This window comes from Zingiber officinale, chromosome 6A (genome assembly GCF_018446385.1).
Source record: "Zingiber officinale cultivar Zhangliang chromosome 6A, Zo_v1.1, whole genome shotgun sequence".
Classification (NCBI taxonomy): domain Eukaryota; kingdom Viridiplantae; phylum Streptophyta; class Magnoliopsida; order Zingiberales; family Zingiberaceae; genus Zingiber; species Zingiber officinale.
The window spans coordinates 126079697-126151573 of NC_055997.1; the positions used below are offsets into that span (position 1 = coordinate 126079697).

The window sequence follows — 71877 nt, forward strand, 5'->3', positions numbered from 1 at the left end:
AAGAGGATGACACGGTCTATGCCTCATTGATCAACCTAGATATCAAGGATAGAGGGACCAAGTCATAAAAGATAATAACCACAGATAAGTTAGGTCGGATCTTGACCTTCTCGTCACTTGGGTAGCAATGATGCATTGCTAGATGTCACTCATTACTTATGTATCTAAATGGTTTTAGATACATTGCCAACGTTACGAGAGTCTATTGGGTCACACACAAGGAACACGTTGACTTAGAGATGGATTATGGGGTTAAGTTTAATTCGAATTATACACATTGAGTTAGACTCGAATGAATTCGGATTAAACTTATTGAGTAATAAGTTAGACTCATTAGTTTATTGGGTTAATGGTTAATCCAATATTCTAAATCCAACCCATTAAGATTAATGAATATTAATAACGATTAATATATCATTAATCAAAAGGAAGATCAAGAGACAAAAGTATTTCGTATTCATTGGATGAATACAAAAGTCATTTGTAAAAGTAACTTTTTTGGTAAAATAACTTTTTTGGTGAAGTAACCTATTTGGTAAAGTAACCCTTTTGTGAAGTCACCTTATATAGATGAAGTGACCTTTTGGGTGAGTGTGCTCTTCTTGGTTTTGCTCTTCTTCCTTTTCTTCTCTAGACCAAAAACAACCTTGTAGAGTTGCTAGCACAACGAAGGTTGTTTCTTCTCCAAGTTGTGAGTTTGTGAGACGGACGGAGAACGTGTTCGTGTGGATACCGTAGAGGCGCGGACATACTGATCGCACTGAGATCCGCATTTAAAGAAATGTTGCTGTTGGGATTGCGAAGGGCACGCAGCAAAGGTATAACTTTCTCATGTAGAAGAATTAATACTTAGTATATAGTTTCCTTTCGCATGGATTTTCTGGAAAGGAATTAGATGTTTTCCGCTGCGCTTTCGCATGTTTAGTGCCCTAGTTCCTAACACTTATATGGTCCTCCCCATTGTAACTCTAGCTTATTAGCATCTCCGACCGGTTTGATGTGTTTCCAAACCAGGTCACCAACCTGAAAAAATCTAGGGATAATCATTCTATTATAATTTTGCCTCATTCTTTGGCGGTATGATATCAATCGAGCAGCTACCTTATCTCTGACTTCTGCTATCAAATCAAGTTTCATAAGGCACCGACTGGTATTGTCTTCACCGTACAACTGCCGATGATCAGATTCCACTCTAACCTCGACTGGAACCACTGCTTCACCACCATAAATTAGATAAAAATTATAGTTTCTCGGGGAGTTATACGATAAGCCCTTAGTACATTGGGTAGCTCATCAACCCAACTTCTCTCAACGTGATCTAATTTAGTCTCAAGCCCATAGTACATTGGGTAGCTTGTCCATTGCTCTGTGAATAAGACAAAGAAGTGAAGGCATGTATGAGACCATATCCTAAACACCATTCTCGAATTCTTCGACCCTAGAATTGTCTCCCATTATTGGAAACCAACTTATGTGGAATGTCAAATCTGCAGATAATATGTTGCCATAAGAATTTAATAATCATTTTGTCGGTTATTTTGGTTAAGGGCTCAGCCTCTACCTATTTTGAGAAATAATCCACTGCCACTAGTAAAAATCTCTCCTGAGTGGGTGCTAAGGGAAAATGTCCTACTATGTACATACCCCTTTTATCGAATGGGAAAGAAACAATAGAAGTTTTAATTAATTCTGTGGGCTGGCGAGGGATTTTCTGGTGCTTTTGACAAGATAAACATGTCCTTACTAATTGAGTTGTATCAGTCTGCAAAGCGGGCCAAAAATACCTAGCCAATAATATTTTTCAAGCGAGAGACCGATCTCTTGCATGACTCTCACAAGAACCCTAATGTACTTCCCGTAAAATGTATAACACATCGTCTGACTCAATACACTTGAGTAAGGGCCATGAGAAGGCTCTCTTATATAGCTGATCTCTGATCATGATGAATCAACTTGCTCTTTCTTGAGCAAGCGTGCTTGTTCTCTATTAGTTTGTAAAGTACCCTGTTGTAAGAATAAGATGATTGACGTTCTCCAATTGCTTTGTAGCTCTAGATTAGCCTGCCGCTCAATGCAAGCCACTAATAATGTTTGCTCAACTGGTTTATCCAAATTGCAGGGAACTATGGCATAAGCCAATTTAGCTAGCTCATATACCGTTTGATTGTTTGAATAGGGAATCTTCTATATAATCACTTCAATTGAATTTCAGTTTTTAGCTTATCAAATGTCTCTGCATATAACTTAAGTCGTTCATTGTTGATCTCAAAATTGCCTGACAGTTGTTGGGCCGCTAATTGAGAATCTGAATAAATTAAGACCCAAGCAGCTCCTACATGTCGTCTAGCTTGCAATCCAGCTATTAATGCCTCGTACTCTACTTCATTATTGGTGACTCGATAATTCAACCGAACATATAATTACATTCAATCTTCCCTAGTTGATATGACAAGAATGTCTATCCCACTACCTTACCCGGTAAAGGATCGATCAGCATATACATTCTAAGTTTTCTTAGTTTCAGGACCTTGCATTTCTATTATGAAATCAACGGGTTTGGGCTTTGATGGCTACTCGAGGTTGGTATTATAGATTATATTCATTAAGTTCAGTGGTCCATTTGATCAATCTTTCAGATGCCTTAGGGTTGACAAGCACTCGACCCAAAGTGCTATTAGTTAATACGATGATCAAATGTGATAGAAAATAAGGACGCAACCTTTGAGTAGCTAAAACCAATCCATACGCTAACTTTTCGAGTGCAGTGTAACGACACTCAACTTCTTTTAATAAATGACTCAAAAAGTATATATGTTATTGTTCTTTCCCTTCTTGCCTTACTAACACTGAACCAATAACATACTCATTAATCGATAAATAAACCCATAAAGTTTCACCTACTATTAGTTTATCTACTACAGGCAAATTGACTAAATAATTCTTCAGTTCCTCGAATGCCTTGTCACAATCAACATCCCATTGAAATTTGGTAACTCAGCGGAGTATCTTAAAGAAAGGAAGATTTCGATCAGCTGATCGGGAGATGAAGTAGGGCAGGGCGACGATCTGACCAGTCAATCTTTGTGCCTCCTTCAGATTACGTGGGGGAGTCATATTTTGCAGAGCTAGTACCTTGCTGGGATTGACTTCAATTCCCCGTTCGATGACTATGTTGCCCAAAAATCTTCCACTCCGAACAGGCATTTGCAAGGATTGAGCTTAAGTCCATACTGTCTTAGAATTTTGTAAGTTCCTTCAACATCAACACACAAGTATATAGTTCGGAGAGATTTGATAAGGATATCATCCATATAGACTTCCATGTTTCATTCGATTTACTTTTGAAAGACCTTGCTCATAAGCCGCTGATAGGTAGCCCCTACATTCTTTAGTTCGAACGACATAATATTATAATAATAAGTGTCTTCGATAGTGATGAAGCTAACCTTCTCCTGGTCCTCTCCTTGGCGAGCGGGACTTGATGATATCCTTGATAGACATCTAGCATGTAGATAAATTCACAATCGGAGGTGGAGTCCACTACTTGATCGATGCATGGCAGGGGATAATAGTCTTTCAGGCAAGTCTTGTTGAGATCCCTAAAGTCGATACAGACCCGCTATTTGCTTCCTAGTTTAGATACCAAGACAACATTGGCCAGCCAATTAGGGAATTGAACCTCCCGAATGTAACCGACCTCTAGTAATTTATCCACCTCCTCTTTGATAATCTTATTCTGGTCAGCCCCAAAGTCTCGCTTCTTTTGCTTGACCGGTAGGGCATCAAGGTAGACATGGAGTACATGCTCCATCACTGTTGGCGATACACCTGTTACCTCCTTGGGTGTCCAGGCAAACACGTCGCTATTGCGCGTTAGGCACTCCACCAGCTTGGCTCTGAGCTCAGAAGATAGGTTGGCTGCTATATGAGTAATGACTTTTTGGATGACTGGGTTGAATCTGAACTTTCTCTTTTTCTTCATACACCAAGACGGGTAGTCTCTCTTAGATAGTATTAACTTCCATCCTCTGCATTTTTCGGGCGACACTAGCCTCTGTCTTTCCTATTTCCACATAGCACTTGCGCACTATTAGTTAATCTCCCTTGACCTCCCACACTTGGTCGTCTACAGGAAATTTTATTTTTTGGCAAAAAGTTGAGATGACTACCCGAAATTTATTGAGGGTTGACCGACCAAAATGACATTGTAGGCTGAGGGTGCGTCTACTACTATAAATACCGATCGACATGTTCTCATAAGGGGCTCCTTCCTTAAAGATATGACCAATTTTATTTGGCTGAGCGATGGACTTCATTGTCTGTGAACCCATATAGAGGGGTTACCATGGGCTGAAGCTCGCTCGGATCTATTGCAGTTGCTCGAATGCTTGTTTGAAGATGATGTTAACTGAATTGTCTGTATCAATAAAAGTGTAAGCAATGTTATAGTTGGTTATAACAACCTTTATTATTAAAACATCATCATGGGGGACTTCCACCTCCTCTAATCTCTGGACACGAAACTAATATCGAGCTCTTATGCCCTTTCTTAGTTGCAGCCAACTGCATGGATTTCAAACCTACGGCCATGTGACTTCCTCACCCAGTTGGTATTCCCATCGGCTGGCCCTCCCGCAATCATGTCAATATCACCCAAGAGGCATTGCTGTGATTTTTCTCTTGCTATGTTGAGGATTATTCTTGTTGAGATCGAGCGGGTGCTTGAGCTTGCTCGTCTTGCGGCTGGGTGCTATCTGCTGTCGCCCGACCACTTGATACTCGATCCTGAGTGGGCTACTCTGTCGTTGGTACGATCGACGGTTGGGAGCCGATGACCCTGACGATGTCTGGGATTGTCATTCTGACACCTTGTTAGAGAGTAACAATTCTAAGTGTTATGGGTGGTTGACCGATAGTATGTGCACCATCGTTTCAACGCTTCCCGAGGAACCTTCACATGTTGTACGACCTGGGGTTGTAATTCTTGATGATGAATTTGAGGGCTCGCCCGATATCCTCTTGGTGGGGGAGCATGTTGTGTTGGACGATCAACAGCTGGGGCAGGGGTAAGTGTGGTGACTTCTTTCTTCCGGGCAGCTTGTGCTTCTTCAACATTTATGAACTCTATTAACTAGTTGAGAAAAAGGTCAAAATCCTTCGGAGGTCTTCTGGCCAGATCGCAAAAGAAATCGATATCGGTAAGTCCGTGAGAAAAGGCACTCACAAAAATCTCCGTGGTGTTAGTGGGGACATCCATAGCCACCTTATTGAACCTTTTAATATAGGCTCAGAGTATTTCTTTGGGCCCTTATTTGAGTAAAAAGAGGTTCCAGGAGGTCTTGTGATAGCGCCGATTTCTAGAGAAGTGATGGAAAAAGATCTTACGAAAATCTTTGAAATGACGGATGGAGTTATCTGGTAATCGCTTAAACCATTGCTGTGCCGCTCCGCCAAATATAGTGAGAAACATCATACACTTTACACCATTCGTCAATTGTTGAAGAAATGCAGTATTTTTAAATTTAAGGAGATGATCCTCTAGCTCAGCTATTCCTGAGTATTCTCCTATGTTCAAGTTTTGATAATGTTTTGGCAACTTATCCTCCAATACTCGTTGAGAGAACGGGAAGACAATTTTCTCGGGAGAGCTATCGTTGATTGGAACTTTTTTTTCTGCGCATGTCTCGAATAGGTACCTCTCCTGAAGATTCTCGGGATAACCCCTCTCAATCCAACTGCTCAGGAGGTATGCGGAAGAGCGCTCGAGGGCGCGGGATTGGGGAGAGAGGTGCAGGAAGCAAACAAGCAGGGCCCTCCACCTCTGGTATTTGCTTGTCGTTGCTGCAATGTTTTTTGCACTCGGGCCTCGACAATCATCTCGAACTCCTGATACATTCAAAGCGACAGTGGTGAGTTTTCCAGCCTCTTCTATCTCGAAGGTTCAGATTCAGGCGAAGATTCCCATATACGGTGCCAAATTTGATCCTGTCCGAAGGCTGAGGAGATGACGCGTTGGCTCTAATGGATGATTTGTTGACCGATGGAAGACTTCTTCAACTTAGAATGGGACTTTCTTTCGATCTTGCACACAATCCGACGATCCAACAAAGTGTTAGTGACCAAAGACCAGGGAGGGGGTTTCTAGCAAGGCCCTTCGACGCTTAAGTCAGTCATTTTCCGACGAGTGTATGGAGACCTATCGAGAGTAGAGTTATGGATCTCAGTGAGCGTACCTTGCTAATGGAGATGCCCCCCTTTATATACCACCTCTAATAACCTTCGTAAGTATAAAGTGGCCTGGTCTATCAGAGTTCGTTAGGTGATGGAAAGTATAATCGTCTGAGGAATCTTCCATTCACCCACAGGTGTACCTCTTTTATCGTTTATATCTTAAACCATTCACAAGGCGATGAAGTAATATGCTGTCATAAGTGGTCTTGTGAAAGGAGACATAATACCCCTTGAAGAAGGTTCCAGAAGAATATTCTCTGACACATGGTTGTTATTCTCACAGGTTGTTAGGATATTGTCAAATATTGTCTGTTGAGTATATTTTGGTAGGCCCATGAAACCGACCGTCTGTATGTTTATCTTTGCATAAACCTGTTTCATTATATATCAGGTACTGTAAGAAGCTCGTTCAGAGATTCATATGATATATTAAACATGCTCAGAATTCATTTAAGAATTCATTTGTTCTATAAGCCTATTTAGGAATAAATACGAAACCAGGTGTCTTAATTCTGGACAGCTTTATAGCCAGTTATACATAGAAAGCTTTATAAAGTTTAAACACTTTAAACCCGACTGACCTTCATTCGATCGGGCATTCATAGGAAGCGTTCATGGGAAGTGGTATGAGGCAAAGTGCCTCTTCAAGCCCAGTCGACCTTCATTCGGTTGGGCGTTCATAGGAAGTGGTATGAGGCTAAGTGCCTCTTCAAACTCGGTCGACCTTCATTCAGTCGAGCATTCATAGGAAGTTGTATGAGGTGTAGTACCTCTTTAAGCCCGGTCGACTTTCATTTGGTCGGACGTTCATAAGAAGTTGTATGAGGCGCAGTGCTTCTTCAAGCCTAGTCGACCTTCATTCGATTAGGCGTTCATAAGCTCGGTCGACCTTCATTCGGTCAGGCATTCATAGGAAGTTGTATGAGGCACAATGCCTCTTCAAGCCCGGTCGACCTTCATTCAGTCGGGCGTTCATAGGAAGTTGTATGAGGCGCAGTGCCTCTTTAAGCCCAGTCGATCTTTATTTGGTCGGGCGTTCATAAGCCCGGACAACCTTCATTCGGTCGAGCGTTCATAGGAAGTTGTATGAGGCACAGTGCCTCTTTAAGCCCGATCGACCTTCATTCGGTTGGGGATTCATAGGAAGTTGTATGAGGCATAGTGCCTCTTCAAGCCTGTTCAACCTTAATTCAGTTGGGCGTTCATATAAAGATTCATAAAGCTAAGTGCTTTTGACCCGGCCGACCTTTGAGTCGGGCGAGCATGAAAAGACTTATGAAACTGAGGGAGCTAAACTCGGCCAACTTTTAGCTAGCCAATCTTACATGGTAAACTCATTCGGCCTTTAACTGGCCGATTTTTATCCTGTCAAACTAGACTTAAGCATCTCCCAGCCAAGCGAGTGATGAAACTAGATGATAAGTACACCCTATCCTAACTTTGATTATCATATCGTCTTAACCTTGACCACCACCACCACCACCACCACCACCACCAATCACCATCTGAGACCATTCTCATCTATATATTTTAAAATTGTGCGCACATGAACCCTTTATTACCTGACAAATCCTTTCCTTTCCTGATTACTTAATTCTCTCTAATTAGGTACAGAAATCATAATCACTTCCTTTTAAGTTCTGCCGTTTCATTCAATGGCGGTCAGAGCGAGGAAATTAAGCTTTTGAATGTACGTATGAATGCGACGAACCCAGACCCAACCATATATTCAATGGAAACGAAAGAACGAGGTACTTTTATCGACTCGGTTTCATGCATTCTCATGCCTGTGCGGTCTCTCCCCACGAGGAATTATCTTAGCTTGCAGAACAGAAAGTTTGATCGCAGCAGAAACGACAGAAGAAGTACGTACCTTAAGGTTTTGGAACGAGAAGAAAGCAAGTCAAAACGTGGCGCATGCATATATGAAATGGAAAACCCCCGTCCGATTGCTTTCGCTATACTCTTATAACTTTGAAGTTTGAATCAAGGAATAATATAATTCTATCTGTCAGTCATATCCTTAATCGGATCGAAGGTGCCAGTTGAATGGATCTAATGCCGCAAGGAACAAGCACAGGAAATTAAGTTCTGCCTAAACAAATAAAATGGTCTTCACAGGAAATGCTCAAGAAATGGATAGGAAAAAAAAATGCAAAGGAGGAGCCAATTAAGTATATATATATATATTAAGGTAAAGCAATTATACCCTGCATTAGTGAGAAAATATACATTATACATGTGTTAATTAGCATTTATTATCGACAAAATAAGCCATCAGCTCTCATCTCACCTAAACCGTGAATTCAAAAGTCAGAACGGGAGAGTCAACACGTCTCTACATGCACGAAGAGCTGAACGGCGGTAGAAGCTACGGTGCAATTAACATTTGTCACACGTTTCAACAAACCGGTCGATCAGAAGTACGCATGCATGCATTATAGTAGTTTTCAGGTCAAGTCCTGCTATTAATTTGATATTTAGTGGTTCGAGCTTAGTAAACTATACGACATGTGAGTCAGTTGAAGCTTGTTCATACGGAAATGCAAAAACATTTTAGCCATTTGAAAGGTTCAAACGTAACCCACAACCAAATTACAAAATTATGGTGCAATTACAAGTTTAGAACGGAGTCGTCTATCAGTTTGTTCAATGGTGCCATGTGATCGATCGATCGATCACTTGCCTCCTTTTTCTATATATATCGAGGCTCTTTCAGTGTTCCATCTTCATCTCATCTCAGCTTCTTCTTCTTCCTCTTCTTCTTCTCGGTGAATTAATTAGTAACTAACGATGAAGAACGACGGGAAGCCAAGAGTGGCCATCATTGGTGGCGGCATCAGTGGGCTGGCCGCCGCCAAGGAGCTCCGGCACCTGGAGCCGGTGGTTTTCGAAGCCACCGACTCCATCGGAGGCGTGTGGAAGCACTGCTGCTTCCGGTCGACCCGGCTTCAGACGCCGCGGCCAAACTTCGAGTTCACCGACTTCCAGTGGGAGGACCGGACCGACCCAAGCTTCCCCACGCACACCGAGATTCTGGACTACCTCCACGGCTACGCCACCCGCTTCGGCCTGTGGAGACTCATCAGGTTGCAGACCAAGGTGGTGGAGGTCCGCTTTATCGGCGGAGGCTCCGAGGCCGGCCAGTTCACCGAGCTGTGGGGGGAGAAAGGGCGGGCCATCGCCGACCGGCCTGTGTGGGAGGTCGGAGTCGTCGCCGGAGACTCCGACTCTGTTCAGGTGCGATTTGCAAATCAGAACCATTTTGATCATCGCCCGATGAACTGATCGATCTATGTTGCTTGCAGTGGTTTGAGTTCGAGTTCGTAGTGATGTGCATCGGCAAGTACGGCGATGTGGCAAACCTGCCGAAGTTTCCTCACGGGAAGGGCCCGGAGGTCTTCCGAGGCAAGGTCCTGCACACCATGGATTACTGCAAGCTCGACGAGGAAGCCGCAAGAGAACTGATGAAGGGGAAGAAGGTGGTGATCGTCGGCTTCAAGAAATCCGCCATCGACATGGCCGTGGAATGCGCTGAAGTAAACCAAGGTACAGACACTTCATACCATAATCAACCAAATTTGGTAACTGAACAAGAAACGATGAAGATCTCTCTCTCTCTCTGAATTTTTTACTATTTTCAAATATGAGGATCGAGGTATTTTATAATGCCTAATCATTGAAACCGGCGCACATCCATCTACAGAATCAACTGACTATGACAGTTGACTCCTGCTCAAAGAGCCAAACTAATCCCCTTAACTAAACAACTAAACTAAAGGCAGGCATGGCTGCGACGTACTCCAGTCATGTTACTGCTTGACTTTGGTTCTCGAAATTTAAAATAAGATTTGGTAAGTCAAAGGTTGACTTGATGGGTAAGTAAATTCATTTTGTTTGTTGTTTATATTGTTTGCAGGGGAAGATGGTCAGCCATGCACGATGGTGATAAGGACCCTCCATTGGGGTGTGCCGTCCTACTACATTTGGGGTTTGCCTTTCTTCCTCTTCTTCTCCACAAGGTTCTCTCAGTTCCTCCATGAAAGGCCAAATCAAGGACTCCTGAAATCTCTTGCCTGCCGCCTGTTATCCCCACTGGTAATTATTAATCAGTTAATTGATTAATCGATTAGTCTTAAATACTGAATTGTGTGTTGTAACAGAGGACGGGAGTGTCCAAGTTTATTGAGTCTTACCTTGTATGGAAACTTCCCCTGGATAAATACGGGCTGAGACCAGAGCATCCTTTCGTGGAGGATTATGCTTCGTGTCAGATGGCGACCTTGCCGGAGAACTTCTTCGCGGAGGCGGATCAGGGACGGATCCGGTTCGAGAAGTCAAACCAGTGGTGTTTCTGGGAAGGCGGCGTCATCTTGGATGACGACACCAAGTTGGAGGCGGATGTTGTGCTGCTGGCCACCGGCTACGACGGCAAGAAGAAGCTGACCTCTGTGCTCCCCGACCATTACGGTGGACTGATCGTCGACTCCTCCGGCGTCATGCCGCTTTACCGGTAAAGTTTTAGTCTTCGGTTGAACGGCTTTTGAGAATCGAGGAGGAAATCTGATGTTTATAATAACTGCGTGTGGAAACAGGGGAACGATCCATCCTCTGATCCCGCACATGGCCTTCGTGGGGTACATCGAGAGCGTGGCGAACCTGCACACGTCGGAGCTGCGGTGCAAGTGGCTGGGGAGCCTTCTCCGGGGAAAGTTCGAACTGCCAACCGTGGAGGAGATGTTCCGTCGGACGCGGGAGGAGGTGGAGGTGATGAAGAGGACGACGCGATTCTACCGCCGGCACTGCATCTCCACCTTCAGCATTGGGCACAGCGACGGGCTGTGCCAAGACATGGGCTGGCGCTCGTGGAGGAAGACAAATTGGTTCGCCGAAGCCTTCGCCGGATACGGCAACCAGGACTACATAGAAAAGGAGGAGGAAGAAAAAGAAGACGACTCCTACAAATATGAATAAGATTGAAGACGAAGAAATAAGAATATAAATAAGGTTTATAATAGCTAATTATAAAATTTCTAGTGTTAATTATTTCAAGAGTTGAAAGAAGTTATTTAAGATATGTAATAACCATTTATTTGTTGTAATATTTGTTCTAAGACCTCAATTTAAACTAAATTATGCATGTTGTTATGATAAATTACAGAGTGGGATTATCTTACTAAGGTGCTTGCAATCGAACAACAATTGTATCTCAAAATACAATGATCTTCTCCGAACAACAAACAGTTTGTTAATGTCCAATGAGTTGTTCATTAACTTATATTTCACACAAAATGATATAAAAACATTTACATTTAACAAAAGTATAAATGTGGAGCACTCAATTCGAGTCTCCTCAATGGAGAGATTGCTACTTCATTCATGGCGATTAACAGAGCAATTGCATGCCACACGGTTCCATTCCTTGATCGCTCATGCATCCATCGGCTTCTGCTGCGATGCCAAGTTCCTCCGCAGTCGATTGCCTACCTCTCTGCAGAGCGCTGCGTCGGAGAGTTTCCCTTCACTCGGCGACCTCAGTTTCTGCCGGCGTCCACGCCGGGGCCCGTTGTCCCTCATGCTGTCTGTTAGCTCGTCGCCTCCGTCGTCGTCGTCTGCCGGCGCAACGTACACGAAGGGGGCCACCGGCAGGTCCTCCAGCTCCAGGAGCGGCTCCAGGGTCGCGACGACGGCCGACATGTGCGGACGGCGCTTGGGGCTCTGGCTCAAGCACTGGTGCACCAGGGCGGCCACCTTCTGCGCGCCGGCGGTGGAGTACTGGCCGTCGAGGCTGGGGTCCATGATGCGGCCCAGCTTCCGGGGGTCGTTCAAGCACGGCCTGGCCCACTCCGCTAAGTTCTGCTCCCGAAACGGCCGCGCCTTGTCGACACACCGCCGGCCGGTGAGCAGCTCCAGCATCACCACGCCGAAGCTGTACACGTCGCTCTTCGCCGTCAAATGTCCTGACGAATCCACAAAATGTATCAGATTCCGATCGCGACGAAGGCACAAGAGAGCCCCAAAAGCTGCGAGTTACCGGTCATGATGTACTCCGGCGCGGCGTAGCCGTGCGTTCCCATGACTCGCGTGGTGATGTGCGTTTCATCTCCCGCAGGGCCGTCCTTGGCCAGCCCGAAGTCCGACAGCTTTGCCTTGTAATCCTCCAATCATGGAACGAACTTTTCAACATTATTGTTTTTAACAGATAAGCAGAGCATTAAGCATATCACGTTCATCCTGCCGTTTTTCTATAAAGACAGCTCCAAATAACAAGTTTTGGACATGTTCGAGCAAGAATTTGACCAATCTGTTCTATTAAAATTAAATGAAACATTTGTTTTCTGGAACTTAGGTAAAAAGTCAATAGATGAAGATGTTTCAAAGACGACTTACAGAATCTAGTAAGATGTTTGAAGCCTTGAAGTCTCTGTAAATCACTGGCTTATCTGTGTCATGGAGGAAAGCTAATCCCTTGGCTGCTCCGATGGAAATCTTTAACCTTGTTAACCATGACAAGGACTCAAAAAACCCTGCACATAGATGCATGACCTCAAAACTATTTCATCTTTTAACTTATGATTCATTGATTTTATGAAATGTGTGTGGAACTGGAAAGCCTCTCAAGTCTAAGTCAATGGTCGAGTAGTCGAAAAATACTGCCGTAAGCAATAATGTTATGAGTCGAACCAGTCAACTCATTGGAATATGATTATCTCTGATGAATGGATGAAAATTGAGATTCAACTAAGTACTTTTCATTATCTAAACTCAGCTGATGTTTAAAATACTAAGAAAAATCTTGCATCTAGTCTTGGTACGCTGCTGACTTACCTCAGACAGAGAAAAAAGGATGGACTAATGTATATAACACAGAGAGGAAGAAAAGTCAACGTGTAAGAACAGAAGACAATATAATTAAGATGAAACGAGAGATCTAATTAGCATCCTGACAACATCAGAGTAGTGAACATAATTAGTTCTGGAGTATCCAAATCTTTTAGATTTTCCTTTTATGAAGAAAAGGGAAAGACAGGAAATTAACAGGAACTCTGTATTTAGGCATCAGGAGATTCTACTCTTCTCTCATGGAAATGAATTGAATCAGAATTTGAAGGCTAAAATAGTTTAATCAGATCCCTAATCCAACAAGCAAAGTCTCTTACTTTTAAAGAGGTGGTTTTCCAGGCTTCCCTTGGGCATGAATTCATACACCAGCAATCTCTGTTCATCTTCACAGCAGTAACCGATCAATTTGACAAGGTGAGGATGCCTGAAACGTCCAAGAACCAGCACTTCTGCCTGTTTCATGAACTGATCAAACACTGCGTGCATCAGAGGTTAATGATACTACTGTTTTAGGGAGGGAGAGGAGTCGTCACCAGCCACTCCTTGTGGCCCTGCCCTCCGTCCAAGTCGAGGAGTTTCACGGCCACCGCCTGAGCCTTGAGGCCAGGCTTGACCTTCTCGTCGATGAAGCCTTTGAACACCGGCCCGAAGCCGCCTTCCCCGAGGAAGTTACCCATCGAGAAGCTCTTGGTGGCCAGCTTCAGCTCGGCCAGGGTGAAGACGTGGAGGTTTGAGCCAACGAGCGAGACGGAGAGATCCTCCGGGGACAGCATGCTGTTCGAGGTGCTGATGTCGGAGAAAGACGGCTGCTTCTCGATTGGCTTCGTCGCTTTGAAGGCCCAGCGCTTGTGTTCGCTGCTGCAGCACCCCGGGAGCAGAGCCGACCACCATGGGACCGTCGACATCCTGCTACTACATCAATCAATGCAGAAAGGAGCAGCTGGGAATTGGGAACCTCGTCTCCGCCTTTGAATCCAAGATCGGAGAAGAGCAGAGATGGAAGGAAGGAGAGGGAGAGGGAGATGTGAAGGTACCAACTACTCCACCAAATATAAAGGCCAGCCAATTCTTCCATGGACGAGCAAAATGTCCGAGCTGACCCTTGACTATGGCGAGAGGAGCTTGGTTTTCAAGGCCTGGCTACCAAACCAGGGCAGGAAGAACCCGTTTGTGTTTTTGATGCGTTTGGTGCGACGAGGTTGTTCGGCCTACGAACAACTTTTTAGATCATTTTGAAGTGTTTTTCTTTTTTTTTTGTGGCAATATTTTAGTGGAATTTCTGAATCACGATGCGGTTTTCTTGATTTTTAAAATCTGCCTAGCTAGTTCTTCTCTCTATCTTGTTTTTTAATCAAGAAAAGAATTGTACTCGACGATATATTTTATTTCGATAATAATAATAAAATTCAATCCAGTCCCTTCATTTCCACATCACGTTGACAACCGAAAATGGCCGATTATGCCACAACGAGAGCGTTTTATCTCGACCTTGTTCTTTTTAGAGGAGTTGGAGTCTTTCCCTTATTCATCATCCTTTTGCTTCTTCGTTACTTTCCTTTATGAATGACTTGAGCTTACCTTCCTATCCCTTTATTAATTGATATACACATAACACATGACGACAGAGAATTCAGACCCTACCTTTACGGGTAGCATCGAACTTATCCTTGTTGTGGCTAGCCATATATGTACATAACGGTGAGTAAATATTGATTGAATCAAAATAATCAATCAAATCAATTTAATTGAATTTGGTAAATTTTAATTTATTTGATTGAGTCTCTAAATTTTAAAATTCCGAATTCAAACCGATCAAATTGAATCGGTTTAAAGTATCAGTCGATTAATATGTTAAGATTAATCGATTATTAATGTAAATCTGCAATTAAAAAAATTTAACCCTTAATTCGGATAAGTTTCTGATACATTAATTAGGAACCAGTCAACTGCTGGACTAATAAATCGCACAATAAATTTAGAATCGAGCGACTGTTAGTGAAAGAGCAGAGTCCATGGTGGATAATTCAATTATTTTTGTATCTGATTTATTTTATTTTAAAGGCAAACTTCAATTCATTTGATTTGATTTGTCAACAAATAAAATTAATTACTTCGGTTTTGATTAATCCAGTAGATTGATATAATGTGACATTAATCAACATACACAATGGTCAATAAGCCGTAGCATAACCGCAATCCAAGGGGGTTAATGGCGACCCACCTCCTTGTGCCCTCGACCAAATCCCGTCACATTACCTTGAAAGATTGACAGACAGCTTACCACCATCGGAACCTTCTTTCCACGTTGTGCTGACCAAGGTTCGCTGTACATTTTATTTCATCGACGCTAAAATTAACATGTTTTTTGCATTTTTTTTGCGCTCATTTTTAACTTTGAATCTCACGTCCATCCAACGCAAAACACTCAGTATTGTGGGTCTTCTTCTGCAGTCGACATCGAGATGAATGGGCTCTCAAGGACTGTTCCGGACAGAACAAACAGCGATGACGTCGAAATCTTTGCCTTCTGCTCGTGGCACGGTGTTGTGAGAAAAATAACTTGCCGGAAGTTACCGACTATCTCTGCCGCACCAAGGACCTAATTAAACTTGGCTTTCAGGTCGTGTATCCATTTACAATTCAACTAAACCAAATACGACACATCCTTATCAAAATTTATAAAAGAAATTTAGTTGTGGCTCGTGAAACTGATGATAATCTTGCAATCAACATCTTTCACGGGCAGATAGATACTCATCAAGGACTGATAATTAATATAAATGACGAACATATATATATTTGAACATTTCAGAAATAAAATTAAGGAAACACTTACAAAAACTTGTGAAACATGTATACAGACCAAAAATCATCAACAGGGTCTAGCGACTCACGACTGTTGTCAAGTGTAACACGAAACCAAACAAGTGGTTCTCGTACAACGTTCGTTGAATGCGTCCCAATCAATGAGTTTTGGCATTCATTCGATTTAGTTTGTGCGATGGTTTCCAGCACGTAGAAAATGCTTTTGCTGAGGTCAAAGCTGGCTTGGCCTTAAATCGTTGGCACTGGAAATTAAATAATGCTTGGCTTTGTGGGTGATAGAGAAGTCGATCGAGGAATAATTGAGTAAAGATCGATATTTGTCGTCTTTAGGGAGTGTTAGGTAGTGTATATGAATCTTAGTCATCTTTTTTATTTTGACTTCAAATGTTACACTCAGCACTGGGATATATCATCGTCTTTATCTCCAACATCGCGTGTATGACTATTATTTTTCGATACTCACGCACACTGGTATGCCACTTGACAATTACAAGCCAATATTACACACATCATCTGAGCTACAGTGCACCAAACTTTTGTCTGAGCTCATGTGCACCAATTAAATCCAAACCATATGCTCTTTATGATTGTCACGTTCACAATTTCACCCGTCTCGATCTCTCTTTTTTACCATCGCTGCTGAGTTGGGTTTATATATACTGCCACGTTCAAAATTGTTCGGAACCTTTGAAAAAACTTTAAAATAAATGACTGAGCCGTTATGAGTTACATCTAGTAATTAACTAATTATAGATTTGAATTCAATCTGAATTAAAAATTACTACTTTCCAGAGCTCAGATCCTCTCGAGTCACTCTAACATGAACGTTGATGGCTTAATATCCTGATTTTGTGGACAGGCAGTCTCGGGCTTAACCATAAAGTTCTTAATTGCTCTTTGCAAAAGGACACATAAATGCTGATTCAAATGGCTCAATTCTTAATCGGCCTGTCAATCCACAAGGGATTGCTGATCTCCCTCGTCATGGGCCGGCCAGAGAGCTTGATTGATTATATTGGTCCAAGTGAATCGCGTTGCTCAAGAGGGGATGGTGGTGCTAGCTCTGACGCAATTGCTCCGGCAGGTAGTCCGTCCACATCGCCAATCATGCAGTAATGCTCATTTTCACAATTGCACGCTACAGCTAAAACATTTGATAATGAAAGAATAAATATCTGGAGATACACGCACGGAGGAGAAGACAGAATTGAGTGAGATCATGGGAATATTTGCCATGATGCATGTTGCTCGCTGTGGGATAAGGATGGGCCATGGATGGAAGAAACATGGCCTCCGACCAGCAACAGACAGACGGCTTGTCATTACATTCCTCAATAATCTCAGCTCCATAATTTAGACAAGTAAAAAGTAAAACATATCGATCGACTTTCAACTAAAAGAACAAAGTATGTATATTTATATATATATATCAAAAATGATGGGAGCTGCTGTTCAGTCCACAAAATTGAGTCCATCATTCTCAAGGCTAGCTCTGACAAGCTCCCACAACAAGGCTCATGGGCATTCATGGCACATGTGAAAATTAAGAGCCATCCCACACACAAACGCATGGCCCTTGGCATTTTTTCTACTACTTTGGCTTCTCTCAGGAACATCGTTAGCTATAAACTTGTATCCATTCTGTTGGTCCTGGGCCATGGAACTGGTCCTAACATTAAATCCTTCATCCGACAATACCACTGTCACTTTATGCCTCCAGAAGACCACTGGAGTCTTCAGAGAGTAGACCCGAGAGGCCTCGTGCCATGGCATGCCTTTAAATTTCTGTAAAAGAAATTAATCATATAAAGATATATATATATATATATATAGATGAAGAGAAGAAAAGGATAAAGTTTTGCCAGCCACAATATATGCATAGGGAGACAAAGCAAGCACATGCATGGCTTGTCCTAGCTCCAAAATAAGAAGACAATGGTGATCGAAGTGCGTGTCTTATCTGCAATCCGAGGCTAAGGCTCTTCATCATGTCAACAAAAGCAGCCAAAAACCCACTGAGGAGCATGGAGCTGACTGACCAAAGACCACGACAAGCTGCAGGTGCACCAACATGCATGCTCTGGTCCCCAATTCAGTAGTGATTAGTCCTTGATACTTATGTAGTATATATATTCATCAGATAGAGATTAATTATTTGAAGGGAATTAAGTAAGGCTTTTTCATGAACTTGACTGTTGTGTGGGGGGCGTTCGAGAGACATTCAAATACAATTTCCTTTAGTGACTGGTCCCCTGAAGAAACTGAAGATTGCAGCGAGCTATAAGATTTATGGCTTGTGTCCATTTCCACAGCCTCAAGGTCTGCAGTGGCTGACTCTGAGGAGGATAATTTAAGATATCATGAAAGAGGATAATTGCGAAATGTGTCAATCATGGTTCAATAAGTTGCAACCCTTTCTGCTCCCAAACTATATACATATATACACACAAACAACTTTCCTCTCATGAAAATAAGCAAATGAAGAAAGAATATCTTGATATATTATATTACCTAAATAATTTCTATGAATGGCTGATCTACCTTTCCAAGTAACTTTGCGATTGATGTGAGAAATGTAGGATCGTTGAAGTGAAGGACGACTGATTGAAAATGACATGGAACTCGTTTAGTACTTAAGTTGAAAACTTAGTCACGATCGATCAAACTGTTGCGAGTTGAAGTCGTATGAAGTGATTGACTGAGTGTTCATGGAGGGCAAAATGCAGACGAACGAGCAGTATGATGTGACAGAGAGGTGAGGTTGTCCCTTGCGGCCTCTGGAGTAAAAGATGTTAAAAGGGAGCTAGAAGAAGAATCCCATGAATGAAAATAATCCACAGTAATTGATCAGGTAATAGTAGAGAGTAGCGTTTAGGACCACTTTCCCTCCTTTCTCTTCTCTTCTCTTCCCTTCCCTTCAAGCACCAGCAATCGAGACGCAAGAAACAAAGAAGCAACAGCTATAAAGGGTTACCCAGTACCCTAATTGAGTATGACACGCACAGAGGGAGAAAGAGACCCACCATGACTGCAGCTGGTCACGTACCCATCTGCTGTTTCCACATGCATGGAAAGCTAGCCAAACATATATGTGACACATATATTTCAGCAAAGATAAGAGAGAAAAAAGGGAAATTAAAAAAGGCCAGAAGAAATTAACGATCGATGATACATCTAGCTATATATCTACACGAAGTGGTACTTGGTTGTTAAATTGACAAGCCACAACCTACTCCTTCGCTCACCATCAATAAACAGGAACAACTTCTGGTGCATCTGTCAGTCCTGGGGTCTGCTCCAACTGTCCGCACTCCGCAATCCTTCTCGCCATGGCTATACCTAATGCTGTTTAGCTGATCATCTCTCCATGCAAGAACCAAGCTGGGAGGTGATGACCATTGTTTCCGTACCCTGTCTGAATTTTCGTTTCTGAAGTATTCAGGAAAGGGAGGTGATGGCTGGTGTCCTCTCTTCCCTTCCTCAACCAACGAACTCAGATGTGAGAAAGAGAGACAGAAAGAGACATGGACTAGAGAACAAGAAGACTGAGGAGTGGGGCGAGAAGAGAAGGACAAGAAAGGCTTGAGTTCTAAATCTTTCTTATTCCTCCTGATTTCGGCTAATTCATTACTAGCTCTGAGGAATAAAGGTAAGGAAGGAAGGATGAGCGAGAAGGAGTCGCGTGCTGTGGACTCCTTTTCGGAACTACCTTTCATTCGGCCGGCGCCCAAGCTCGCCTCCTCCGGCATCCGCCTCTTCGGCATCCAAGTCCCTCGCCCACCCTCCCCTGAAGAAGGCAGCGAGGATGCATCTGCAGCGGCGCTGGCCACCAGCAAAGGTGGAGGAGAGAGTAGCGGCAGTAGTGGCGGAACAGCCGCCAGGAAGTTCGAGTGCCACTACTGTTGCCGCCAATTCCCGACGTCGCAAGCGCTCGGCGGTCACCAGAATGCCCACAAGCGGGAGCGCCAGCACGCGAAGCGCGTGAATCTCCATTCCGCCGTTCTGGCTGCCGCCTACCAGAACCAGGCCGCCGCTTTCTACGGCGGCCACGGCCACCATCTCTACGGCGGCCACGGCCACCATCTCTACGGCGCCTTCTTCAACTCCCCGACCGGACGCTTCGCCCTAGATTCCTCCGTCGCCGGTCCGAGGCACTACACTCCCTCGTGGCATACAGCCGCCAGTAGCTTCTCCAGCCGTCGCACGGTGTCTGAGTCGGTGGCGCACCCCAGCGACGGACAGTCGCCGGGAGTATGGAGGATTCCGGCCTCCTTAGGGTTGATCCATTGCGACTCCAGGGAGAAAACTTTACCCACTCTAAGAAGAGATCACCAGCAATTAATCACGGGAGTTGGCGGAGCCCCCGGCGACGACAGCACTTTTCCTTGTGCTAACGCTTCTCCTTCAGCCGACCAATTTGTGCAGCAAACGATGCCCAGTGTGAAGGAGAAGGTAAGTCTGGATTTGCACCTCTGATGATCAATTACCATAAATATTGTTGTAGCTTGCCGAATGATCATACAATTAATCTTCTTCTCGTCTATGATCTTCACTACGTGTATTTGTTTTCTAAAAATTTATTTTATATTTTTAATTTAAGACCTTGTTATCAGAAACCCCACTCATCTTACAAGAAGGGGTATAGTTTCTTTATGAATTAATTGAAGCAGCAACTTTAATTCTTTGAATATATCATTAATTTGGTTGTTGAACCAAGATCTCCCCTAAATACATACAGTAACTTTTAACATTAAAATTTTCAATTTTTTTACATACACTTGCTGTTCAAGGTCCTGCATTCGTGGTACACTTGTCTCTATGTAACACGTACTAGCTCATTAATGGATTTATCTTGCATATAGATTCCCCTAACGAAAATCCTCTCCATTCCAAGAACCATACGATTTTGATCCTCAGTCTTAATTTAAGGTGAAGATCAATTCACTTAATTCACATGTGTGCAATTAGGTTACTTCCATCCACAAGAGTTAATCACGATGCATCTGATTGGAAAAGAGTTCAGTTTGGGGCTCTTAAATAGCTTTAATGATCCTAATGATTTCAAATTTCTGTTGTAGTTTGTATAATATAGAAACTGGTTGCAAATGAGATATCGTCGACAAACTACAACGAGTTCTGGAAATCCATGGCAGCATCATGTTCCTCCTCTAGTCATTAATTAATTAGATCTCTCCGTCCCAGAACTCTTCCAGGGATTTGTAAGGCCCATCGTCCGATATAAGTCTCATGCCTGTAATAATTTTGCGCTGCGGGATCTGGCTAATCTTTTGCTTGTCTTCCTCACTCAACTCCCAGTCGAAAATGTCCAAGTTCTCCAGCATCCTTTTCTCATTGTAGCTCTTCACTACCACACAATCTCCCTGCTCGATCACCCATCTCAGGCAAATCTGTGCACAAGCACCAACACGCTAATAACAGAGAGCAGTAGAGCCAGGGAAGAGAAAGCATTGAGAGCTATAGCTACTGTGATGTACCTGAGGAATAGTCTTTCCTCTTTCTACTGCAATCTCCTTCAGGACATGGCTCTCCATCACCCAGTCTTGGCCCCAGAGAGCTCCTGTTCCTCCCAACGGAGAATAAGCGCACACTTGAATCCCCTTGCCCATGCAAAATTCCCTCAATTTCTTCTGCTGCCAAACAGGGTTCACCTCCACCTGAGAAGGGATCACAAACAATGATCTTTGAGAGAAAAATAATGCATGGAGTTAATTATATAATATTATATATCCACCTGATTAACAGCAGGAGAAACCTTAGCGATAGACAGTAACGTTTCCAACTTCTTGCAGGAGAAGTTACTAACGCCTATTGACTTGGTTAAGCCCAGTGCATGGCACTCCTCCATGGCCATCCACACTGAGCTAATGTCGATGGGGCACAATTCCACTGTTTCTTGAGCTGTGTTATCGGTCGTCTCCTGTTTTTTCTTTACGCCAATGGGAACGTGTATGAGATAGAGATCGAGGAACTCCAACTGAAGCTTCCTGCAACACAAATTAATTAATGACAAGGCACAATCAATCTAAATAAATATAAGTACAATCTAACTTTAAACAAGTTAACCAGATTGTTCTTTCTTATATTTTAAAAAAAAACGTACTGTAGACTCTTCTGCAAGGCAGGAAGGACTAAGTCTTTGTGGGCATCAGTGAACCAAAGCTTGGAGGTGATGAAGAGCTCGTCACGGGACTTGATGAGTCCACTGTGAAGGGCCTCAGCAATGGCCTGACCTAGTGGCTCCTCAGACTGGTAGAGGGAGGCAGTATCAAAGTGACGGTAGCCGAGCTCGATAGCTCGTAGGACGGAGGATCTTGTTGCTTCAGGGTGGGAGCCCCATGGGTACGCTGCCGTGCCCATGCCAATCACCGGCATTGGTTTGCTTCCAGCAATGGAGTTCAGGGGCACTGCTCTATTTGCCATTGTTCAGTGTTAGAATGTGCAGAGATAGTTGTGCATGGAGGGGAAGGGATGATATATATATAGAGCTTAATATTAACTCGCTTTTTGCCCTTGACAATTTGTTAAAGTAACGACTCCATTACTTTTGGCAAGTGTGTTTTGTAACATTTGAAAGAATTAAATGGAAAATAGCAATTATTTGAGTTTGCTATATAACTAAGAAATAAAAAAGGGGGCTAATGATGAAAACTTAAGTTCAAGCATAAAAAATAAATAAATGTCCTTTTAAAATCATTTTTTAAAGAAGCTTTCTTTTTAATGTGTGTACAATTTTGTTAAGTAGTGCCTTTATTAATTTGGCAACCTTAGAATATAATATTATAATGTATATATTTGGCAAGTATCCCAATAAATATTTGCAAGGATAAAATAATTGTAATCAACAGCCTTCCATATTATTCAAGTTTTCTATATTTGGATAAGAGATTTCGAATTGAATTGACATTTAAGTTATTTTTATTGAATTTAAAATGAATTAAATGAGAATGAATAAAAAAGAGAAAGAATGAAATAAAGTAAAGATAAGAGTTTAAGAGTTTAAGAGTTTACTCCCTTTGTTCATTTCGGAAAGAAATTAAGTTATTTTAAAGTTTCTAGATGAAAACTTTTTTTTCCTTATCAAAGCAATGCAAATGGACATATATTAGTCTTTAAAAATATTAAAAAAATCCTTTTATTTTTTGGAAAAATATGAGTGGCAAATATGAGAGAGAAAAAAAAGTCTTCGATATTATCATCTTATTTTTCATCTTTATGCATATTTTTTAAAAATTATTGAGCGAACTAAATTATAATTTGATTTCATATAATTATTTTGTCTAATAATAAATGAATTAGACCAGAAAGAATTAATTTTATACTTGTTTCAAACACTTAGTAAGTGTTTGAAACTATTATTAGACGATTTTATCTTGCTACAATTATGGAGTAAATTTACAGTTTGAGATAGACTTCGTCAACCTAGGCAATTAACTTTTCTATATTACTCAAAATTGAGACAATAAAAGAGCGTTTGTTTTACATTTTCTATGATATTTTCTATTTTTATTTTATGAGAAAATGAAAAACTGATTTGGTTTACATTTTTCACATTCATTTTATGAGAAAATGAAAAACTCATTTGGTTTATATTTTTCACATTCATTTTCAATAAAAAGAGAGTCATTTTCTAAAAAAATGAAAAATACAGAAAAATTATTTTATGAAAAATGAGAAAATATGATTTTCTAGAAAATAAAATGAAAATGTAAACAAACCAAACACACCATAAGTGTTTCTTCAAATATCCATAGCAAATATCACCCCTAGTGTAACGGTAAGGTACGTATTCAGTGGATTCAAGGATTAAGCAGGATGGATTGATCAAAAAGAAATTTTAATAGGTCATGATTTTTAACTCAAATATTGGAATGAAACTCTCTTTAATTTGGATTGAAACTCATTTAGAGACCTAAATTTATTATCAATTGAAATCATATCGGTAAAATTATATATCTGGAAAATATCATTTAGGGTATGTTCGGAGGTTTCGAATATTTTTTTTACTATTTTGAATAATTTTCATTTTTTTATATTTAAGATATTTTGAATATTTATAGATTATGATTTGTCTATTCAAGTATCTATTTAACTATTTGAGGGAATATCCTAAATTGTTGAATAAAATTTTCTTTTTTGGGTAAAACTTAGAGGATGATGGGTTTTTTTTTTCTATTTCTTTTCTCGTTTTCTCCATAAATACTTCTTCTTTTCAGCTCGTATGATCTTGTCTAAAAGTGGAAAGGTGGAATGCTGAGGACGTGGCGGCTTCACTGACCGACTGTAGACCTCACTCCGCTCTGCAAAATAAATAACGTCACTATCGAGACAAGGAAGGAGTCCTTGGCGTTAGCCCTCCAACACTCAAGTCAATCACCGAAACAGTGGAAGAAAGCGGCGTAACAGTAACTCTAGAGCAAATAACGAATAACACGTACCTCCACCGATGATGGACCACCCCTTTATATAGAGCCTTGGTGCGTGACGCGCATGCTTCTTGAGGCATGGACATGTTCTCCAATATGTCCTATGAAAGGACATGTCATGAAAGTACCTCTGATACTATACCTTAACAAGACATGCATATTCTTGACAAGAAAGTAAAAGTTTCGGCCGTACGATCAGTCTGTCGACCATGTCTTGTGTCAGCGGCACTATCTTCCAAAAAGATGCTAAGGGATACTATAGTGGTCTCGTTGCTTGGCCGAGTAGGGCATCCAGTCAGCCGGGACTCCTCCGCTCTGTCGTCGGCCTCAATTGCTCTTCCCTGCGGTGACTGTGTAGTAACATGTCATCCCCCATTCAGACAAGTTATTTGGTTTCCTCAGCGTCCTGTTGCTCCACACTGAACGTCGGATTATTTTATCATATTATCCTTGAGTTGGACGAGTGGTCCGCTTGGACATGTCTACCGCTGGTTGGGCACTGAATGCCCCGACCGACCGTTGCAATTGTCCTCTATTCAACCCTTTGACACGCGCGCTGGCGTTGACCACCCTGACTTTGACTTCCACCTTGGCAGTTGACCCCGTACCAGGTGGACCTCTCTATATCGCCGCATCACCATAGGTAATTACTATCCAATCCGGCGTCAAAAAGATATTACTGTTCAAAAGTTTGCTAGGGTAAGGACAGACTTTATAGTAGATTTTTAATTATGGAGGTTGGCTACTGGGCATTTTATCACGAACACTTTTGAATTTATTTGAAAAAAAAGATTATTCACTTTTAGAATTAGTCGAGTTCGTAAAAATGTAGATACTGATTTTGTAGGATCGAAAGCGCTAGAGAGGTGAGTGAACACTCGTGACTTTTCACATTTTTCATTAAAGCTATAAAGGAATCACAGTGGAAAGAAAAAGTTAAGCGAAGAACAAAGTAGACAATACTAACACTTTTGGTTTTACTTGGTTCAGAGTTTATGACGACTCCTACTCCAAGATTCGCGATCGACAATTATTTTCGATGGACAATTCACTAACAATTCTATAATTACAAAGAAACTTTGATTACACATAATGAAATGCGATTAATAATAAAGAGATAATTTTATCGATAACTCAAAAAGAATAGAAGCTTTGACGTTTGTCGTGGAGAGATTTTCAGAACAACACCCAAGCACGGAAGTTGTATGAAAAGTTGTGTTTAAGGTGTTGGTTGAACCCTCCTTTTATAGCCTTGTCCGGGCGCCTGGATGGGTCTCGGGCTCCCCCATCAAGCTAATGTGGCATGACCTCTGCGAAGCTCTATCCGTCAAAGTTTATCCATCTCTAAGCACCTGGACCTGTCCGAACGCTTGGATTGTGACATGTGTCGGTCAATCAATGAGCGTCGCCTCAGCTACACCAGTGTCTAGGTTCATCCTAGTCCGGGCGCCTAGACTAGGTCCAGGCGCTTGGATGTCCATTTTCGAGCCAATCTTCCAGTTTAGATTTTCTGCACCACAGAGTTATCACAACAATCAAAATGTATTATTTTGAATGAATTTGACAGTCTAAAAAACTGTCCGGTTCTGACTTTCGAATTTCAACGAAACTGTAGGTCGAATCGACGTCTACTGTTCCCTTAGTGGGGAATGATTCCTCACCTACTCCTCTCAGGAGAGTTTACCTGATGTCAAATTGGTCCTCCGGACCGTTTAGATTTTGCTCAGTATCCGAGACTTTAAGACTTTTCGCTGGATGTCCTATCTTCGACCTGCCCAGTTTTCTGCCTGATGTCCACGACCTTTTCATTTGCTGTTCTCGACCAGTAGGATTTTTCGCCCGATGTTTTTGAGCTACTAAAACTTCTGCCCAGTTTCTCATATCAGGACTTCCTTGTCTACCCACAACTAGGATTTTCCACCTATTCACTATGACATTTAGCTTGCATTGACTCACGTAGGACTTTCCTGAATACTTAGTCAGACTTATTAGAACCACAATAATCTTTAACTTTGAACCATTTACCATTATCAAAACTTAGGGGGCGTTTGGTTAAATGATGGGAATGACTATGGGTATGAGTTTGATAGTAGGGTGGATTGAGAATAGGAATGGAAATGAAACCCATCAAGTTATATGGGTTTGGTTGATTCCTATAAATCTAGTAATCATTCCCAAAATGTCATTCCCAAACCCACAATCCAAACACTATCTTTTACTATCATTCCATTCCCTCATTCCTAAACCCATCAACCAAACACTCCCTTAGATTAAGTTTTGCACCAATAATTTGCCTCTTCTTTTTTTATTATGGCAACATAATTTAAAGTTGAGTAAAGCATAATTAGTTAAGAATAACTAAAGACCTATACAAAAAAAAAATTTAACTGCCTTTTTTTTCAAAATTTAAATTTCTAAGTATGGAAACAGAACTTAAAAGTTCATATTTTTAAAGTTAAAATTTCTAAGTTAAACTTTCCCTAAAAAAATTTAACTTTAAACTCCCCCTAAAAATAACACTTAGTTCTTTTCTTTTTGAAAAAATTTAGCTTTTGAAAATTAGCAGCAACTTAACTCTTAATCTTTTTCTCCCCTTTAACATATATCAAAAATAATTTACAAAAGAAATGTAAAGAACTCCCTCTCAATTAATGCCTTAGTTGAAAATAAATTTGGAAAACTAAAAATTTTGAAGATACAAGTACTTAAATAATTGTTTTGTTTAATGGGGAAAAAATATAAAAATAAAAAATTAGGTAAAGTTAATAGCATGAGTATAACCCTAGAATCCAAGTATAAATGTAATTTGGAAAAATTAATTAGATTTTGAAAAATTAATTTGTTTTTGAAAATTTAATTTGGTTATGAATTAATTAATTTAAAGTTTTGAAAATTAATTTAAAGTTTTAAAAATTTAATTAAAGTTTTTAAATTTAATTTAAGTTTTAAAAATTAATTTAAGTGTTAGAATTTAAGTTTTGAAAATTAATTTAAGCTTGAATTAGATCAATTAATTTAATTAGGTTTTAGGTTAGATTATGTAAATTTATTAATTAAATTAATTAGTTTGAGTTAGGTTAAATAATTCTATATTGATTGATCCTAATATCTCACCCATTTCTAGATTTTCAATCAAGGAGGCTTATAGGTTTCTATGATATATTTGACATATATTTTTTCTTCAATTTAATTTAAAATCTAAAAATCGATTTACATTTGAGTTAGAGTTAGCTTTAACAGTTAATCGATTAAATATCTATTTCGATAATCGGCTTCTAGGCTGTGGCGAGGCACAAGGGCCTTTTTGGGTATCAGAGTAACGACCACTTCTAGACAAAGTCTTTTAAAAAAATTGAATATTTAACTTTTTTTATAAAAATCCTTAGTCTAACTAGTCAAGTGTCTAAGTCCTTATCTAACCATCCTAATCTAGGCAGAAATAAGGAAAGCAGTAAATCAAGAAATCAAGCAAATCTATAATGGATTTAATCCTTGGGGATCCAATATTGATTAAGTTCAATTTGATTAGTCAAGTTAGACTTAGGGAACCATACTTGGACTAGATTTCTATTGGTTCAATTTACTAAAGACAAGTAAGATTTAAATCTTGTTTTAACCTTGTATTCGAGTCCGGATCGATTGTATACGACCCTTTATTTTCCAAGAATCGGATCAAGATTTTTGAAGCCCAAAGTGAATTGTTCCAATGAATCTTTAAGTTCTTTGATTTAAACTTTCAAAGTGGAAATTTCTTCCTCAAGTTATCGAATTTGAGTTGAACTTTCACTTTGAACTTCTTTAGTCAAAGAACTTGGGTTAGTCTTCTCCTTAAGTGTTGTTATCTCCTCTTGGAGTGACTTGACCCGGACATTAGACTTAGCTAATTTACGCATCAAATAATTTATTAAATTATATAACTTATTTACTTGAGGGGAACTTACAGTGTTGTTTGGCCATTTGGAAACGGATATGAATTCATGGCTTGACTCAGACTCGGCTTAGGATTCGGTCTCGGATTTGGTCTTGACAACGTATGCTTGTACCGGTAGAGCAAGGAAGCTTACTTGAGCTTGTTCTTCTTCTTTAGAGCCTTCTGATGACTCGAACCATATTGCTTTCAGGGTCTTTCTTTTTCTTTGCTTCTTTAGCAATTTTCGAACTAGGCCAACTAATTCAAAAGTGATCTTCTTGTCATCTTCTAAGTCCAATTCAAATTCAGGTTCGGGTCAGAATTTGGGCGTTGACTTCTTAGTCTTAAATTTTCTTGCAAGCAAAGCAATTTCTTTCTCAGTAGAGCATGTATTAGTCTGTTCATGCAATTTAAATTTAGAAAATAGCTCACCTAGTCTAATAGATGAAAAATCCTTAGAAACCTTGTAAGCATCTACCATAGATGCCCACAAAGTATTTTTTGGAAATGTGTTAAAGGTATACCTTATAATATCGTGATTCTCCATTTTCTGTTTGATCGAGTGGAGTCTATTGAGCACATCTTGGATTCGGGCATGTAGTTGACTTGCTAATTCTTCATTTTACATTTTAATGTTATAAAATTTATTTAAAAATAGATCTTTCTTACAAACCTTAGTGTCGGAGGTTCCTTCCTGAAGCTCAATCAATTTTTTGCTAGAGATCCTTTGCGCTACTGAACAGTCAAACTTAACTTAGCTCTTCTTTGGTCAAGCTACATTGTAAGGTCTAGTAGCCTTTGCATCCGCCTCAATCTTCCTTTTTGTTGGTTCATCCCATTTGTCATAGGTAAGAGGTATTCTATCTTTGGTGGAGAGTGTGAATCCTATTTAGATCACAATCCACATCTCCACTTGAGTCTTAGGATGATACTCCATTCGACCCTTCTAGTAACCGAAGTTCTCATCGGAGAAAAGAGATGGGCATACAGTACTATAGCCTTCTTGATGGGTCATGCCAAATAAACTGCGCAAAAGAAAAACAAAAAGAAGCACATACCAAGTCTTGATCTTAGATTAATAGTGCAGAAGAAGAAAAAAAGAAATATCGTTCGAGTGGTGTTGCACAAACTTCGAAAAATTTTAAAAAAGAATATGAGAAATTTGTCAAAAGAGGTTATTACATCAATCCTGACTTATGACAAAAATTTGAAAATACAAAATACAAAAAGGCATAAGACTAATTTTTTGCTCAACAAAAATATATTTTTACAAAAAAAATTAAAAAAGTAACGAAATGCTCTTATGGTCGTTGCACCAATTTAGAGCGTCTCACCTCTGATGCCAATTATAAGATCAAAAGCGCTAAAGGGGGTGAATAATATTTGTGGTTTTTTTTTTACATTTTTCGTTAAAACTATTGAGGAATCACAGTGGAAAGAAAAAATTAAGCGAAGAACAGAGAAGAGAATACTAACACTTTGGTTTTACTTGTTCAGAATACATGACGACTCCTACTCTAAGGTCCACAATCGACGATTACCTCTGTTGGACAATTCACTAGCAATTCGATAATTACAAAGAAACTTTGATTACACGTAATGAAATGTAATTAATAGAAAAGAGACAATTTTATCGACAACTCAAAAAGAATAGAAGCTTTGACGTTTATCATTGGATCAACATTCGATCGTAGAGAGCTTTCGGAATAACACGTAAGCATGGAAGTCATATGAAAAGCTATGTTTGAGGTGTTGGTTGAACCCTCCTTTTATAACTTTGTCCAGGCGTCTGGACCGGTTTTGGGCGCCTCCATCAAGCTGATGTGGCATGACCTCAATGAAGCTTTATCTATCAAATTTATCCATCTCCGAGTGCTTGGACCTGTCACCTGGATTGTGACGTGTGTTGGCTAATTAGTGAGCGCCACTTAAGTGCCACCTTAGCTGCACTCGGTGCCTTGGTTCAGCCTAGTCCGAGCGCCTGGACTAGATGCTTATTTTTCAGCCAATCTTCCAGTTTCAATTTCCTACACCACAGAGTTAGCACAACAAATAAAATATATCAATTTTAAGAATTTGATAGTCTCGGGAATGTCCAGTTCTGACTTTCAATTTTAACGAAATCTTAGGTCGAACTGACACCTAATGTGAAGGATCAAAAATAATTTAGATATCTCCACAATGGTATGATATTGTCTACTTTGAGTCTAAGCCCTCAAAAAAATCTATTTCTAATAAATCCATGATCTTTCTCATGTGTTTTCAATGCGTGACTATGTTTGCAACCTTGCTATCCCACATAATGTTCCCTCAACGTAAGCGCGTCCTCACCTACTCTTCTCAGGAGAGTTTACCTGATGTCAAATCGGTCCTCCAGATTGTTTGAACTTTTACTTAGCATTCGAAATTTCAGGACTTTCCGCTGGACATCCGATCCCCGACTCGTCCAGTCTTTCGGTCAGTGTCCGTGACCTCCATGACTTTTACCTACTATCTTCCACTAGTAGGATTTTCCGCTCAATGTCCTCAACCTGCTAAGACTTCGGTTCAATTTCTCGGATCAGAACTTCCTTGTCTAGCAGTAACTAGAGTTTTCCATTTGCCTAGTATTCTTTAGAATTTTTACCTTGCCTAAGTTCGCTTAAAATTTTCCTACACAATCAGTCAGTCAGACTTATTAGAACCATAATAACCCTTAACTTTGAACCTTTTATTATTATCAAAACTTGAATTCGCTCATCTAGTGCTTCATACGCTAACATATTTAACAAAAAAAACCCCTAAAAACTAAAAACTGAAAACCACAGCAAACGCCAAAGCTGCAGGCTCAAACTGCCTTAAATCCAAAGCAAACGCTACCAGCCAACATCAACACCAATGCAGTGCCACAGACACAACCACATTGTGATAATTCTGAGGCATGCGCTGCAGTATAAAAAGCTTTACAACGGCCATGAGACATAATCCAACCAGAAGAACAAAGAAAAATGGCCTCAAGCAAGCCTTTGCGCATCTCTACCCTCGGTTTGAGGGTCTTCGTGCTCCTTTTCTGCTTGGCTTCCCTCATCATCATCGCCACAGACAGCGCCGAGTTTCCTGATCCAGACAGCGACACTGGCGAATTAAAAAAGACAACCTTCAAAGACGTGATCGCCTACAGGTTCGCTGATCAGCTTGAATTCATCCACCATCGATCGACTTAATTCTCCAGGCCATCATTAATTAATTCTTGATCGACTAGCTAATTAATTATACTCGTACGCAGATACCTCTTCTCTGTGGCGATTATTGGAATCGCGTACTCGCTCATGCAGATTCCTCTGGCAGCGCTGAGCATCACCAAAGGGAGCAGTTTGGTCACAAAGAGGATTCTGCCTTGGTACATCTTCACTGACGTGGTATGTTTCTTCCTCGCTCCATTTTCTGAGCAGTGGAAATTAATGAATTGGAAAGAGCTGGCGTGACGGAGTGGGCGACTTGTAGGTGATGGGCCTGCTGGTCGCCACCGGCGTCGGCGCAGGATTCGGGCTGACGGTGGATCTCAAGAGGAACTTGGACAAACAGTTTCGAGAGGCAGGCGTGCAGGACCTGGAAGTCGCGAAGAACATCGACAAGGCCTTGGACTTGGCGCATGCTTCCACGGGCTTCCTGCTCGCGGCCACGGCCTGCATGGCCGTCATAGTTCTCCTCTCAGCTCTCGTCTTGGCCAAAAAGTAGTAATTAAAAACGCGACTTTAATTTTAATTTTATAGTGGAATCAAAAAGACGCAGATATAATAATGCGAATTGCATTAATTGATTATTCATATTTCATCGTGTATGTTTGTCGGTTTAATTTCATCAAAACAAGGCACAATATACAATATTTTCCAGTTAGTCCTGGACGAATTTCCTGTGGAACAGCCATTGGGTCGTCGTGAACATCGACCGTGGCATCAAACACAAGTAAATAACTAAGCACGCAATAGCAGTTAACATTGGTCCCACAAGTAGCATCGAGCCTATCGTCGTCGTCGCCGCCATCGCCAATAACCCAACAAATGGTTTACGTTCACGTTTTCCGCTCGGTCTAGTAGCCGGCTCACTACCAATTACCTTCAGATTTGGTTTCTCTAGCAGTTGGCTATCTTTTAGTTCCTGTTCAATCAATTGTGAAATTAAAATTATATATGCCAACAGTGAGATCGAACTATGGATGGAAGGACTACCTCGCCGTGGTTCAGGAGGGGCTCATGAGGAAGGGGACGTTGATGCACCATTCTCTTATGCTTGTAAACGGGAGATCTCACGAAAGGGCGCAATATGATGGGCGTCTGCTTCTTGCGTGCGAGGTCTCTAGTGCTGGCTGGCTTGCCGTTCGCCATGGATCGATGTAGAGGGCAAGGAATTAAAGCTAATTCAATTCAATATGTATGCTCTCGGAGTATTTGCTTGCACGTATAAGATCGCGATCCACAGCGTATCTGTTCATTAATTCTTAGTCAATCTTTTTTTTCTTGATCGTGTGCTTGGCTGGCTTAATTCCCAGTCAATTCACTAAGAAAATTATAATTAATGATAAAATTAGTGAATAAACTTTAAAGAAGATAAAAATTTTAGTTGGTCACATTAAGGACCAAAAAACATTTCTGATAGTAAATTAGCGAATAAAATTCTGCGGTCTTGTTGCTCTGAATATCAATTTCTATTATGTGCACGAATTTAATTTACATATAAATCGATTGTCGGTCAATTCACACTCAGTTTTTATTTATAATTATCAGTAATATAATACCTCGGTTCTGAGATTCTGGTTAAGTATGACTTAAAAGGCTAGATGGTACTATCCATATCACCAAGGTGCACCTTCCTTTTCGGAAGCCCAAACTTAAGAATTTCAAAGTTAAGCGTGCTTGGCTTGGAGAAATCTGAGGATGGGTGACCTCCTGGGAAGTTTTCCAGGGTGCGTGCGAGTGAGGACAAAACACGCTGAAAGGACCTCCGGTGGTCTGTGGAGCTAGTCATCAAACCGATAGGTAATTCTGGTGTCGTTCCTGGTTCGGTTCGGGTGAGGCCCGCCCGGGTCGGGGCGTTACAGATGGTATCAGAGCGACCTGAGCACCCAGGGCACCACCTAGCGAGGGAGATTCTGGGATTTGTTTGTGGTGTGATTTATGGTTACACAACGAGGACGTTGTGTCTTTAAGTGGGGGTGTTTGTAATACCCCGGTTCTGAGATTCTGGTTAAGTATGACTTAAAAGGTTAGATGGTACTATCCATATCACCAAGGTGCACCTTCCTTTTCGGAAGCCCAAACTTAAGAACTCCAAAGTTAAGCGTGCTTGGCTTGGAGAAATCTGAGGATGGGTGACCTCCTGGGAAGTTTTCCAAGGTGCGTGCGAGTGAGGACAAAACACGCTGAAAGGACCTCCGGTGGTCTGTGGAGCTAGTCATCAAACCGATAGGCAATTCTGGTGTCGTTCCTGGTTCGGTTCGGGTGGGGCCCGCCCGGGTCGGGGCGTTACAAGTAAACTTATTATAACTTATAAATAAATTTTTTATACAAGATGACAAAAGACGAATATACTCGTCCACAGCGACTCCATCAACCTATAAATTTTTTATACAAGAAGATATTTTACAACAACCAATCGATTGTTAGCCGTTATTTCACGGTATGCATCTCATTCGCTCATTCTTCTATTTTTCTTGACTTTTCTAGAGCAGGGATATTCTTTGATCCACTTTTAATGGACCAGGTCCTGATCTATTGTACTGATTGAAAGAATTTAATGGTCGTCACCTGCTAAATAGATGGGGATCATTGAATTCCTTTAATCATTGCCCCTAATTCAAAGACGGATTAAGACAGACGGAATCAGAGGACCCCGCCTACTTTTTTAGTTTGCATGATTTACCCTTTGACTGAGGGTAAATCAGTCAAAGATTATGACGTTGTACCCTTTGATTGAGGTGCCAGATTCAAGCACCCCTGCGCAGACTCTTATCAATTAAGTGGTACCGTTCACCCAAAAATCCCTTCGGGGGTTTCTGATAAGGGGTCATTTCGGCGGTGGTGTCAGCCACTATAAAAAGTTTACCCATACAGTTTTACAACTGAACCAGGGGTGCTCTGGTTATGACGTTGTACCCTTTGACTGAGGTGCCAGGTTCGAGCACCCCCTACGTAGGCTCTTATCAACTAAGTGGTACCGTTCACCCAAAAATCTCTTCGGGGGTTTCTGATAAGGGGCCGTTTCGACGGCGGTGTCGGTCATTATAAAAATTTTATCCATACAGTATTTTTTTTTAACAATCGAACCAGGGGTGCTCTGGTTATGACGTTGTACCCTTTGACTGAGGTGCCAGGTTCGAGCACCCCCTGTGCAGGCTCTTTTCAATTAAGTGGTACCGTTCACACAAAAATCCCTTCGGAGGTTTATGATAAGGGGCCGTTTCGGCAGTGGTGTCGGTCACTATAAAAAGTTTACCCATACAATTTTTTTTGTCCCCTCGGATGGGTCTAGTGGCTAGTACATGAGGTGTTGCCACAATGAGGTCTGGGGTTCGAATCTTGGCAAAGCCGAGATAAATACCTTCCTTATGTGTTAATCACTATTCCAAATGCTAGTAGTCGCCCGTGATTTACCTCATCCGTATTGGCCCTGGGATGAGTTAACGGGAGTACTAGGGGCAAGCGTATTCGTCTTTTTTACCACAATAATTTAGATTTCATGTTGTTCTTGATTGCTAATTTAGGTTTTGATTCAGTAGATTATATATCTTGTCCTTAAGACGGTTATTGCAGGCCTTGATGTTGATTTAGATGGCTAATTTAACAAACAATTTAATTTCAATCGTTAAATTAATAACCGAATTAACGACCAATTTAAATTTAACAATTAAATTTATTATTTTGGTTGCTAAAATTTAATGACCGATTTTATTTCGGTCTCTAAATTAACCATTAAATTGAAATTTTTGAATGCTAAGCATTAGCTAGCGACCAAAATAAAATCAGTTGCTATTCAGTTGTTAAATTCTTTTAGCAACGAAATCAACCATTAATTGTTAATGTCAGTTTAGAATATTAAAGAAATTGTTCAGACTTTCAAATTAATTATTTTACTGACATATGTAATATATATTATTGAAAATATTTCTGGAATTCTAGCACATTTGATGATGATGAGAAAAGAATTTTTAACGATTAACTTTATTCTATTTTACTAATTTAAGTTGAAAAATAATAAGAAATTTTATTTTAGTGTTTTAGATAATTTAATCCTCTCTAGTCGGCTATTCGAACCAACCGAAATTAAGAAAAGAAAAACCGAAATTAAGAAAAGAATTTGCAGAAAATAAAGAGAAAATTCATTTTGCCAAATACATAAATTTTGTTAATATTAGAGGATGAATCTTAAACAAGTATTTATATAGACTATAAATCTTAAAATTAAGAAAGGAAAAAAATATTAATATATGGAGATTAATTCATATCTTATAAAAAAAGAAGACACTATTTTAAATGCCAAGATTTACTTAAATATTATAAAAATAAAAATTACTAATAATAATAAAATGATCTTTGTAGGCTCTGAATCAAGCCTAAACAATGAATTTTGGATCTTGACGTTTATAAATTTTCTACTAGAGTAATCCATTTATATGGGATCGGTCAGATTAGTCCGTCTAATTAAATAATTTAAGGAGATAATATTAAAATTTTATCAACCTAAGTTTATCGACTTACCTAAGTTCATGATGCACTCGGATCTACTTGTGATGGACTTAAGTTGACCCACAAATTAAGAAATACATATAAATTAAATTTTATATTAATTTATTATTGTTTTATTATAATTTTAAAATAAAACAGTACTTTCCATGTTTAATACTTATTTCTGTTTATATATATTTAAAATATTTGTTTCTTAATTTTTCAAAGTAAAATATTGAAAATATAAAATTTGAATTATTTTTTATAGTTTTTGATGGGCCCATAAGTTGGCCCATTTAATCCATAGCCCATCTTAAATTGGATTAGATTAGAGATTTTTCAATCCGTTAAAATGACGTCCGTCTAAGTAAATGACAGTCACCTCACCATATATTAGTATATTTGATCTATTTTTTGTCATATGTACTAATAGCTAGTAATTAATCATGATTTATCATCTCTATGTTAATCCAGAGACGAATTGATAGAGATAAGATGAACTAATCACCTGTTTTTTACCTCATTTGGCAACTCTATCCGCTACCGGCAAAATGAGATGCAGTGCGAGTTTTCTATTTGATTATATTTTATTGGTCTTTGTGTACAGGCTGTTCACGAATCCTCTGTGATTAAGGTGCACGAGGTACCGACCGTGTTCTTTCGGGGCGGTCTAATAGGAGCGGTCAATAATTAGCACATTGAATATTATTAACGTATATCTAGAATTTAAATTTTAACATGATCAAAATAAATACTTTTTGATGTAGAGATAAGGAGGGCCCACCTCTTTTGCCACAATGGAGGTCAATAGAGGTCAGAGTTAAGACGATTAACATCTCATTATCACTGGCCGATCGGGCAAGTGGTACCCCTCTAAGTGTATAGAGAAGCAGACCGAGCGGCTACCCCGCTCGGCCTTATATCAACACTCAGATCGACGAAGTAGAGTCACAGTCGAGAAGACCACTCATGAACAACGTTAATATAGCCGAGCGACTATCCCGTTCGGCTAGGGTGCACTTATAGCAACCGGACAGTGGAAGTATCGGCCGAGCGACTACCCCGTTCGGCCAAGTAATAGATTCATCAGTCAGGCAACGGAGACTCTAGCCGAGCGGCCACCCCGCTCAACCTCGCAACGAACGACGCTGGGACATAGAACTCTTAGCCGAGCGACCATCCCGTTCGGCTGAGCAACAGACACGGGACACCAAGGGATATCCTTCAACATCTTTTTAGGAGTTAGTGTCATCGACAGGCGGCATGGTCAGACAGAAGATTATACGGCGGAAGCTTCCACTGTCACTTCAGAGATATGCTCGACCCGTTAAAGTACTGTGTCAGGGACACTTTACTGATATGTCCCTTCAGGGAAAGCCTGGGATTGCGCGCCCACTTTAAGAAGCATGCACACACGCTATAGGATCGCACTATATAAAGGGGCTTTTGTTGGAGCAATCCCAATGGTGCGCGGGACCATGTGTTTTGGTGTTTGGGCAAAGAGTTTAAGTTAGGTTCACCCTTGTATTTGATATGTGTACTTGAGTTGTGCAGGACTGCAGGATACACATGTGACTCAGGTTAATGACTTCGGGTCCGGTGAAGGATGGAGTATCCGAGGGACCGTGGACAAGGCAGCGAGGACAAGGGCCGAGGGAAGTGACTTCGAGGCATACGCGAAGGATGGCATTGGGGACGAGCCGCGGGCTTGAATGCATCTGAGGGACGAGAGCAAAAGGAAGTAGGCTTGAAGGCAAGAGGTCAAGACTGCAAAGAAGCATTAAATGAGTCATAAGGGTGAGGGTACGAGTGCACGAGAGATTGTACTCGGAGTAAAATCCTAGTTTTAGGGTTTTACTGTAGCGTTACTGTAGCAGTCGACTGCATGTTTTAGCAGTCGACTGGTGCAGTCGACTGGGGCAGTCGACTGGTGCAGTCGACTGGTGCAGTCGACTGGTGCAGTCGACTGGGGCAGTCGACTGGGAGCGAACAGAATGCTTCTGTTTGTTTGGTCAATGTGGAGCAATCGACTGATAGTTTTAGCAGTCGACTGGTATCGAGCCGTTGGGATGTAACGGTCGAATTTCCACAGAGGGCAGTCGACTGCATGTTTTGGCAGTCGATTGGTAGGCGGAGTTTTCAACCTGCGGCTTATATAACCAAGGCTTGGAAGCTTGGTTATCCCTGACGAAATTAGTGATGGTAAACCCTAATTAGTAGTCTACTTGTTCTCAAGTGTTAGTGAGTGTTGTGGTGAGGTTTCTCCACCCACAAGGAGCTACTTGAGATAGCCGGAGTTTGCCGGGGGCTAATCCACCGACGGATCGGGATCGTCCACCTCAAGGACACGCCATGGAGTAGGAGCCCTAATCTCCGAACCACGTTAAACGAACGTGTTAGCGGTTTGCATTTCTTTTCTTAGTTTTAGCCTTTAGCTTGTTTGTTTTGTTTGTATTCTGCTGCGCAAGCTAACATCGTAGGAGAAGCGATCGATTTGGGGGCGACGTCTATCCAACCCCCCTTCAAGCCGACCACCGATCCCTTACAAGTGGTATCAGAGCGAGGACACTCTCCATTGGACTAACCGCCAAGGAAGCACAAGATGACCGGCTTGATTAAATCGCCAAAGTTTGAAGGCGGAGCCTTATGGGACATCACATATTGGATGATGAAGATGGAGGTCTTCTTCAACACGGATTGAGACACTATGATGGTGGTCAAAGAGCCGTTTGAAGTCCCGAAAGATAAGAAAGGGAAGAAGCTCCGACCACGACATTGGACGGAGGAGCAAATATCACGATCAAATGCAAATTCAAAGGTAATATCAATTTTAATTGATATGTTGCCTAATGATGTTGTGAGTCGTGTAGGTAAATATGAGAATGCCAATGAATTATGGAGCAAAGTGAAGAAATTTTCATGGGAGGAATTCTTGCCTATACAAGAAGAAGAAGAAAAATCCGAAGAAAGTAATGAAGTGGTCCAAGAGGAGAAGAAGGACCAATCGGATGTGGAGCCCAAGGAGTTGGGCTTAGTAGCTCAAGAAGAGGAGGTGGAGCAAACGGAAGTTGAGTCACGCTCAATATCTGAGGAGGAGAAGGAAGATGAGGTATCATCTACATCCTCAAGAATTGAAGAAGATTCCAAGACAAGTGAAGAATAAGAAGTCTTGGAAGTCAACATAGCAAGCACCTCCACTGAAGTGAAGTCAAAGAACAACATAATTTGCTTCGGTTGTAATGAAACAGGACACTACAAGAGTAGGTGTCCATTGGGTAAGAGAGAGGTATCTCCTAAACTCAATTTAATTCATTTGGAGTCTAATTTGAGTTGTAGAAAGAAGAAGGAGAAGAAACACATTAGATGCTTCACATGTGGAGAAATGGGTCATTACCACACTAAATGCCCAAAGAAGAAAGAGCTCAAGAAGTTGGCGCATTTGAAGATGTGGAAAAAGAAGTGGAGGAAGAATGGAGACTCATGTCAAGGGGGAGCTCCAAAGGTAAAGGGTAAGGTAAACCCTAGTTTAAATTTGAATTCAAATTTAAACTCCTCTATGCATGTTAGAAATAATTCTTATTATTTGCCCATGCATAACTTAGGTTTTAGATATCATGACAGGAATAGGGTAAGTGTAGATCAAAACCCTAGGAGACCAATACATAAAAAATCTAGAAATGGTAGACCTAAGGAGACCCAAGGCATTAATCCCAAGAAGGGGAGACACATGCCTAGGAAGGGTAGGTCTAGGAATGCCCAATGTAGACAAATTAACTCTAGGGTTAGGAACCTAGAAAAGGAGAATCAAACTTTAAGGGAAAAGTTTGATAAGTTAGAACAATTCCTTAAGAGATTCAATGTTGGATCTAAGGAATTAAGGATGATGTTGGGGAGCCAAAGACACAACAATGATAGATCGGGCTTGGGATACCGATCTAGTCCCTCCAAGGCCAATGAGAGTTCATATGCTAGGGTGGCAAATGATCATGGCAAGGGAAATGTCTCCAAGGCTAAGGGAAAGTTGTATGCTAGGGTGACATATGACTATGGCAAGGAGAAACTAATAAATGGCAAGGGAAAGCCATTTAAAGGCAAGGAGAAATTAACCAAAGACAAGGTGTCCAAGGTTAAGAAGGTTAAGTTTGTAGGCCAAGTGTCACTAGAGGTGTACCGATGTGGCCTAGCCATTGTGGATAAGTCACCTAGGGAGGTGGCTATGGCTAAGAGCTCTAGGGGGAGCTTAAAGAGTCAATTTGGGACCCATGGCCAATGGATCTTAAGTGGATCTTACTTGGGAGTCTAGATTGGGTCATGAAATGTGCCAAGTGGTTTGGAGACGGACTTGAGTCTCAAACCTAGGGTTTTGACACAATTGAGTTGTGTTTCATGCTTGGAAATATGACATTGAGGTCATATAGTATGATACTTGATTTTGGATGTATAGATGCCATATAAACCAATGCTAGGGATGCATTGTGGGTTAGTATGGGCAAATACATCAAGAGGAAGCCAAAACTAGGACTTTAGGTCAAGGTTCAATTGAACTTTTTAACTAGTTTTGTGTTTTGTGTCAATCTTGAGATTTGTGATAAATATATTTATATATATATTTTTTCCAAGTAGACATTGATAAAATAGATCTCTCCACAAAATTTGAGAATTTTTGGAGGTGTGTGAAATTTCTGGCGCATTTATGAAGTTGACTAGAAAAGGTTGATTTTTTCATGAATAGTGTACCAGTCGACTGGTATAGTTACCAGTCGACTGGTAATAGTGTTTTTGAGCACAGAATGTCTCTGTAAGCTCGTTTTTATGGGGCCAGTCGACTGATACTTCTTGCAGTCGACTGATACAAGTCTGAAAGTGTTTTCAGTACTAGATTTTGACCGGACCAGCTCGTATAGATGTATGGGATCCATGGGGGATAAATATATAAGTTTAGGGTCAGTTGGATGATAAGTTTTCAACAATTGGGAATTATTCGAAAGCTTTTTTGGATGTTAGGCAAAGGGGGAGAAGTAAGGTTTAGTTGGGAAAACCTTAGTGCCTTTGTGTAGGGGGAGCCTTGGGATAGGTTCTTAAAAATCCTTGTGAAAAATTCCTAGCTCAATGGGGAGTATAGGTGTAGGGGGAGCCTTGGGATAGGTTCAAATGTATGTTGCATTATTTTCCATTTGGCGTTGTAAGTCCAAGTGTGTAGCCTTGGCATCGTAAGTCCATTCGGCAGTGTAAGTCTAAGTGTGTAGCCTTGGCAACATAAGTCCATTAGGCGGTGTAAGTCCAAGTGTGTAGCCTTAGCAACGTAAGTCCATTTGTTTTAGTATATTGTTTTGCTATTATGTTTTCCCTAACTTAAACGTATTGCCAAACATCAAAAAGGGGGAGATTGTTGGAGCAATCCCAATGGTCCGCGGGACCATGTGTTTTAGTGTTTGGGAAAAGGGTTTAAGTTAGATTCACCCTTGTATTTGATATGTGTACTTGAGTTGTGTAGGACTGCAGGATACACATGTGACTCAGGTTAATGGCTTCGGGTCCGGTGAAGGATGGAGCATTCGAGGGACCATGGACAAGGGCGCAAGGACAAGGGCCGAGGGAAGCAACTTCGAGGCATACGCGAAGGATGGCATTGGGGACGAGTCGCGAGCTTGAATGCATCCGAGGGACGAGAGCCAAAGGAAGTAGGCTTGAAGGCAAGAGGTTAAGACTGTAAAGAAGTATCAAGTGAGTCATAAGGGTAAGGGTACGAGTGCACGAGAGATTGTACTCGGAGTAAAATCCTAGTTTTAGGATTTTACTGTAGCGTTACTATAGCAGTCGACTGGTGCAGTCGACTGGGAGCGAACAAAATGCTTCTGTTCGTTCGGTCAATGTGGAGTAGTCGACTGATAGTTTTAGCAGTCGACTGGTATCGAGCCGTTGGGATGTAACAGTCGAATTTCCACAGAGGGCAGTTGACTGCATGTTTTGGCAGTCGACTGGTAGGCAGAGTTTTCAACTCACGACCTATATAACCAAGGCTTGGAAGCTTGGTTATCCCTGACGAAATTAGTGGTGGTAAACCCTAATTAGTAGTCTACTTGTTTTCAAGTGTTTGTGAGTGTTGTGGTGAGGTTTCTCCATCCACAAGGAGCTACTTGAGATAGCCGAAATTTGCCGGGGGCTAATCCACCGACGGATCGGGATCGTCCACCTCAAGAACACGCCGTGGAGTAGGAGCCCTAATCTCCTAACCACGTTAAACGAACATGTTAGCGGTTTTCATTTCCTTTCTTAGTTTTAGGCTTTAGCTTGTTTGTTTTGCTTGTATTCCGCTACGCAAGCTAACATCGTAGGAGAAGCGATCGATTTGGGGGCGCCATCTATCCAACCCCCCTTCAAGCCGACCACCGATCCCTTACAGGTTTAAGCATCGATGGAGGTATGATTTTTCTCACGATCTCTACAGTTACACTACAGTTTTCGTTGCTTCTTGCTTCGCTGGAGGCTGACTTGAGCGTTGAAGGGTCATCGCCGAGGATCCCTTCCCCGGCTTTTCACTGATGCTGCTTGTGTTGCAGGCAGACATGGAGTCCCTCGGAGGTCAGCAGGAGTGCCATGTCCCCAGCATCCACCTCCCCGACTTTCGGACAGGATCATATTTGGCGCCATCTGTGGGAACGTCACCTGAATTCGAGCCCAGGAAATGGAAGAAGCTAGACGGCTAACCACTGTGACGCTCATGCAAGAGGAATTGGAGATGCTTATGCAAGCACGAGCAACAAAAATGATGGAGCAACAACAACAGCAAACGATAGCTGATCAGCTAGCACCGCAACCGGTGACCTTGGCGATCGATCGACGAGCGGGGCAAGAAGACCAAGCTGAGTAACTCTCCGAATGGGGGCAAAACCGAAGGCCGACCGACACCTAAAGGGAGGTACCACCCGCACCGATCTCTTTCCATCGGGTTCTGTTCTAAACCCCCTCAGAGATAGCTCAAGTGTATCAGGAGCGGGGGTCATCATCTGATGAGGCGCTCGTACGGGACGCGAGGAAAGGAAAATTGTCCCGAAATGCCGCATCCCTCGAACGGATTAACAAGAAGTTCTCAGAGGAGATCTTACAAGATCCTTTGCCTCGACATTATACCCCGTTGGTGATCGGGACGTACAACGAGATGATCGACCCAGATGATCATCTGGATCGATTAGACAACGAAGCCACGCTGCACCAGTACACGGACGGAATAAAGTGCATAGTCTTTCTCACGACTCTCTCTGGATCGACATAGTGCTGGTTCAGAAGGCTGTCTGACGGCTCAATACGAAGTTTCAAAGACTTCCGAGTCGCCTTCCAGCATCACTTCACCAGCAGCCGACACTACCAAAAGACAAGTGTCAACCTCTTCGCCTTGAAACAAGGGCCCAAGGAAGCACTCCGAAAGTACATCCAGCGCTTCAACCAGGTGGCCATGGATATTCCCTCGGTCTCATCCGTGACCATGATGAATGCCTTCGCTCAGGGGCTCGCTGAAGGAGACTTCTTTCAGTCACTCATCAGGAAGCTGCTCCGGGACTTCGACCACATACTGAAAAGGGCCAATGAGTACATCAATGTGGAAGAAGCTCAGGTGACCAGAAGAAAAGAGGTGTCGATCGAGCATCCGACGCCGACCGAGCGTTGACCTAGCAGCCATCTGCCGCCCAAGGGGCTGAGAGCTGAAGGAGCACGACTACATCAAGAGGCCAGGGTGCATGTCGTACAACATGTGGCATCCGGCTGGCCCAAGGTGTCGAAAGGAAAGGTATGGGCGCCTATGCTTTGTTCATTCCACCAATCGGCGACGAACAACACACGGGACTGCGAGGGACTGACGTTAATCGTCAGCCGACGACCCCTATGGGGTATCACCGTCGCTCTCCATCTCCCGATCGACGAGACCATCGTCGTTCGACTGAGAGGCGAGAAGAAAGAAGGGAGCCCGAGCGTCATCACCATCAACGGAGGGAGGAAAACGATCTCTCCAGGAGCCAGGCCAAACGGAATAGGTCGTCCGCCCAGGAAGAGGAAAATAGAAATAACACTTCCCGGGGAGAGATAGGCATGATTGTTAGAGGGCCGACCGGTGGAGACTCCAACCGGGCTTGGAAATCATACGCTCGGCGGTTGGAGATCCACGTTGCCGGGTGCAGCAAGGAGAAGACCGAAGGGCCTCAGATCAGCTTCGACCCCAACGATCTGGAAGGGGTCAAAATCCCTCACGACGATGTTTTGATCATCCGAGCGGTGATCGCCAACTACACCATTCACCGAACCTTCGTCGACACGAGGAGTTCGGCGAACATTATCTTTAAGAAGGCGTTCGATCAGCTGCATATTGATCGCGGTGAACTGCTGGCCATGGCGACCTCGCTCTACAGGTTCACGGACAATAAAGTCTTGCCTATCGGCCAGGCAAGATTAGCCATCTCGCTGGGGGAAGAGCCGTTGAGAAGGAACCGAACCACCAACTTCATAGTTGTGGACGCACCATCGGCCTACAACATCATTTTGGGCTGACCGGTCCTCAATGAGTTTCGAGTGACAGTACCCACGTACTGTCGGAAGATAAAATTCCCAGTAAATGACCAAGTGGGTGAGGTCAAGGGTGACCAACTGGCTACTTGGCGATGCTACGTGGAGATGGTCAAAGCTGAGGCCAAAGCAACATGGAAAGCTCCACGACTAGAGGTAAACGCTATTACTGAAAAACCTCCTACCTTGATATATGAAGAGAAGGAAGAGGTATAGATCCACCCAAGCCGGTCGGAAGCCACGACTTTCGTAGCTGCCGACTTGGAGGAGAGGCAAAAGACGGAATTGATCCTCTGCCTTAAGAAAAATCATGACGTGTTCACATGGTCAACACATGAACTGCCTAGCATCTCCCTAAGCGTGGCTCAACATGAGCTGTATGTCCAATCGGACGCTTGTCCAGTAAAACAGCGAAAGAGGGATTTCAATGCCAAGTAGAACTTGATCATCCGAATGGAGGTAGAAAAGTTGTTGGAGGCCGACCACATCAGAGAAGTTCAGTTCCCGAGCTGGCTTGCCAATATCGTCCTCGTCTCCAAGCCGAGCAACAAATGGCGAGTTTGCATCGACTTCTGTGATCTGAACAAGGCATGCTCGAAGGACTTCTACTCACTACCTCGAATCGATCATATGGTGGACTCCACTGCGGGATGTGAGTTGATCTGCATGCTGGATGCGTATCAGGGTTATCATCAAGTGTCACTTGGCTGTGAAGATAAAGAAAAAGTCAGTTTCATTACGGCCGATAGAACGTACTGTTATAACGTCATACCGTTTGGACTCAAGAACGCCGGGACCACTTATCAAAGACTGATGAACAAAGTGTTCCGACGGCAGATCGACCGTAACATAGAGATATACTTGGATGATATACTGATAAAATCCCTCTGAGCTGTTGACCTATGTGCAGATATTGAGGAGACTTGCTAGACGCTTAGGACCTATGGGATAAAGCTAAATCCGGGCAAGTGTCTGTTCAACGGGAAGAGCGGGCACTTCTTAGGCTACATCATCACCGAGCGGGGCATTGAGGTGAATCCAAGCAAAGTAAAAGCACTGCAAGACATGCCACCACCTCAAAATTTGAAGGAAGCTCAGCATCTCACCGGTCGGATCACGACGCTGTCCAGATTCATCTCTACGTCGTCCGATCGGAGTCTACCATTCTTCAAAATACTGCCCCGGACAATAAAATTTCAATAGGATGCGGAGTGTGATCGGGCATTCGAAGAACTCAAAGAATATCTCAACTCCCTTTCTGTCCTAGCTAAGCCATGTGTCGACGAACCCCTCTGGATCTACTTGTCATCTACAGAGTATGCGGTCGGTTCAGTATTAGTTAGGCAGAACGACGAAGAACAACCAGTGTACTTTTTAAGCCATATATTAAAAGATGCTGAGTCCCGCTACACTGGTCTTGAGAAGTTAGCTTATGCTTTAATGCTCGTCGCGCGGAGGCTTCTCCCGTACTTCTGGCTCACTCGATAATCGTGATTACCAACAGTCCCTTGGGGAGAGTCCTCTCAATCCTGAGGCGTCCGGCTGATTGATCAAATGGACGACGGTGCTTAGTGAATTCGACATCTAGTATCAACCTCGTACGGCTATCAAGGTACAATCATTGGTAGATTTTGTTACCGAAGTCCAAAGCCCTTAGAAAGAGGCCGTGTGGAGGATATACATGGATGGTTCCTCCACTCGGCAGGGGAGCAGTATCGGCGTATTGCTCATCTCACCACAAGAAGACCAGATGCAACTGTCCGTTCGGTTGGACTACAAAGCCACTAATAATGAAGCAGAGTATGAGGCATTGATTGCTAGCTTACAGGCCGCTCAACATGTAGGAGCTGTCAAGGTCCTCATCCACTCAGATTCTCAGCTAGCCTCGCAATAGCTAACCGGGATGTTCCGGATAAGTAATGCCCGACTCAAGCTATACGCTAAAGCCTTCGAAAAGCTGAAAGTCAACTTCCGGGAGGTCGTCATACAAAATATCCCTCGATCAGAAAATCAGGCTACAGATGAGCTAGCAAAGCTAGCTAGCTCGTTAATGTTGATCATCATAGGGCAACCGATCGAGTAAGTATCACTGGTGGCCCACATCGATCGTATGGAGGGAATCACCTTTCCAAACGACTGAAAGACGGGCCTAACAGAGTTCTTGCATTCAGGGATTGTACCTACCGATTCGGAGGATGCTCGCCTGATAAAGAAGAGAGTTGATTGCTTCACGTTGATAGGCGACCAACTCTATAAGAAGGCTTTCGCTCGACCCCTACTCAAATGCATCGGACTAGAGGATGTCGATTACATATTGTAAGAAGTTCATCAAGGATCCTACGGAGGGCATCTGGGCGGCCGCTCATTGGCGAGGAAAATTCTGTTGGTCGGGTATTTTTGGCCAACCCTCTAGGAGGATGCCGTTGGGACGGTTGCCACCTGCTTATCCTGCCAGAAGTACCACAACCTTTTGCACCGACCTAGAGAGGAAATGAAGGCTTCCACTGTATCTTGTCCGTTCGACCAATGGGGCAAGGACATCGTAGGACCATTCCCCATGGTGGCCGATTAGTGGAAGTTTCTGCTCGTTGCATGCTCGGTTTGACCACATGGGAGATAGCTGGGTCGACGAGCTCCCCAGCGTGCTATGGGCTCTCTGCACGATTCCAAAAGAGGCGACCGATGTAATCTCATTTCAATTGGTGTACGACGACGAAACAATCGTCCCAGTGGAGGTGGGAGTAGAATCCGATCGGGTGCAATACTACGATGAAGGGAACGTTGAACGGAGGCAAATGGAGCTCGACTTAGTGGACGAAGCACGGGTAAAAGCCGTCGTTCGGCTAACAGCTTACCGGCAATGTATGAGGCAAAATTATAATTGGCGGGTGATTCCGAGATCTTTCTAGGTTGGCGACCTCGTTTGGAAGAAAGTGAAGCTGATCGGCGATGTCGCTAAGCTCGAGGCACCATGGGCGGGACCCTTCAAGGTGGTGCAGAAGCTCCGTTCAGGTGCCTATTATTTGGAGGACGAAGAGGGAAGGCGGCTTGAGAAGCCTTGGAGCGTGAACCATCTGCAACCCTACAAGACTGGATGAGAGGTGCGCAAGTGAATCTTGTATTTTGTGGCTACTGTGTGTTTGCCGAATGCAGGGAAAAGTTTGAATAAAAAAGCATAGACCTCTTTTAAGTGTGTCTCCACCAACGGTTGAGCGGAGACCTTAAACCTGGGTGCAAGTATAAACAAATCGTCGAGTGGCGATGTTAAACTCTCGTCTCCATTAACGGTCGAACGACAACCTTAAACCCTCATCTCCATCAACGGTCGAGCGACGACCTTAAACTTTCATCTCCATCAACGGTCAAACGGCGACCTTAAACCTTCGTCTCCATCAACGGTCAAGTGGCGACCTTAAACCTTCATCTCCATCAACGATTGAGCGGCGACCTTAAACCCTCGTCTCCATTAATGGTCGAGCGGCGACCTTAAATCCTAGTCTCCATCAACAGTCGAGGGGCGACCTTAAACCCTTGTCTCCATCAACGGTCGAGCGACGACCTTAAACCTTCATCCCCATCAATCGTCGAGTAGCGACGTTAAACGTGGGTCTTCACCAAATCGTCGAACGACTATGTTAAACACGAGCCTGCTTCGAACCATCGAGCGGTAGTCGAACGACTAACTACAGATAAGGGTTGCCCAAAATCCCCAAAAGGGAAAATGCGGGGGGGGGGGGGGGGGGCCGTTCGAGAGAATGCCCCAGAATACTTCAGGAATAACGACTTGAATAGATAAGGCGAATCGAATGAATGCGCATGAAAATCACAGCCGAACGGAAGAATTATGAGGCTACAATACGATGAGAGGAGAAACTGAATGTGAAAACAACAAGAAAAAGTCACGTCGAATGGCGGAGCATGCATTAATACTTGGAAAATCTTACAAAAGAAGGATTACACAGATCAAGCTCTCAGCCTCACTCTAAATAATCTAACACGTCATCGGCAGAGCAGCTGTAAGCTTATCTCGGCTTATGACTTTGCCCGTCACAGCGGTCGGCAAGTCACCCCCCTCGTGAAGTTGACTGATCGTCCCTTCGATCACCAAGTCAAAAATGTGAAGGATCCGATCGGTGAATCTGTCGCAGAACGTGTCCGAACGGAGGTAGGCTTGCTTCATGGTTTCAAACTTGCTCCCTTCAGTTTTCTGGTAGATGCGTAGGGTCACCCGGGAGCCCTCCAGCTCATCCTTGGTGGCGGCTATTTGGTCCCAGAGGGATTTTTTTTTCGGCCGAACGGCTGCTCCGCTTGGTCACCAGGAAGTCTTCGACCTCCTTGAGCTTCTGGGCGAGCTTCCTGGCCTCCTGGTTCTTCAGCTCGAGGTCATTGATGGCCTGTTACTTCTGGGCGATGGCCGACTCAATCTTCTTATCGAAGGTGGCGACTTAATTTTTGTATTGAGCCAGCATCACCCCTGGTTAGCAGACTTTTTCCGCTCAGCCTCCAGGAGCTTGTTACTTTTCTCTAGATTGGTCTTCAGCTTCTCGACCTCGGAGAGGAATGACCCTTGGGAGGAAGAGGCACTACTTTTGACTTTGAGCTTCCTGAACTCATCCTCCAAATAAGTCAGCCTATGACACATGGCCAGACTCTCCACCCAGTACTGCAGGTAAACAAAAGAAGGTTAGGGTCGAACGGAGGCAAACCATGAATTTCACAGTAAAAAACTTACCCCAGTGGTCATTTGAGTATGATTGCTGGCCAAGGCGCTTGGAGGAAGCATCATCGCATGGGCCCGACCATCCTGCCAGACTTCGGCGAGCTGCCCCTGGATGAGGATTTGGTGCTCAGGGGTCTGGGACTGGGCGCTCGACTCGCTGTAATCCTCCGTTGGCAGGTGGAGGACCGCCGTGATAGAGCGTCGGCGACTCGACGCCAAGTGTGAGGAGGCCGCTGTGCTAGAAGTTGGTAGAATCCCGGACCGTTGGAATGCTACGGGCTTTAGTGGTGGCGGTATGAAGGCCACGGGTGATGCGACCACGGCACCTTGCGGCAGCTCGGCCAAGGAAGGCATCCGGTCGGACGAAGATGCCTCCTCATTTGCTTGGAGCAAAGCTGGAGTCGAAGTCTCGACCCGCTCGACCGATTGCATGCTTGAGGTAGCAGAGCACAAAGCCGGATCCACTCGGTGCCTCTTGCGCTGGGTCAGCGGCACGCCGGAAGAGGTAGATCTAGAGGGTTCCTTGGTAGGAAGGATGCAACGCTGCTCCGTTTGAGGCTGGGAGCTCAGGGTAGCTCCTCCGCTCGGCGCATGGCTGGTCACGTCTTCACCCATTTCTATGGGCGTCTCCTCGCTCAACCCAAGCGGGTCCTCGAGAGAGTCGAGCGGGTCCTCGCGAGAGCCGACTGGTTGTAGACCTCGGCTCTCCAGCTCTTTGACGACCCCCGCCTCGATCGCAGCGTTCGAAAGTTTCACTTTACCGGCCATCCGTGCTCGCATCATGACTCCGGTTGCAGAAGAGAAAGAAAGATCAGTTAGCATCAAAGGGAAATAATAAAGTGGTTGCATACCTAGGCTGGTCGGCAGCTCGGTGCGGATCAAACTCAGGCCAAAGATGTACAATACACCCTCTAGTAATAGCTTGTGAATGTGATATTTTTGATCAACCAGCATGGAAGCCATATGAAGATAATATGAGCGGCTCTTATATCGCTTCAAGTCGGGCTGAGGTGCCACTTTAAGTTGCCACCGGGTCTCAAACTCTGGCCGCTCGGGGAGACGCATAAAAAAGAAGTATTCTTTCTAGTGTTTATTAGAGGTCGACATTTTGTCAAAGAAAACTAGGCTGACCTAAGACTGGAAAAGGAAGGTCCCTGACTCAGATTGTTTGGAGTAATAGAAGTAGTGGAAGACTTGAGGAGTAAGAGGGATGTCGTGTAGCTAGAACAAGATGGTGATGCCGCACAGCAGACGGAAAGAGTTCGGTACGAGTTGGGGGAGGGAGATGCGGAAGTATTTACAAATGACAATAATGAAAGGATGGACGGGGAATCGCAGATCGATGACAAAGTGTTCTCTGAACAGATAGATTGTGCCGGTCGAGGGATTATTGAGCCGATCAGACGAAGAAGGTAAACCAATCTCGTACTCGGGAGGAAGTTCAAAAGTATTTTTTTAGAGCCTCAGTGTTGCCCACATCAAATCGGGACTCCACAGTGGTGTACCAGAGTCCGAGAATGGTGACCAACGATTGCGAAGAACTCGCCATTGTGATAGAAAGCAAAAACAGCGGAAGAAATGCGACCAAAAGATCGAAAAGATCACTGGAGGGTCACCAGGAATGAGGAGAGGTCGGAGATCGAAAGCGAATAAGGAGGGAAGGAAACTTACAGGATGAGGATCGTCGGAGTAGGAAAGGGGAAATGGTCGAAGCACACGTGCAGAAGGCTGCCGGAGGAATCACACAAAAGTAGGGTCGCCGACAGCTCTCGAGGAAGATGAAAGTGTAAGGGAGAGGCCGGTGCTACGAGTTTATAAACCCCAGGCTCAGTCGACCGGAGTCGTCTGATATAGGTCGTGAAAACCTATGCGAAGATCCGACCATTGAATTTAAACCGTCAAACGTCGCCATCAATGCCTGTCACGTCAGGCGTGCAGCGACTGCGAGCATGCCACTGTTAGAGTGTATACTAAAAGCCTAGCTTTTTGTAAACATTTATTTTGAAATAACGAATCACATTGGTTCAATTTTTTAAGACTAAATTTTTAAAACTAAGTTTAAAAATTCTTTTAAAGTTTTTTCAAACCTTCTGAAAAGCTAAGTTTAAAAAAAAAAATAGCTATATTCTTAAACTAATGCCTATGATCAACCTCTCAACTTGTCTATTTTTTATACCTTATTTTTGCTAATTTTTTGATATATGACAAAGGGGGAGAGTATGGAAATTCAAATATGATATGAAAATTTTAAAAGAAGAGCTTTAATTAAGGGGGAGTTTTTTCACCTAAAGCTTTTAGCTTTTATTAAGGGGGAGCTTTGCATTTAAATTCATTTATGCTTGCATTTATGTTTGTACTATTATTTTCAATTATGCTTGCATTTATTCTTGAAAATTCTTTATAGCATTATTTTTACTTAACTTTAAAATTTTGTTGTCATAATAAAAAATGGGGAGATTGTTGGTGCGGGAAGCATCCGATGATCGAATCTGAGTTTTGATAATGACAAAGGATTCAAAGTTAAGATCATTTGTCATCTAATATGGTTGAATAAGTTTGTAGGAAAAGTCCTAAGGTATCTTAGGCAAAAGTCCTAGCTGCGATTAGGTAGGTGGAAATCCCTAGGGGGTGTTAACTATAGGCGGAAAGACTTGGCAAGTCGAGGTCTTGGGGGCAAAAGTCCTAGAGTCGGGGACTTTAGGTGAAAAGTCCTAGTGTCGCGAACCAGGTGAAAGTCTGGGCGGGTCGTGGAGCGGACGTCCAGCGGAAAGACCTGAAGACTCAGGAGCTGAGAAAAAGTCCAGTCGATCTAGATGACCGGACTGACAACAGGTATACTCTCCTGAGTGGAATAGGTGAGGGTGCGCTCCCTGTTGAGGGAACAGTAGGCGTCAGTTCGACCAAGGGTTTTCGGTCGGAAATCCGAAGTCAGAATCGGATAGTCCCGTGACTATCAAACATCTTTTTATATTCATTATTATGTGCTAACTTTATGTTGCAGAGTATTTTTGGGACTAACATATCTTGCAGGGACAAAGGAGCAAGTTTTGCCTCGGATGAACAGTACCCGAGGCACCCTCCATGGAGCTTGGAGGTGCCTCGGGCGCAAGGTAGAAGGAGTGCACGCAGCAAAGCTGGAGGCACCCTCAGGGAGTGCTGAGGCACCTCAGACGACATTGGAGGCACCCTCAAGGGAGATGGAGGCGCCTTCAAGAGGATAGGCTGTGAAGGAGTCAAAGCTCATCCTCGCTGCGAGTTTGCCAGTGATGGAGACACCCTCAAGGGTGTTGGAGGTGCCCTCTGTTAGAGTGTATACTAAAAGTCTAACTTTTTATATAAACATTTAAGAATCACATTGGTCAAATGCCTACGTTTATATGCTAAGTGTAGTTGTTCGATTAATTTATATTGTAGATAACATGGTGTGTGGTGTCACACACAGAAGATCATGTTATCAATTCCTTATAAATTATAAACAGTAGCTCACGACTGAAATGGAAAGGAACAAACCATTGGAATAGTCGTAGTGTAATTATGTATTAGTTTATCTTGACTGATAAATTACACTAGTACACTACTCTGAGTGTATTGAGAAGGACCATTTAAGGTAAGTTCTTTTTATACTGACTTAATAAAAGAACAAGACCTTAGTTAGTATGGAAGTGTGTGCTCTTAATCCTAATATAATAAAAAGCACATATATTTAGTATTTATTTCTTTGACTTATCAAAGGGTGAGATTTAGCTCGATAAATTAATAGACCCGATAAGTTGGGAAATGATATTACTTATAGTGTGTGTTGTTGATTATAGAAGGAAACCGTGTCCTAGTAATCTAGGTTGATAATGTCCCCAAGGGGAGCTCATAAGGATTGACATGTTAAACCCTGTAAGTGGACTTAGTCCGACATAATGATAAGGTTGAGTGGTACTACTTTTCGATTGAGATATTAATTAAGGGAGTTGTTAGTGACTCATTTAATTAGTGGGCATTCGACATCTTAAACACAGGGAGACTAACACACTCATAATAAGAAGGAGCCTAAAATGTAATTTGGGATTGGTGCGGTAGTTCAGTAATAATTCTTTAGTGGAATGAATTATTATTGATGAAATTAAGTTGGGTGTTCGGAGCGAACACGGGAAGCTTAATTTCATCGGAAGACCAAAACCAATTCCTCCTCTAGGTCCCTATCGTAGCCTCTTATTTATAAAGTATTATACCCACCTATACCCACCTTTATACCCATCCTAAGGTGGCCGACCAAGCCTTGCTTGGAGCCCAAGCAAGGGACCGGCCAAGTTAATCCTTGGATGAACCAAGTGGTGGCTGGCCCTAGCTTGAGTCCAAGCTTAGGTGGTCGGCCACAATAAAATTAAAAGGATTTTTTTAAAAAAATTTTCTTATGTGGATTCCATGGTTTTAAAAGAGAGTTTGAAATTTAATATTTCCTTTTATAGCTTTCTATAAAAGATTAAGAAAAGATTTGATATCTTTCCTTATTTGTAGATTGAAAGGAAGATTTTAATTTTGATAAAACTTTCCTTTTTTGTAACCATGTTCATGATTTAAAAGTGAGTTTTAAAGTTATAAATTTTTTTCCTTTTATAAGTTTCTACAAAGGATTAAGAAAAGATTTGATATCTTTTCTTATTTGTAGATTGAAAGGAGATTTTAATTTTAAAGATAACTTTCCTTTTTGGAAATCATCCACATGTTTAAAAGAAAGATTTTAATTTATAAAATTTCCTTTTATAACCAACCATGAAGGGAAAAATTATTAGAGGAAATTTTTTATTAAAATTTCTGGAAATAAATTAGGAAGTTTTAATTCTTGTGTTGTTAAAACTTTCCTTGTTTGGAGCTTTAAGGTGACCGACCATATGATTTAAGAAAAGGAATTTGATTTTAATTAATTAAATTTTTCTTTTCATGGCAAAGAAATTAAGGAAGGTTTTATTTAAATTTTCCTTATTTGTCAAGACCAAGGACTATAAAAGAGAGGGTAGAGGTGCCTTCATGGCTAACAACTCTATTTTATTTTCCTCTCCTCTCTTCTTCCTTGGTGTGGCCGACCATATCCTCCTCTTCTATTCTTCTTTAGTGGCCGATTCATCAATCTCTTGGAGCTCTTGTTGGTGGCCGGTTCTAGCTAGGAGAAGAAGGAAAGAAAGGAGACTTTGTTTCTTGCATCCCTTGGAGCTTGGTGATGGTGGCTGAACCTCTACATCCTTGGAGGAGTCTTGGTGGCCGAAACTTGGTGAGGAAGAAGAAGAGCTTGGGTGATTCTCATCTCGGTAGATCGTTGCCCACACAACGTCAGAGATAAGAAGAGGATTGCGGTAGAAAATCAAGAGGTCGTTGCATACAAAGAAAGATATAACTAGTAATTATTTTTCGCATCATGCTAGTTTTTCTTTGTATGAATTCCAAACACGAGAGGCATATGATTCTAGATTTTCGGATTAGATATTCGAAGTTGTGTTTCTTTTGTTTTGTTTTTCAAATTTGTGATTCGATTGTTCTTTTTGATTAAACCTAATGTTATTTAAGGAAATTAAATATTGAATTTCGTTAAGAGGCTTTGTCGAGGCAGTGGTGGATGCTCCCATACCCAAGAAGGCCATGTGCCTTGCCATGTTTGACCTGGGAGCCGATTTCCGAAATAAATATCTAATTGAATTTGTAACATAGGTAGATTTGGATCAATAGTGTTAAGTTCCGCTTGCGATCAAAATCTAAACCATTAAGAACAGATAAATTAAATTTGGAATCAATAATGTTAAGTTCCGTTTGCAATTCCGAATTTAATTTCTAAAAAACACAATAGGTTGTTAGGAAAGGTTCGACACTTGTACAAAATTTTTGTACAGTGGAACCGGTACGATCTTCCTAGGACTAACCAACAATTGGTATCAGAGCTAAGGTTTGCCTCTGTGTGTTTGATTTTCAGTTTAATTATGCACATATCATACATAATTTAGGCAGGATAATAGTAGGATGTGCTAACTCTGTGATTGCAGACTCCAACTATTATGGCTTACAGATATTATGTGTGATTGGACCCTTGGACATGTCAAGGGAATTTTATTGTGTGTGCATGATTGTAATAACTAATATAGCAGGAGCTATATTAGCCCTAGGATTTTACATTTATGTTCGATCTAGACATGATGTACATTCCCTTGTGGAATATAGGATCGTTGTATGTAAAATTTATTTTTATGTCGCGGATCGTATCCTTGCGAGGCGTGGTGCTATTAGAGGACAAGAAGCGCAGCGGAAAAGGAAGCTCGATGGACCCGACGACATGAACCCTAGGGCTAGCAGCACGCGAAGGACAGTGATGGAAAAGTCCATAATAGTTGGAAAATTAATTTCCATATTTCACTACAACAAAAATGACTTTCCGCAGCCCGCAAATTTACTTTCCGTAATGCGCATTGTATGCTGCACAATTGAAAGCTGTTGAAAGTTCTAGGTTATTGGCAGCGTGCAACGCATGCTGCGGATATTATTATCCGCGGCGTGCAATGTACGCCGTGAAAAATAATATCCGCAGCATGCGTTGCACGCCGCAGAAAGTGTCTTGCTTGCCGCAGATATTATTATCCACGGCGCACAACATACGCTGCAAAAAATAATATCCACGACATGCATTGCACGTCGTGAAAAATAATATCCGCAGCATGCGTTGTGCGCCGTAGTTAAAATATCATATAATTATCACTAATATTTATTTAAAATATATAATACAAATTTAAAATTTAGGCATTATCCTAATTCATACACCACTTAAAATAGAATATAAATTATAAAATAAAATCAAAATGTGAATACATAATTTTTATTCATAATAATTATTTTACAAAGCTCATCAATTTCTATAATCAACAATATAAATATTGACATGAACCAAAGAAAGACCCTAAGTCTATTGCCCAATACCAAAATTACATGGTTGGAACATTTGGATCTGTAGTCGCGGCGATGCTTCCTATTGCATATGGTGCAAAGCTTCGTGCAGATGGTGCACAGTAGCGTCATAGTTCAGAAACCCCATGAATCAGAATTCATTATTGTCGACTTGAATATATTTTTCGATGGAATTTGTTTTGCTTGTAGAGAGCACAATTGAAATCAGCTGATGTAAGGGAATTACAACCTACACATTAACCATGATGAGAGTTTCAGTTAGTAAACTTGAGTAAATTAATAAAGCATATATGAGTTGAGAAGGAAAATAAGAATACTTCAAATTAATCATTAAATAACAGATAAGATTAAGTACATAAAATCATAAAAAATTATTGAAACATATTAATTTCTATTACAATCTATTGGTGTATAAAAAAGAAAAGAAACCCGAGGAAAAAAAAATTTATGCATGAGGATGTGTAAAACAATTTGAGGACTCAATGAAGATCGTTAAGTCAATAAAGCAAAAGACATGAGGAGGAGGTGATCAATGGGGGCTCAGTAAAATAAACTTGTTGAAAATCAAAAGTATGAGCATTAAGCTGAAATCTTTTCAAGAAGAAAACAAAATAAGATGACAAAACAAAACAAATAGCATGGGCACAAGGTATATCAATTTGGTGAGAAACCTCTCATATAGTATTAAAAATGATTAAAAAAATGGAGTACTGATTATTAAACTTTTAGCTCACTGATAAAAAAATGAGCCTACAATATATACCTTTAAAACAACTACTTTTTTAAATTAACTTAAGTTAATGCAGTAGTATGTAGTTTCTCATGCAAACCAAACTTTTCTCATACAAACACAGCTAAAACTCCAATGTAACACATTACATTACAAAAATTTAAAACTAGATGCATAAAATTCTATTTAAAATATCTACAAAATTGTGACAAGATAGTACAATAACACTTGAAGATAGTACAGTAAAACTTGAAAATTGTGACAATATCTACAAAATTGTGACAAGCAGTGTACATTTTCCATGTATCACTGCTTGAAAATCTCCTTTCTAACCATCTACAAACACTAGAGCATGACAAACAACACTCAACCACATTGCTAATTGCTTCATTCTTTTCAACACATTGTATCTCTAACATCACAAACATCATTGTTCTAGCAATCATCTCAAACATAAAGACATTACCACATAGATATCAATATAATTTGGGCACATCTAAGCTTCTACTTCCTATTCTTTGTGAATTTTCCGCATGCATACTTCCATCATTTCAACTAAAAGATGCCTATGAATCGAAGACAATCTCACATACCTTTAACTATAACATTAAGATCATAAGTTTGTCTAAGAGAACAAACTACCACATAAAAGAATCCATGGAATAATGAATACCTCATTGTAAGTTGATGAATATGTATCGAAGTGGAATTCATTTCAAAGAATCAACTAAACTAGTCGAACTGAACGAGGCAGCATCCCATTGTCCAATATATACGTTTTTGTGCTTGATATCTCTAGGCGAACTTCCAAAGAGTGAAAACGCCATGGACGAGCTTGTAGGAGTTGGCCTTGTCATTCTTGAAGACAATGGAAGCTACAGCTAAAGCAGCAGCAACCTCTGCGGCGAGGTCAGAGCACCTAGCCCAAACAGATGGCAACCAGCACTGATAATCAATGTCCTCTGGCCTCATCCAAGAGTAGTGGTTGTTTAGCTTGGATCCTCTTGAAGCTAAACCTTGCACAACCTACAAAAACTAAATATTTCAAAGCACCATTTAGGGTTAATTTATATAAAAACTGTCTTTTTTTGCTCTCCTTTACCTTTGCAACGATGTTATTAGTGGTGTCGACAGAAGAATTGAAGGTTTTTAGTAGGTAATCGACACCCCACCTTATGATCTCCTTGATGTGGTGGAGCTCTTTGGTGGATTCATATTTGGCACTGTACTCGATAACGCTCCAACTGAGCTAGGTCATGGAGAAGGAAAAGGGGAAGGTGAACTTGATGGCATCGCCGACATCATAGAATCCACTGACGAGACTTCCCGTACGATTGATCAGAGAGGTCATCCCTCAAGACGAAGTTCCCCCTCCACAATACATTGTTGAGTTCCGAAATCAGCCTTTCTGAAAAGAAATTAGGGGTAAAAAGAATGTTTTTTAATCCAATCAAAACCCTTTTTAATTTTTCGAAGAGGTTGTCGATGAGGACTCACATTGCTAGGCATTGAAGAACACATAAGGGCAGAAGTGCGAGGTTGTAGTTATCTTGCGGCGACTAAGGGGCAGCGATGAGAGTGATGAAGGAGGAGCACCGTAGAGATGGTGGAGTGCAGAGGCAAAGCGCAAAAGGTTTCGGCAGAGAGGAAGATTTTGGCAGAGAGGAAGGTTTCGAGCGGAGAAGAAGGGTTTTGGCGAAGAGGAGTAAGTTTTGCGACGGAAAATTTTGATGAAGAGGGAGTCGCGAGGTGGCTTTAGGGATTTGGTGGAAAGAATTTGGCTAAGGAATTGCTCGTGATGTGGGAGCAAAAGTTTAGGGATTCTAAAATTAAAAAAAAAAATATTAACAATGTGCAACATATTGTTAATATTTTTTTTCAGATAATATTTATTGACAGCGTATATATTTTGCACATCGTCATTTATATAATTATAATAATATTAACAGCGTGCTCTGCACGCCATTAATATTAAGTTTTAACGGCGCACTTTGCACGCCATAGAAAAGTTTATTGGCAGCATACTTTTTCTGCACGCCGTCATTTGTATAAACATTATACTATCCGCAGCGCACATAATTGGGCACGCCGTAAAAACTATTATTAACGACACGCTCTAATCGCACGCCGTTGATGATGCGCTGCGGAAAGTCATATTTGTTGTAGTGTTTATTGCTTTTATTTACTGTTATGTGTGTAGTGTGTGCTTACTAGGTTAAAATTCCTCACCTTAAATAACTAAGTGGGAGAGGGATTTTTAAATAAATTCCACGGTCTCCATTACTGGTTTGTAAGTGATGCAAACAAACTTATGCGTTGGCTCTGAGTGCCTTCCTCCATATTAGATGAGTTTGTTTGTGGATCACTAGATCAAACTTCCATTTTGGATGACTATAGAAAATTAATTAAGAGCGTGTGATCTTCCCCATCGGAAGGGGCACAATCTTATTTAATGGACTAGGTGTCAAGTAATGATATACACTTTGGCACATTTAATAGTATCCTCCCCATCGGAGTCACTGCTATTATTTGTGTGACTGAAGGAAAACCAACTATTAATTTGTCATAAAGATAAATTGACAAGATAATAAAATTAAAACCCCCTCTTACAAATGTTGAGATTTTGTATACGTCTACACTATCGTGGCATAAAAAATTCACGGTGTTTGAGATAATTTTATTTGTCAGGTTGACAAGATAATAAAATTAATGGGTGAAACCCCTCTTACAAATGTTTGGATTTGTATACGTCCACACTTTTGTGGCATACAATATTCACGGTGTTTAAGGTAATTTTATTTGTCATAAAAATAAGTTAACAAGGTTATTAATGGGTAAACCCTCCTCTTACAAATGTTTGATTTTGTATACGTCCATACTATCGTGGCATGCAAAATTCACGGTGTTTGAGGTGTTGGTGAATTTAAATGATATTGTTTTGAGGAATCAATATTATTTTAAATTCAAAGTTTTGACCAAATATTTGATCAAAGATAGACCAACTATTAATTTTATTTGTCATAAAGTTAGGGTGACGAGATAATAAAATGGATAAAATCTCCTCTTTGATTTTGTATACGTCCACACTATCGTGACATACAAAATTCACGGGGATTTTAAGGTGTTGGTCTTGACCAAATATTTTTGTGATTCTTAGGATTTCATATGTTTGTCAATCCCCTAACTGTTATACTATAGAATAGACTTAGTAGTCCCAATTAAGATTGGAAACAAAACTTGGACTCTAAGATGGGCTGTCCTCTTAGAACCAAGAACAGTATAGGTGTATTTTATTCATTAGTTGTTGAAACATGTTTAGTGGTGTTATATACCGGTACCTGATGTGTAGATACGGGAGCCACTAATCATGTCTGCAATTCATTGTAGGGGTTCCAGGAAATTCGACAACTATATGAAGAGAAAATCACCATGGGAACTGCTGCGAAAGTAGCAGCTGTTGCAGTGGGAGATGTTTATCCTCCAATAGGAATAAAACATGGATTTTGAGAAATTGTCTTTACGTACCAAATTTAGAAAGAACTAGATTTCAGCCTCTAAACTATTCAAAGAACTTGATATTCTGTCTCTTTTGATAACAAAGTTGCTATCAAGGAAAAGAGGAAAGTTATCTGTTCTGGTAAATTGGTTGGCAATTTATATAAATCCAATAAATTCCACGATGCAACAAATGGAAATTAATAACACATCTTCTAACTCTAATAAGAGAAAGCAACATTCGGAAATAAACCAATCATATCTTTGGCATCTAAAGACTAGGTCATATTAACTTGAGTAGGATTCAAAGGATAATAGCCGATGAACTTTTGGGTTCATTGGTGGTGGAAAATTTTCTAACCTGCGAGTCTTGCTTGGAAGGAAAAATGACCGAGAGGCTTTTTAAGTCTAAGGGGTATAGAGGCAAAGACGTGTTGGAATTGGTTCATTTTGATTTGTAAGGACCTATGACTATCCAGGTAAGAGGTGGTTTCGAATATTTTGTCTCTTTTATAGACAACTATTCGAGATACGGGTACATTTACTTGATGCGCCGCAAGTCTAAGTACTTTGATAAGTTCAAAGAGTACAGGGCTGATGTGGAGAAACGTCAAGGTAAAAGTATTAAGACACTGCGGTGAGATCGTCGTGGCGAGTACCTCTTAGGAGAGTTTAGGAGACACTTATCAGAAGTTGGGATTAAATCCCAACTGACTGCACCTGGTACACCCCAACAGAATGATGTGGCAGAAAGAAAGTATAGGACTCTTATGGAAATAATTAGATCGATGATGAGTTATTACCAAATTCGTTTTGAGGATATACTCTGGAAACAGAAGTGAACATAATACCTTCTAAAGTTAGAACCCTCTACTCCTATAGAATTGTAGAATGGGCATAAGCCTAGTTTAAAGCATATTCGGATTTGGGGTAGTCCAGCACATGTGCAGAAGGGAGACACTGATAAGTTGGACAGGAGTTCACTTATTTGTGGGTTATCCTAGAGAAATGAAAGGAGGTTTATAGTCCTTAAAAATCAGAAGGTCATTGTAAGCACCAATGCCCGATTTTTAGAAGAGGACTATGTAATGAACCACAAGTCCATAAGTAAATTTGTTCTTAAGAAAATAGATAAAGGACATGTCTAATCTAGTACTAACTGTACAAGATGCAATATCACAAGAAACTGCAACACGTATCACAAATGATACACAATTGCACAATATGCCTCGTCGTAGTGGGAGGGTTGTTAAGCAACCTGAAAGATTCATGTTTTGGGAGAGTCTTTGGACTTGATCCCTGGTGAACATGAACCTGATCCCCAGACATATGATGAAGCACTCCAAGATAAAGATGCAGCATCTTGGCAAAGAGCAATGAATACTGAATTAGAATATATGTATTCTAATAAAGTCTGGGAGCTTGTAGAATCACCAAATGGTGTAAAAGCCATTTGGTCTACAATAGAAAAAGGACAGACGGGAAGGTGAAAACTTTCAAAGCAAGTCTTGTTTGAAAAGGGTATCGATTATGAGGAAATCTTTTCACCGGTAGCCATGCTTAAGTCTATCCGGATACTCTTATCTATTGTTGCTCATATGGATTATGAGATTTGGCAAGTGGATGTCAAGACAACTTTTCTTAATGGAAGTCTTGAAGAAAGCATCCATATAAAGCAACCAGATGGGTTCATTGCAAAAGGCAAAGAGCATCTAGTATGTAAGCTCAATTAGTCTATTTATGGGCTGAAGCAAAGCTTCAAGGTCTTGGAACATCCGGTTTAATGAAGTAATCCAGACCTATGGATTTATTTAGTGTTCGGATGAGTTTTGTGTATATAAGAAGTGTGATGGAAATGTGGTGGTATTTCTTGTACTATACGTAGATGACATTTTTGGTAGTTGGAATGTGAGATATAAGGAAATTTAAATAAATAGGGTTATTTGAGAAATAACCTTATAAAATTTTTTCAGAATTTTTAGAAGTTTTCTGGGGATTTTTCGGAGTTCGTACGGAGGGTTTTGAGGGGATCAACTGGCGGATACGGAATAAACCTATTTGGGATACCCGTTTAAGTGAGGAAATGTTTATCTATATAAATTCCATTTCTTTTCTTATTCCCAAATGCCGATCCACCCTCTCACCCGAACCCTTCTCTTCTCCGACTCCTCTCCCTCTCATTCCCTCTTGCGGGCGGATCTGTGCCGATCATCGACATCGCCGGAGGAGCTCGTCGTCGGAGCTTGACGGAGATCGAACTAGGAGTCCCGGATTTCTTGATCTCTTCTTCCCTGACTCCTCTTTCCCTTGCGTTGCCCTCGGTCGCCATCAGACGCCAGCAACGAGTGCCACCCGATCGCCTCTCCTCTCTGCACGACGAGCTCTTTTCTGACACCGGTGCCACTAGGGGAGCGGATCGTTGGATGCTGTGCACCTCCTTTCACCGCCGTTCACCAAATCTGGTTGGAGCTGACGCTGTTGGATCGAACGAGATCCACTTGATCGCCGGCGTGAAGGGGGCAATTAGGGCTTCAAAGGTGAGCGACTAATTCCTTCTTCTCTCTCTCTCTGGTTGTTGCCGATCTTGGAGGTTAGGGCTTGTTTCTGTTTTGATCCTTGTTGGAATTGTGATCGTCTTCCGGTTCTAGACTAGGAGGAAAGCATCAGATCAGTGGACCTCCTCCTTGCTGTTGATTGAGGTCCCGGTTAGAGGTGAGTTCTGGTTAGAATTAGGTTGCTGGATTAGGGTTCTCTATTTCTTGTTGATCTGTGATCTTTGCTTGATTTCTTCTTGGTCAGATTGATCCAGTAGGTTGTTGTTCTGTGGTGTTCTTGATTCAATTCACTTGATCTAGCAATGCTCCAACCAGTAGCTCCCCTAGTTCCAGTAGATCACCTTGTATTCCAGTGGCTGAATTGAGGTACGTGTAGAGGTAGTTGATACTTGTTGTATTAGGTATGATTTAGTTGTTATGTGTAGAATTGTTTAGTTTGAATTAACCTAAGGGAATGATTAGGGTTAAGACAATTAACCCTAGTCAACCGTTGGATTTCTAATCTAATTGGTGATTAGGGATTAGGTAACTAACCCTAATTGACCGTTAGATTTAATTAGGTAGGTTGTGATTGATGTGATTAGTGTTTTGCCCTAATTTAGTATTAGGAATTGTATTTAGCTATTCATTTGGATTTAGCTAAATAAAATATGTATATTGTTTGTTTGTTTGACACAGGACTCTGATTCGAGACAAGCGTCTCGACGTTGGATTTGACGTGATGCTACCTGCTATTTTAGGCGGTTACCCTTTGACTTATCTTGTTGATATTGTCTTATGATACGTGCAATTTATATATAATTACTAGTGATTGGTAGTTTTAGTACTTCCCTAGTTTTAGTTTAGTTGATACCTGATACATGCTTCTACCGTTAGCTGCTATACCTTAGTATGCTTTTCTTTCTCGCTATGCTTATCTGTGTTTATAGAGATAAAACTATTTATTGTGTTTCTCTTGATACTGGATTAGTAGAAAGACATGTTGGATATGTGATGTTGGATTCCTATAGTTATTATCCTTGTTATATACGTGTTTATCTTTTCAGCACCTACGTATATGGAGGAGGATATTTCAGGTATGACATACTGTAGCCGCATGCACCATATCGCATGATTGCATGCTGGGCGATTGACGACTCCATTATTGTTGAGCTCGTCGGCCGGCTACATGGACCTGCACACTATGTTACCACTGCATGGGTAGTGGCACAACACACAGGGTGTGTAGGTTGCTCGGTGGTGCTCCGTTGGAGGTTCCACTCATGGGTAGTGTGATAGGCAGCGTGGTAACACGCTGGGGTCCCTCCCCGTCATCGTGTACCGGGAGATAGAGCATTGCGCTCCCTCACTATTGTTGAGGTAGGAGGACAGGTGTACTCCGGTGCATCCCGTCCACTTGGTCACTCATCAGGAGTAGTGACGGTAGAGTGCACAGTGTCACAACCCTACCCACTCGGTCTCACCATTGTGTGTGAGATGGCTGACTGGCGTCAGGGGTGACCATGTCATATTGCATCATATGCATAGATTGCATTTATGGTGATTTTTGCATATTGGAAGATGCACTTTGGTGACTGCATATGATTGACATGCATACAGGATACATGCTTATTTGCTCTGACTATCTTTATCTGTGTATGCCCACAGTCATTTGTTCCAGCCTCACAGGTGAGTACAGTTTATTTCAGTATTGCATTTCTTACTATTCTTGCAGTAGACTGTATTACATGCCTATTGTTGGTTTCTACAGTTTATTCAGTTATGCATACCTGTTATACTGTTAGGGGACTGTACTATAGGTTGTACTGTTAGAGTATTGTACCGTAGGATGTTACTGGTAGTTATATGTTACTGTACATATCTATTGGATTACCTGCAGAGTTCATTGAACTCACCCCATTATTATAACCATTTCAGGTTGAGGCCGTTGGGGAGATTCCAGTCGCTAGCCCCTTTATCGCGAGGATTTCTGTTGTCGGGATATGTTTTGCTTTTACATCTTATATACTTGTGATGTGGGTTTTGTATTGTGGACTTTATCTTGAACATTCGGGTTTGCTACTTCTGTTTTCCACTGCGGATATATCTTCATTACTTCGTGGATTTCATTTTTCTTTGTTGTAGTGGAGTAGGATGATTTACATATATCGTCGAGGATTTCTATATCATCTTTCCTTATTTAACTGCATGAAATGATTATATAAACTGTGTGGAATGATTATATAAACTGCATGGTTTATTTAGTATTTGTATTGTATTGATTCCGGTCGTGTGGGCCGAGGTATGATATATGTATTCTGGATTCATATTGTCACCCGTACAGGGGAGATGTTACCAAAATTTCTTCAGGCAAGGACTACCTGGGGTGTGACATGGAAACAATATCAAAGTGTTGTCAGAAGTAAGGGTATGATTGTCCAAACAATTCAATATGAAGGACTTGGGAGAGTGCACATATATTCTCAGGATCAAAGAGATCACAAGAAAAGAATGTTGTGCTTATCCCGAGCTTCATACTATCCTAGCTCGTTTAAGCATGCAAGACTCCATGAAAGATTTTTCTACCTTTTGGGCATGGAGAATCTTTATCTAAAGAGATGTCTCCGAAGACATCAAAATAGATAGAGGACATGAAAGCAGTTCCTTATGCTTCGACTATCGAAAACCTAATGTATGTAATGCTGTGTATGAGACTAGATATCTGTTTTACCCAGGGCATAGTTAGCAGATATCGAAGTAACCCAGGATCGGGACACTAGACTGACGTAAAACATATATTAAGTACCTTAGAGGGACTATAGATTATATGCTAGTTTACAGGGCAGATAATTTGATCCCTGTGGGTTACACGAATTTTGACTTCCAATTAGATAGGGACAATAGTTAGTCGACCTCGGGGGGTTTTGTGTTTACTTTAGGAGGTGAAGTCATAACTATGGAGGAGTGTTAAGCATAAGTGTTTTTCGGACTCTACCATAGAAGCTGAGTATGTGGCAGCCTCAGAAGCAGCCATAGAAGCTGAATGGCTTAGTAACCTCATGATGGACTTGGATGTGCTTCCTGGTTTGCCCAAAATTATTTGGTGCAGTAGCAAACTCGAAGGAACCACGAGCCCATAAGGCAAGTAAACACAATAGAGCGCAAGTACTACCCAATACGAGACATCGTATAACGAGGAGAAGTTGTTGCCGCCTAGATTGCATTAGATGATAACCTGAGATATCTTTTCACTAAGATCCTTAAGGCAAGAGCTTTTAATGGGCATGTTGAAGGATTGGAAATCAGATGTATGGCAGGATATATTACAACATAGTCTTTTAATATAAGTGAGAGATTGTTAGAGTGTATACTAAAAGTCTAGCTTTTTGTATAAATATTTAAGAATCACATTGGTCAAATGCCTATATTTATATGCTAAGTGTAGTTGTTCGATTAATTTATATTGTAGATAACATGGTGTGTGGTGTCACACACAAAAGATTATGTTATAATTCCTTATAAATTATAAACAGTAGCTCACGACTGAAATGGAAAGGAACAAACCACTGGAATAGTCGTAGTGTAATTAGGTATTAGTTTATCTTGACTGATAAATTACACTAGTACACTACTCTGAGTGTATTGAGCAGGACCATTTAAGGTAAGTTCTTTTTATACTGACTTAATAAAAGAACAAGACCTTAGTTATTATGGAAGTGTGTGCTCTTAATCCTAATATAATAAAAAGCACATATATTTAGTATTTATTTCTTTGACTTATCAAAGGGTGAGATTTAGCTCGATAAATCAATAGGCCCGATAAGTTGAGAAATGATATTACTTATAGCGTGTGTTGTTGATTATAGAAGGAAACTGTGTCCTAGTAATGTAGGTTGATAATGTCCCCAAGGGGAGCTCATAAGGATTGTCATGTTAAACCCTGCAAGTGGACTTAGTCCGACATGATGATAAGGTTGAGTGGTACTACTTTTGGATTGAGATATTAATTAAGTGAGTTGTCAGTGACTCATTTAATTAGTGGGCATTCGACATCTTAAACACAGAGAGACTAACACACTCATAATAAGAAGGAGCCCAAAATGTAATTTGGGATTGGCGCGGTAGTTCAATAATAATTCTTTAGTGGAATGAATTATTATTGATGAAATTAAGTTGGGTGTTCAGGGCGAACATGGGAAGCTTAATTTCATCGGAAGACCAAAACCAATTTATCCTCTCGGTCCCTATCGTAGCCTCTTATTTATAAAGTATTATACCCACCTTTATACCCATTCTAAGGTGGCTAGCCAAGCCTTGCTTAGAGCCCAAGTAAGGGGCCGACCAAGTTAATCCTTGGATGTGTTGGGAGATTGTTGGTGCAATATTCCCCATGTCAAGATTGACCTAGTTTGACTGAGCTTGAATTGGGTCAAGCTCGAGTCTTAATGTTTATGTTTTGATGGTTTGACAATACATGCTGACAATACATGGAGATTGCAGGTGCAATTGTTCATGTGTGGAGATTATGATGGAGAGTCAAGTAGGTCAAGGTTGACCGGATACTTGACTGGAAGTCCTGGTGAGTGAAGCCAGGCAGAGGAAAATCCTGGTGGGTGAAGCCAGGTGAAAATCCTAGTGAGTGAAGCTAGGTAGAAGAGAAGTCCTAGTGAATGAAGCTAGGCAGAAGAGAAGTCCTAGTGAGTGAAGCTAGGTAGAAGAGAAGTCCTAGTGAGTGAAGCTAGGCAGAAGGGAAGTCCTGGTGAGTGAAGCCAGGCACGGGGAAATCCAGATGGATCAAAGTTGACCAGACATCTGGTGAAAGTTCAAGTAGGTTAAAGGGATTGACCGGATACTTGGCAAGAGGAGGGAAGTCCAAGTAGGTCAAAGGGATTGACCAGATACTTGGCACGGGAAATCTAGGTGGATCAAGGTTGATCAGACACCTGGTGAAGATAAGGCCAAGTGGGTCAAGGTTGACCAGACACTTGGTGAGCGAGTTCTAGCAGGTTAAGGGTGACCGGATGCTAGGCACAATATACCAACAGGTCATGGTTGACCAGATGTTAGTGTGGGAGATTTGGGAATTAGTTTTGGGCAAAAACCAAGAGTTGGATTGATTAGCCGATCGATTGGCTCATGCCCAATCGATCAGCTGATCGATCGGGTGAGTCCCCGTGACAAGCATCCTCCTAATCGATCAGTGGATCGATTGGGGAGGAGTGTCACGTGAACAGAATCCCTCTAGATCGATCGGGCGATCGATCCAGAGGTCCCAATCGATCAGTGGATCGATTGGGAGTCACGATTCTGCGCGATAAGCCCTGGATCGATCAGCCGATTGATCCAGGCATTTCCCGAGAGCACAGAGGCACTCTGGATCGATCAGCCGATCGATCCAAAGCCTCCCCAATCGATTGGGAGCAATCCAATCGATTGGGATCCGACCATTAGCGTCGATTAAAGCCGCAGGCGTTCGATTCCTTCGGCAGCGCTTACACTGTTTCATCCCAGATCTTCACTGTGCTCCCAGAGCTTCTCCACAAAGGTCAGATCGCCAGTTCTTGAAGGTTCTTGGAGGTCTTCCAAGTCAAGAGGCGGATCTACAACTGAAGAAGAAAAGCTAGGGTTAGGATTTTTAGTTGTAAAACCTGTAAGCTATTGCTTGTATTTGTTTTCTTTTCTTTCTTCTTATACTGTGAGCTTGTAGGGCTTCTTCACCTTCGGTAGTTACCGAAAAGGAGTGATTTCTTAGTGGAGGGTGCGTGAGTGGGTGTGGATCCTTGGACTAGTCACCTCTTGTGAGGTGGATACCAAGTAAACCCTCCTTGTTAGCATTGTGTGGTTTGTTTCTGTATTTTCCGCTGCATATTTCTGAAGAAACAAGCAGCGACGAGCACCTAGCACGTGACGAGCTATTCACCCCCCTCTAGCTACATTTCGGTTCCAACAAGTGGTATCAGAGCGAGGTCGCTCTTCACCGGAATCATCGCCGGAAAGGGAAAAGAGCTAGAGGGTGAAGAAGTTGGAGCAAAGTTCTTCAAGTCAAAGATTTCATCAAGCTCAACTTCAATGGAATTCCAAGACGGACTTGGATTCGACACAAGGGTGCCTCCACCATTCACCATGATAAGCTTCGATCTTTGGAGATCAAGGATCGAGAATTTCTTGATGGTGGAGATAGAGCAATGGTTTGCTCTTATGGAAGGCTTCGAAGCTCCAACAAACTCAAAGGGCAAAGTCCTCAAGAAAAGCAAATGGAGCCAAGAGCAAATCCAAAGATGTGAGGCCAATGATAAAGTGACCAAGCTTTTGGTCAATTTGTTGCCTAGCCACATTCTTGGGAAAATTGGAGAATTCAAAGATGCCAAGGAGCTTTGGAGCAAATTGGCAATGATCCTGTCTGAGAAGCTAACCGTGAAGGAGATCCGGAAGAAGGAAACCCACCGTAATAATGAAGAATAATGTCGATAGAGCCTCGACCCGAGAAACCCAAAACGGATCGGAAGAAAACCAGAGTCGCCGGAGGAAATTTGATAAGTAGGAAGAAATCCCCGTCCAGATAGGAGAAAGTCGAACTCCTAAAGCTCCTGCGGCTCCCTGCGCACAAGAGACCAACCAACGCTATCGTCAGTGACCTAAGACCGGGGTGGGAATCCCTGGCTAGGCCCTCTGACGCTCAAGTCAGTGATCTCCTTTGATGTGAAGGAAAGCAGAAAAGAAGATGAACAGTAGCCAGAGAATTAGGGTTGTGAAAGTACACGATGATGTGAACTTACCTAGCCAACGGAGAGGATTCCCCCTTTTATACCACTTCATATAACCTCCGTAGTCATGAAGTGGACCCCGGTTTGTTAGAGTTCATTATGAGATGACGTCAGCTGCGTACTTGTGGAAGATGATTTTTAAGGAATCTTTTTTGTACCCCAGATGTACCTTCTTTGTCGTTTAGCGCCTGCAAGACAAACTGAAAGCATATTTCCCGCCAAAATATATATTCTCTATCATGGATTATTCTATTCGATATATTTATGTATGACTCTTCTTCATGTGACTTCTATTTGTATCTTTGTTGTGTCAGGAAATAATATTTTATCCAACATGTTTCTAAGGAATTCATTGAAGGAACTATGTGGGTTCTTTACTTGAAAGAACCCTCTTGACCGATATTGGTCTATCTTTGCTCTGGAGTATGTATCGGTCGTTATTGTCTTACTTTCATATGGCAAGCATGTATCGACCGATATTGACCTACCTTCGTTCGGCAGGCATGTATCGACCGATATTGGTCTACCTTCGTTCGACAGACATGTATCGACCGATATTGGTCTATCTTTGCTCTGGAGTATATATCGGTCGTTATTGTCTTACCTTCATACGGCAAGCATGTATCGACCGATATTGGCCTACCTTCGTTCGGTAGGCATGTATCGATCGATATTGGTCTACCTTCGTTCGGCAGGCATGTATCGACCGATATTGGTCTATCTTTGCTCTGGAGTATATATCGGTCGTTATTGTCTTACCTTCATACGGCAAGCATGTATCGACCGATATTGGCCTACCTTCGTTCGGCAGGCATGTATCGACCGATATTGGTCTACCTTCGTTCGGCAGGCATGTATCGACCGATATTGGTCTATCTTTGCTCTGGAGTATATATCGATCGTTATTGTCTTACCTTCATACGGCAAGCATGTATCGACCGATATTGGCCTACCTTCGTTCGGCAGGCATGTATCGACCGATATTGGCCTACCTTCGTTTGGCAGGCATGTATCGGCCGGTATTGGCCTACCTTTGTTCTTAAAGTATGTTTCGGCCGTTATTGGCCTACCTCCTTTGACTCTTTCTTCCTTTTCTTTCCTCATCTGAAGACCCTTAAAACCTAACCCATATCACTAGCCTTCCCCTCAAGTCTAGTCGAAGGAGGTGTAGACGACTGACTAGACATAAGTATGGTCTTGTCTTTTCCTACCCGTGACTCTGCTCCAGATTTTGAAATGACCTCACAGATCTTGTGTACTACTATCTTAATAAATTAAGTATAGCAATCCCTTGAGCCTTTTTCTCCTTTAAATAGGGCTACAACCTTCTCTTCACCCACAATCCCTCTTAGTTCTTTTTCTTCCTTGCCACTTCTTGTTGCTAAGGCCATGGTCGTGGATCCTCCTTTTTGGAGGCCACTTTTGTTGGACCAGGTGAGATCTATGTGTGAGTTTATTGGGATTTTTGCTTCAGCCATTTTCAGGTTTCAAGGGATTGTCCTAAGAGATGAAGCTTTGCGGTTCATATCTTGTATCCAAAGATGTAGGTGCTCTGAGGGACTCAAGAGACTTCAGAGAAGTTTTTACTACTTATAGGGGGCAGCCAAATGACCCATGGGTGTGGTGTGAAGGGCACAACACATGTTACCCTTGGGCTGAATTTGATTGCTCCACTCGCTGAGCTCACACGGCTTGAGAGGGGAAGTGGTTTTTACATTTACTTTTTCATGATGGAATGAATCAATGTTCCCCTGTCTCGTTGCCCTTGAGCTTTTTTGTTTTTTGTTGCTTTCTTCGTCCAGGGCAAACTATTGCCTCTTGTGCGCCTTGACAAGTTCGGACGAAGTGGGCTATTTCCATCTCCGCTCCATGGTAAGTTTGAATTTAGTGGTGATTGCAATTTTCTGAGTGCTCCAAGAGTGTATGCTTGTAATATTTGTTTTCTATTTGAGGTTTTATTGTTCCTGAGGGGAATGTAATATTGTGTATCTGATCAGATTATAAATGTAAAGACCAACTTTTGTCTCAGATGCTTGGTTCTTGTTACCAAATCTTCCATTATTTACAAGATGTTGTGTTGCACTCGTCATCTTTTCGGGTATTCTATGTGCTATTTATCACGGCTAACACTATCTTAACTGTTGGCATGGTTCGGTATTTCTACATCAACGGATGCTATTCCTTTGAC

At 41.7% G+C, this 71877-nt stretch overlaps 4 protein-coding genes and 1 pseudogene across 5 annotated transcripts; 3 read left to right on the forward strand and 2 right to left on the reverse strand.

The window, feature by feature from the left end:
• Positions 1-7963: 7963 nt before the first annotated feature.
• Positions 7964-11210, forward strand: LOC121997955 (probable flavin-containing monooxygenase 1). Its single transcript, XM_042552642.1, has 6 exons — positions 7964-7982; positions 9050-9471; positions 9540-9780; positions 10151-10329; positions 10395-10744; positions 10827-11210. Exons 1-6 carry the CDS (start codon positions 7964-7966, stop codon positions 11203-11205), a joined length of 1590 nt encoding a protein of 529 aa, XP_042408576.1. The 3' UTR covers positions 11206-11210.
• A 189-nt stretch (positions 11211-11399) lies between these two features.
• On the reverse strand, positions 11400-14221 carry LOC121997956 (annotated as a pseudogene).
• Positions 14222-19135: 4914 nt separating this feature from the next.
• Positions 19136-20551, forward strand: LOC121994392 (zinc finger protein 8-like). The gene has a single exon (XM_042548442.1). It carries the CDS (start codon positions 19564-19566, stop codon positions 20374-20376), a length of 813 nt encoding a protein of 270 aa, XP_042404376.1. The 5' UTR covers positions 19136-19563; the 3' UTR covers positions 20377-20551.
• Positions 20552-21083: 532 nt separating this feature from the next.
• LOC121994393 (deoxymugineic acid synthase 1-D-like) lies at positions 21084-23648 on the reverse strand. 2 transcript variants are annotated; one of them, XM_042548444.1, is made up of 5 exons: positions 23642-23648; positions 22022-22328; positions 21653-21905; positions 21396-21575; positions 21084-21308 (listed from the first exon to the last, which is right to left on the reverse strand). In XM_042548444.1, exons 1-5 carry the CDS (start codon positions 23646-23648, stop codon positions 21084-21086), a joined length of 972 nt encoding a protein of 323 aa, XP_042404378.1. The 2 variants fall into 2 exon arrangements, with proteins under 2 accessions (XP_042404378.1, XP_042404377.1); XM_042548443.1 differs by lacking the exon at positions 23642-23648 and having other exon boundaries at positions 22022-22341.
• A 7587-nt stretch (positions 23649-31235) lies between these two features.
• On the forward strand, positions 31236-32049 carry LOC121994395 (CASP-like protein 4D1). Its single transcript, XM_042548445.1, has 3 exons — positions 31236-31414; positions 31520-31652; positions 31738-32049. The coding sequence occupies exons 1-3, from the start codon at positions 31242-31244 to the stop codon at positions 31969-31971; spliced, it is 540 nt and encodes a 179-aa protein (XP_042404379.1). The 5' UTR covers positions 31236-31241; the 3' UTR covers positions 31972-32049.
• Positions 32050-71877: the final 39828 nt, after the last annotated feature.

Bases quoted from the DNA above. Each gene is read 5' to 3' on its own strand.
- LOC121997955 (XM_042552642.1), top strand. The intron at 9,472-9,539 runs GTGCGATTTGCA...TGTTGCTTGCAG, and splicing joins GAGACTCCGACTCTGTTCAG to TGGTTTGAGTTCGAGTTCGT. The intron at 9,781-10,150 runs GTACAGACACTT...TATTGTTTGCAG, and splicing joins ATGCGCTGAAGTAAACCAAG to GGGAAGATGGTCAGCCATGC.
- LOC121994392 (XM_042548442.1), top strand. From the start codon at position 19,564: ATGAGCGAGAAGGAGTCGCGTGCTGTGGACTCCTTTTCGGAACTACCT.
- LOC121994393 (XM_042548443.1), bottom strand. From the start codon at position 22,341: ATGGCAAATAGAGCAGTGCCCCTGAACTCCATTGCTGGAAGCAAACCA. The intron at 21,906-22,021 runs GTACGTTTTTTT...TTTGTGTTGCAG, and splicing joins GCCTTGCAGAAGAGTCTACA to GAAGCTTCAGTTGGAGTTCC. The intron at 21,309-21,395 runs GTACATCACAGT...GCTTGTGCACAG, and splicing joins GAGGAAAGACTATTCCTCAG to ATTTGCCTGAGATGGGTGAT.
- LOC121994395 (XM_042548445.1), top strand. From the start codon at position 31,242: ATGGCCTCAAGCAAGCCTTTGCGCATCTCTACCCTCGGTTTGAGGGTC. The intron at 31,415-31,519 runs GTTCGCTGATCA...ACTCGTACGCAG, and splicing joins AAAGACGTGATCGCCTACAG to ATACCTCTTCTCTGTGGCGA. The intron at 31,653-31,737 runs GTATGTTTCTTC...GGCGACTTGTAG, and splicing joins GGTACATCTTCACTGACGTG to GTGATGGGCCTGCTGGTCGC.